The 72,089-nt window shown below is 32.6% G+C and overlaps 5 protein-coding genes across 12 annotated transcripts; 4 read left to right on the forward strand and 1 right to left on the reverse strand.

Moving 5' to 3' along the window:
* The first annotated feature begins 5,968 nt into the window (after nucleotides 1–5,968).
* Nucleotides 5,969–22,095, forward strand: LOC133783317 (E3 ubiquitin-protein ligase UPL1). Of its 4 annotated transcripts, XM_062222909.1 has the most exons (17): nucleotides 5,970–6,322; nucleotides 8,001–8,096; nucleotides 8,178–8,384; nucleotides 8,591–15,671; nucleotides 15,780–16,564; nucleotides 16,925–17,245; nucleotides 17,341–17,542; nucleotides 17,646–17,935; nucleotides 18,223–18,512; nucleotides 18,737–19,868; nucleotides 19,964–20,110; nucleotides 20,248–20,328; nucleotides 20,446–20,671; nucleotides 20,798–20,937; nucleotides 21,156–21,262; nucleotides 21,350–21,524; nucleotides 21,613–22,095. In XM_062222909.1, the coding sequence occupies exons 1-16, from the start codon at nucleotides 6,290–6,292 to the stop codon at nucleotides 21,450–21,452; spliced, it is 11,241 nt and encodes a 3,746-aa protein (XP_062078893.1). In that variant the 5' UTR covers nucleotides 5,970–6,289; the 3' UTR covers nucleotides 21,453–21,524; nucleotides 21,613–22,095. The 4 variants fall into 4 exon arrangements, with proteins under 4 accessions (XP_062078891.1, XP_062078892.1, XP_062078893.1 ...); XM_062222907.1 differs by having other exon boundaries at nucleotides 5,969–6,322; nucleotides 8,591–16,564; nucleotides 21,350–21,531; XM_062222908.1 differs by having other exon boundaries at nucleotides 5,969–6,322; nucleotides 8,594–16,564.
* Nucleotides 22,096–25,650: 3,555 nt separating this feature from the next.
* On the forward strand, nucleotides 25,651–29,083 carry LOC133783318 (protein NOI4). 2 transcript variants are annotated; one of them, XM_062222912.1, is made up of 3 exons: nucleotides 25,651–25,797; nucleotides 27,666–27,851; nucleotides 28,731–29,083. In XM_062222912.1, exons 1-3 carry the CDS (start codon nucleotides 25,792–25,794, stop codon nucleotides 28,773–28,775), a joined length of 237 nt encoding a protein of 78 aa, XP_062078896.1. In that variant the 5' UTR covers nucleotides 25,651–25,791; the 3' UTR covers nucleotides 28,776–29,083. The 2 variants fall into 2 exon arrangements, with proteins under 2 accessions (XP_062078896.1, XP_062078895.1); XM_062222911.1 differs by having other exon boundaries at nucleotides 25,656–25,797; nucleotides 27,663–27,851.
* Nucleotides 29,084–30,933: 1,850 nt separating this feature from the next.
* LOC133783320 (transmembrane emp24 domain-containing protein p24beta2-like) lies at nucleotides 30,934–33,244 on the forward strand. Of its 4 annotated transcripts, XM_062222916.1 has the most exons (6): nucleotides 30,934–31,129; nucleotides 31,334–31,350; nucleotides 31,452–31,646; nucleotides 32,151–32,337; nucleotides 32,443–32,550; nucleotides 32,958–33,244. In XM_062222916.1, exons 3-6 carry the CDS (start codon nucleotides 31,452–31,454, stop codon nucleotides 33,089–33,091), a joined length of 624 nt encoding a protein of 207 aa, XP_062078900.1. In that variant the 5' UTR covers nucleotides 30,934–31,129; nucleotides 31,334–31,350; the 3' UTR covers nucleotides 33,092–33,244. The 4 variants fall into 4 exon arrangements, with proteins under 4 accessions (XP_062078900.1, XP_062078899.1, XP_062078901.1 ...); XM_062222915.1 differs by lacking the exon at nucleotides 31,334–31,350 and having other exon boundaries at nucleotides 30,935–31,129; XM_062222917.1 differs by lacking the exons at nucleotides 30,934–31,129; nucleotides 31,334–31,350 and adding an exon at nucleotides 31,234–31,268.
* Nucleotides 33,245–33,714: 470 nt separating this feature from the next.
* LOC133783319 (cellulose synthase-like protein E1) lies at nucleotides 33,715–40,317 on the reverse strand. The gene is made up of 8 exons (XM_062222913.1): nucleotides 40,032–40,317; nucleotides 38,776–39,106; nucleotides 37,819–37,968; nucleotides 36,945–37,076; nucleotides 36,280–36,492; nucleotides 35,966–36,184; nucleotides 34,920–35,267; nucleotides 33,715–34,323 (listed from the first exon to the last, which is right to left on the reverse strand). The coding sequence occupies exons 1-8, from the start codon at nucleotides 40,307–40,309 to the stop codon at nucleotides 33,769–33,771; spliced, it is 2,226 nt and encodes a 741-aa protein (XP_062078897.1). The 5' UTR covers nucleotides 40,310–40,317; the 3' UTR covers nucleotides 33,715–33,768.
* Nucleotides 40,318–42,322: 2,005 nt separating this feature from the next.
* LOC133784506 (cytokinin riboside 5'-monophosphate phosphoribohydrolase LOG5-like) lies at nucleotides 42,323–44,647 on the forward strand. The gene is made up of 7 exons (XM_062223824.1): nucleotides 42,323–42,445; nucleotides 42,569–42,666; nucleotides 42,802–42,832; nucleotides 43,272–43,371; nucleotides 43,484–43,554; nucleotides 43,651–43,794; nucleotides 44,426–44,647. Exons 1-7 carry the CDS (start codon nucleotides 42,329–42,331, stop codon nucleotides 44,519–44,521), a joined length of 657 nt encoding a protein of 218 aa, XP_062079808.1. The 5' UTR covers nucleotides 42,323–42,328; the 3' UTR covers nucleotides 44,522–44,647.
* Nucleotides 44,648–72,089: the final 27,442 nt, after the last annotated feature.

Here is a 72,089-nt window from a genome sequence, read left to right on the forward strand (position 1 = left end):
ACTTATGTTTGTGACCATGTATACTTGCACATATTTGATCAAATTAAATCACAACAATAGAAGATTAATGTTATAATAATTTCTTATGCAATTACACAATCATACTATTTATATACACAAGAAACACACACATATATATATAATATATTTACAATGTTTGTTATTATTTAATATGAATATATATTTAATTAAGCTCCATTAAGTAATAAAAAAACATGTTTTCTCTATAAATATAAATAATAAAAATTTTAATAAAAATAAAGATTATGTATTATGTATTATATATTATTATAATAATTATATTTTATAATATTTGAATTTATATTAATGTAATTATAAAATATTTAGTCTTGTACTAAATATTATTATAATAATATTTTATAATATGTGAATTTATATTAATTGAACTAGTAAATATCTATTTTAATAACTTTTAAAGACATATTCCGTTCAAATTAACAAAAAAAAATAAAAAATTAAAACTAACAAATTTTGTTACCTACATACTAATATATTTAACTTTGCATAATACATATTCTTAATTTTTGTATTAAAAAAATTTAATATTCCTCGCTCACCATACTAATAGCCCAAATAATATTCCATTTCTCTCTCTCATCCCTTTACCAAATACCTTTCCTCTAATCTTTAACTTAGCTTAATAATTTAAATTCCATTGTAAACTATTAGTTAATAAAGCTTAATTAAGTGTACAAATCAAAGCTTTGCAAACAAATATTTTAGGTGAAATTTTGAAGAGTATTATTATATTATTACATAATTAAAATTTTATAATATAATAAAATACCTATATATAATATGTTTCTATTACTAATTACCAATAGCTATATTTCTTCAAAAAAAAAAATACTATAGGTATATAAAAGTATATTTTTTTTTTTGCATTTAAATAATGAATTGGAGCCCAAGAAAGGAATCAACATCTTTAATTAATGCCAACTTTCTCCCACCTTTCGTTTCATCGTGTAGAACACTTCAAAAAATAAATTAAGTATAATAAATAAAATAATAAAAGTGTATGTTCACCCAAATTAAATTTTAGATTTTAGTTGGGAAAATTTTGCTATTCATATATTTACATATTAATTTACACTTATTGACATAACTAAATTATATGGTAAAAAATCATTTATACACTAAACACCAAAGAATATATTAGGTTGTAAAAAAAATGGACTCTGTATTTTGTCTTATTACTTATTTGGACCCTGTATTTTATAAAATAGTTCAAATAGGCTCCCAAACCTGATTTTGATGAACAAAAAATTGAATATAACAACACAGTTTTTAGGCAGAATGACTATATTTTTGTTCTGAGTTGTTAGTTTGATGAATTATTTGTAATTTTAATTAAAAAAACTTTGATCAAAATCAGATTTAAGGGTCTATTTGAACTATTTTAGAAAATACAGAATCTAAAAAGTAATTTGTTAAAACACAAAGTTCAAACAAATTATTAGACAAAACACATAATCTAAAAATATATAAACCCTAAACAAAATTAATTTGATCAATGGACCACACTACCTCCAAACCCAACGACTAGACAAAAAAAAAAAAAGTATATGAACTCTTTTTTTTCTTTCCCTCAAAATCTTTTTTTTTTTAGTTTACAAATTTTAATAAAACAAAACATCACTTCTGTAGGCTAGATATTTAGTTTTGTGACCACATATTGTCATATTGATGTACTTCAAGATTTATTCTTAGCCCACCAAATGGAATAGAAATATATGTACATTTTTAATATAATTTAATTTCTTTTGGTGAATAGAAAAAATAGTACTATATAGTTGTTGTTTTTTATATGTATTTACCTTATGGAATAAAGGCATAATGTGAATGTGGGTCTTGATCTATTCCATACTTTTACTTCATTATTAAGAAACTTCAAGTCTTATTTTATTTATTTGTTTGTTTTTTTAATTAGTACTTAAGAAAATATGAAAAGGTATCCAACACATGCAACCTCTCCATTTTCCCAAACACAACATAAAAGTTTCCCCTTTCTCTTTTTCTCTCCTTTTTGTTTATTGTCTCTTTCTTTATACATATAAATAATCTTACTATACTTAAATTATTAAAGAGGATATTCCACAACACATTACCCAATTCACATTGACTTCTTTGCACACATAAATTTAATGTTTTTTTTTAACAAAATATTTAATTTGAAGTTTAGCAAAATTAAAGGCAAATGGGTGTTTTTTTTTTCAATCTTTTTGTCTATATTTTTTAGGGCAATTATGTCTCATATCAATCACTTAGTTTTTAGGGTCTCATATTTTGATTTTGTGTGTCATTTGACTAGATTATGAACTTTTTGGATAGTTGTAATTTCATCATATTTATTCAATCTTAAGATGATTCAATCATTTTTTTTAAAGACAAATAAAAGTTTTTATTTTTTTTATAAATGAAATTATAAGCAAAAATTATTATCTAAATGTGATTATAAGGTTATTTATTAGTAAACATTATTGTCTTTCTATCTTACTTTATCATCTTGATCCACCAAAATATTAGTATGAGGAAGAAGAAAATTATTTTTCAAACAAATCTTATTTATGTTTGGACTCATGGAATCTACTTTCAAATCGAGAGAAAAAATTATTTTGAGAAAACGTGACCATTTAGTGAAATCTCATTACCCTTCCATGTAAGGGTGAGCCTTCTTGAAGTGAGAATGAGAATCTAAAAACATTCCTATGTTTGATTCAAATTTTAAGGGGTAAAGTGATTAATTTGTGTAGGTCCCACGTCTATTTTAAAGGTAAAGTGAAATATTTTGTACACAAGAGTTTAATATTACCTCCATCTTAAACCCCTCTACACTTTCTAAGGCAATTCAACTACTCAAAACAAACACCCCCTTAATCATTGTACTTAATGAAATCATCCAAAATTTAGATTTTTTTAATATACCACCAGTTTAACTTCCGATTTCAAACAATTATAAATAAAAGTTTGTTTTGTAAATTGGAATATAAAAATAATACCCTTATCTTAAATTTAGTGAACAATAAACTAAAAAATATTTTATGGATTTTCGTTGCTAGTCTCATATGGCAGACTAGCAACGAAAGTAAACAACAAAGGAAAATCTACTACAAATATTTTAAATTAATACTATTTTCTAAATCGTAATGTCGATTATAATAAATTAAAAGGGAAAATATACTACAAATATTTTAAACATTTTGGTAGCTCAAATAAATCTTTATTTTGAGGGAAACAACAAAGGAAAAAGATGTCATCATCAACAATTGAAGTAGCCACCAAAGGGTACCCATCCTTCCAAAAGGGAGAGGCTTTCATAGTTAGATCATTTTGCTAAACAATGGACAATTGAATAGCATACCATAACAACTCTTGAGACTCTATTCCAAAATATCATTAACTTTCATGATTAGAGCAATTTCTAATATACCACACATACTAAGAAATACCCACAAACAACTTCATGTCCTCTTTGAACACTATATGTATATTTGATACTCCGTGTTATGTCGTATTATACTATATTATAATGAATTGTGTTTTATAGCATATTTTTATATAGTAATATGTTTGGTATTAACTTTTACAAGAATATTATATATTTAAGGAGAAGTCGTTACTAAACACAATATTATATCAAAATATGCTACAAAATACAATTCATTATAATATAATATAATATGATATAATACAACACATCAAACGCACCATGTATAAATTTACTATGCCATCAAACGCACCCGATGACATACAATATTTATCCTTGTTAGCTTAAGAATCGATTCTCACTGTAAAACTCAAATGTTTTCTCTCTAATATATTTTTACTGGCGAGTGTGAGAACTCACCAATCTCGTTTTTCTTAAAAAAATAGTCTAATATGATATTTTATTAATTATAAAAAATAATTAAAATAAATAATGAACATGTAAAACTAAACATGTTTCTTTTTTTTTTAAATTTTAAACTTTATACCAGTACATTACATAAATTTTAATAGTTGATCATTATTCATTGATCATGATCAATTTGGTAATTTATATATAAAAAATAATTAATAATTATTAATAACTTAATATTTGAATTTAGTGATGATTTAATTTTTTTGTTTCATTTTTAAAAATACAAGGATGTAATCATCAAAAACTCTTATTTCATTTTTTTTGTGGCATCTTTAAAATTTATTAATAACAATATTATTTATTTATTTTAAACAAATTCTTAAATATATATATATAACCAAAAAATATGCTTGGTAAAATAGTAATTTTTTTAATAATATAGTACAACTTATACAAAAGAATACTCCATATAAGATTAACCTCTCATTTATTATACATAAAAAAACTTAATCCCAACTTAGGCTAATTATAAGTAAGAATAACTATTTTTTTTAGAAAATAGATACTGATATTCAATAAAAAACGACAGAGCCGTAAAAGAACATAAAACATTCGGCCGAAGATAAGAAGGTAATCCTGGCCACCATACTCTAGTTTGTTCCATGGACAATGCCAATGAATGGGCAATGGGATTAGAGTAACTAGGGCAATGCATAAAAGAGATAACATGAAAATTGATACACATTGATTGGATATTAGTTAATACAGTTCCGAGAGCCAAGAACATTTGAGTTTTAGAGAAATGCTAAATACAATCTATATTACACTAATTTTATACTATCTTAAATCAATGAATGACACATGGATTCTATCAATGATTTGAAAAGAATATTATAATATAAAAAATTGAATAATATCCACATGTCATGCATGGATGAAAGAGAATGTAAAATATAGTGCAATAGAGAGTTTACATAACACTCTTCTTGAGTCTTATTATTAATAGCAAGATACACTCGAAAGACCGTCAAACTCTATGCACACATTCGCATTCCCCAAGCAATCCATGTAGCACCAATGAAGCCTCTATAATATGTGGTTCCATAATTGATTGCCTAGGAATCACAAAAGAGCCCCAAAAGTTACCACCTTCATCACGCAACACTACTCCCAAACATCATGTCTCGGGAATTAATAGCTACATCAACATTCACTCTTACAAATCCCTCTCTCGGGTGGAAGCCAAACAATTTGGTTATCTTCACTCCGAGCCCGTGCTAGAGTTTGGCAAGGTTGATGGTGGTGCTTGTTGGTATCGAATAACTTCTAAATTGTAATAAGTTATAAATTTTGTAATAAGATAATATACATAATAATAATTATATATACAGTAAAGTATCATTCTTGACCGTTACTCACTGTGTATTAAGATTAATTGTACATAAAAATATGATAAGAACTCTAAATATTAAATTTGTGTATTTAGATTAATTGTACATAAAAATATGATAAGAACTCTAAATATTAAATTAATAGGCTAAACTACTTTACATAAATACTTTTTGAATATGCTTCATTAGGTAGTTTTGACTGTTAAATGTTGTTAAAGTTAATATTTTTGAGTGTTAAGATTTTTTTTGTTACAAAATACCTCTACTAAGTTAGAATGTCTCAATTAGAATACAATTAATATTATCACAAAACTATTATTATATAAAAGTTCTATTGTAATTTCAAACAATATTTTTGTTGACAATTTTTCCAACAGTATAATTCCAAACACAGTTAGTTTTTGAAAATACTCTTAAAGTTATTTTGCAATTTTTTTTTTTGTGATTTTCTTTAAGGGAATTAAAAGTGATTTTATAAATACATAATTTTTTTATTTTTATTTTCCCGGATCAGTTACTTTGAAATATTATGAATCTATTCCCTTTAAAAAACAAAATTAAATATTTATTTTGTATTAAAGAAATTAAATATCTATTTAATATTTTTTATTAAAAAAATGTACATATTTATTGAATGTACGTATTATGTATTTTGCCAAGTATATATATAAGGCAGTCTAGTTTCTTCTGAGTTAAAATTCTATTTTCTCTATCTCTCTCTTATTCTTCTCTCTCTCTCTCTGGGTCTGCGCGGGTCTCTCCGAGGGGTGATCCCATCAAAACCCTAATATTTCAATACTCAAACCACAAATTCATTCTCTTCTTCATCCACAATCCAGTTCGACGATCCGATCATTCTCAATTTCACAAAACCCTACTTCGCTCCCCCGATATTTTTGATATATTTTCTGGTTCAACATCGAATTTTGTTCCTCTTCACTCACTCTCTCTGTTCTTCGACCAATTCTCATTGGGTTGAGGGTTGATCGGTTCTCAATCGCTGCATTCTTCTTCGTGCAATGCTATCAGTTCCAACATGAAATTGAAACGCAGGAGGGCACTCGAAGTGGTTAGCTTTTTATTTTTTTATTATAATTTAATCGATTTGATCATATGTATAAATATGTTTATATGCATGTTTGAGATTTTATAGTTTTATTAGCCCCTTTCTGATTATAATTTATCTTTTTTAAGTCTTGAGGTTTATGATTGTTCTTATCTTATATGGGTTTTATGTTATTTGTTTTTATTGTTTGACATGGGTATGCAATTAAAGTCTATAGATTGTTTTATTTCATCGGCATAAATTATTAGAAAATGAAGTGAGTTAAAAATATGGGTACTTGTTTACTTTCTTCAAAAATTTTCATGAGGGTTGGTTTATGAAGGGCGATAAATGAATTGTTCATGGAAAGTGCAATTAACTAATATATTGTTGGAGTATAGATGTTGTGCTGATAAAATTAATGAGCATTAGTTGAATGTGTTATGTATAAATATAGATAAGTATATATATGTATTATGTATTATGTATTATGTTTTAATATTCTAAGTACAGGCAATCGATGCTGAATACCCAAGGTTATTGCTGGTATCCATTTTAATTTTTTTCCTCTGTTTGGCGTGGGATTTGAGTGGATGTTTCATATAGGAGATTGATTTTCTCGGTGTAAATTATGCTGTTTCGTTTGACTGTAAGATTATGATTTGTAGAGAATAACCATGGCTTATTTCGTACATCAACATTTTGAGCGAGGAAAAATTAATGAACAAGAAGTATGTAGAGATTAATGAACAAGAAATTTAAGTATGAAGTATTTAGATTGTACGCACATGAATTGTATGTTTTCTATATGCAGTTCATGAATTGTATCTTTTTAAGATTGCCCTTTCTATACTTTTGGAAGTTGAAAAGAACAGAGATTTTAGTTAGATTTGCTAACGTAGGCAAAACAAGGGCCCATAATATTTAGAATCAAGCCAATTGTGGCAGACATGATAAAACTCAAGGCAAACTTTTCCTAGCCAATTAACCCATATGTGACTGCACAACATGAGTACAATTTGGTCCAATGTGTCACTTGCTAGGATGAGCAGTGTGAATGTTGACTTGATTCCTGCATGGTAGTTTATGGTTTGTATGCTTTTTATTTATATTTATTTTTTGGTGGTAGCTCATATTAGAGCCGTAATCTTTTTTTCTTTTTCTTTTTAAAAAGGTAGACTGAATCTTAATGCCTTTTTCATCACAAGATTAATTTGTCACAGAAAAAAAGTATACAATGTGAAATAATTATTTAGAATATGAATTATTGTTTTGTTATTATTATTATTTCATTATGTTACTCTACTAAAATTTTAATATATATATTTATATATTTCTTAGCAAGACCGAATAGATATTTCCACCAATTATGATTCACTCTAAAACATAACATAAACCAAGAAGGCGTTACTTTATTTTTTTAGTTACTGCCAGCTAAATTTCAAGTGAAGGTGAATTGTGTAGGATATTAGGATATTTACTGTATACATAACTCGTTAAGTACTATTTGTTAGAACCGGGTTTAGAGTATTTCCTACCAGAACGAAGTACTCCCCTCAAATGTTTTTGTCACTGAGGTGTGTAAATTAATTGTGTATATATAGTATATGTATAACTTAGGAAGAGCTGTTTTTTTTTTCATTTATCTTTTCTTGTGTTGTTTCTATATAACGTGGTTATTTCTTAATGTTGTTTGTTTCAGCCTCCAAAAATCAGATCTTTCATTAATAGTGTCACTGCTGTGCCACTTGAGAACATAGAAGAAACTCTTAAGGGTTTTGTTTGGGAGTTCGATAAGGTGCATGTTATAACCTTTACCTATCACATTTTCATGGTTACTTTTATGCTGTTTGGCTCATGCGTTATTTACTTGATGCAGGGAGATTTCCATCATTGGGTTGATCTTTTCAATCACTTTGATTCCTTTTTTGAGAAGCATATAAAGTCAAGGAAAGATTTGCAGATTCAGGATGATTTTCTTGCTTCAGATCCTCCATTCCCTAAAGAAGCCGTTCTTCAAATTCTTCGTGTAATAAGAATAGTTTTGGAGAACTGCACAAATAAGCACTTCTATAGTACTTATGAGGTATATTTTTATTGTTTTCCCTTGTATTTTGGAAAATTAATATTGAAAACAACCACAGTATCTGCTTTTGGGTTGGTAGTATGAACTTACATTACCATGTATTTATTTCATTCTTACGTAATTAATTTATCTTTTTACCTCTATGGCTCTATCCCTTTTGCCCTCCTAAGTTTATGTTTATGTTCATGTTTTCTCTGTTACTGCAGCAGCATCTTTCATCTCTTCTTGCTTGCACCGATGCTGATGTAGTTGAGGCTTGCTTGCAAACTTTGGCTGCATTTTTGAAGAAAACAATTGGAAAGTACTCTATCAGAGATGCTTCCCTCAATTCAAAGTTGTTTGCCCTTGCACAAGGTTGGGGAGGAAAAGATGAGGGTCTTGGATTAATTGCTTGTGCTGTACAAAAGGATTGTGATCCGGTTACTCAGGAGTTAGGTTGCACTCTTCATTTTGAGTTTTATGCACTGAATGATGCATCAAGTGAAAATTCTACATTACAACCAGGTTTACAGATAATCCATATACCTAATGTCAACGATCGGCCAGAGACTGATCTTGAACTTTTGAACAAGTTAGTTGCAGAATACAAAGTGCCCACTAGTTTAAGATTTTCTCTATTGACAAGGTTGCGTTATGCGAGGGCCTTTGGCTCTTTGGCTTCTCGCCAGCAGTATGCATGCATTCGTTTGTATGCCTTCATAGTTCTTGTTCAAGCAGCAGGTGATGCTGAGGACCTGGTTTCCTTCTTTAATACGGAGCCTGAGTTTGTCAATGAATTGGTGTCTTTGTTGAGCTACGAAGATGCAGTACCTGAGAAAATTCGAATTCTATGTCTTCTTTCTTTGGTTGCCCTTTGTCAAGATCGGACCCGACAGCCTACTGTGTTATCTGCTGTGACATCTGGTGGCCACCGTGGCATACTATCAAGCCTAATGCAGAAGGCCATTGATTCTGTCACTAGTGATACTTCTAAGTGGTCTATTGTTTTTGCTGAGGCTCTATTGTCTCTTGTTACCGTTCTGGTTTCATCATCATCCGGATGTTCAGCCATGCGTGAAGCAGGATTCATTCCCACTCTTTTGCCTTTGCTTAAAGATACAAACCCACAACACTTGCATTTGGTCAGTACTGCTGTGCATATTTTGGAGGCTTTTATGGATTACAGTAATCCTGCTGCTGCATTGTTCCGAGATTTGGGAGGTTTAGATGATACTATTTCTCGCTTGAATGTGGAAGTTTCTTATGTGGAGAATGGCTCAAAGCAGCAAGTTGAAGATTCTGGTAGTAGTGGGAGGAGTATGCAGTTAATCCCTGGTGCTTCCACTGAGCTAGATGATATGCAACCTCTTTATTCTGAAGCATTAGTTTCTTATCACAGGCGATTACTAATGAAAGCTTTACTGCGTGCTATATCTCTTGGAACTTATGCCCCTGGAAATACTACACGTGTTTATGGCTCTGAGGAGAGCTTGTTGCCTCAATGCTTATGTATAATTTTTAAGAGGGCAAAAGATTTTGGTGGTGGAGTTTTTTCGCTTGCAGCTACTGTTATGAGTGATTTAATTCACAAAGATCCTACTTGTTTTCCTGTACTAGATGCAGCTGGTCTTCCTTCAGCTTTTTTAGATGCTATAATGGATGGTGTTCTCTGTTCTACGGAAGCCATAACCTGCATACCCCAGTGTCTAGATGCCCTTTGCCTAAATAATAATGGTCTTCAGGCTGTGAAAGATCGCAATGCTTTAAGGTGCTTTGTGAAAATATTTACTTCTAGAACCTTTCTGCGGGCTCTCACTAGTGATACCCCAGGTTCCTTGTCTAGTGGATTGGATGAACTAATGCGCCATGCGGCTTCATTGCGTGGGCCTGGGGTGGAGATGTTGATTGAGATCTTAAGTGCCATTTCAAAAATTGGAAATGGGCTTGATGTTTCTAACATATCAAGTGATCCATCCAGCTCAGCTCCTGTTCCTATGGAAACTGATGGAGATGAGAGAAATGTAGCTGTTTCAGATAATAAGGAATCATCCAAGATGGATAGTTCAGAGCAGACTACTGATGCATCTTCTGATTCTTCACAAGGGAATGTGGAATCATTCCTTCCTGATTGTGTAAATAATGCTGCACGCCTTCTTGAAACAATACTTCAGAATGCTGACACATGTCGTATATTCATTGAGAAGAAAGGGATAGAAGCTGTATTGCAGTTATTTACTTTGCCTTTGATGCCTCTGTCAGTGTCAGTTGGCCAGAGTATTTCTGCTGCATTTAAGAACTTCTCACCACAGCATTCAGCTTCTCTAGCTCGAGCAGTATGTTCATTTTTGAGAGAGTATTTAAAGTCGACAAATGAAATCTTAGTTTCTGTTGGGGGGACTCGACTTTCCTCGGTTGAATCTGCAAAGCAAACACAAGTCTTAAGATGTCTTTCTAATCTTGAAAGTATCCTGTCTCTGTCTAACTATTTGTTGAAGGGGACTACTACAGTGGTCTCTGAATTGGGCACTGCAGATGCTGATGTATTGAAAGAGCTAGGGAGCACATACAGGGAGGTTGTTTGGCAAATTTCCATGTGTAATGATATCAAGTCCGATGAAAAGAGCAATGTTGATCAAGAACCTGAAAATGCAGAGGCAGCTCCTTCTAATGCTGCTGCTGGTAGGGAGAGTGACGATGATGCTAATATTCCTGTTGTGAGATATATGAATTTAGTTTCTATGGGGAATGGTTCTCAGTCTTTGTGGGGTGGAGAACGTGAATTTCTGTCAGTTTTCCGGTCCGGTGAAAATCTGCATCGTCGCACTCGGCATGGGTTGACTCGTATTCGGGGTGGAAGGGCAGCCCGTCATCTAGAGGCGTTAAACATTGATTCTGAAGCTTCTTCTAATGTATCAGAAACCCCTTTGCAGGATTTAAAAAAGAAAAGTCCTGATGTTTTATTACTGGAAATTCTCAACAAGCTGGCTTCCACTGTGCGTTCTTTCTTCACTGCTCTAGTCAAGGGTTTCACATCTCCAAATCGTCGGAGAACTGACTCAGGTTCTATGAGTTCGGCGTCAAAGACTCTTGGAACTGCACTCGCAAAAGTTTTTCTTGAGGCTCTTAATTTTTCTGGTCATTCTACTTCAGCTGGGCTTGATACGTCCCTGTCTGTAAAATGCCGGTATCTTGGAAAGGTTGTGGACGACATGGCTGCCCTCACATTTGACAGTAGGCGGCGCACTTGTTATACTACGATGGTCAATAATTTTTATGTCCATGGGACCTTTAAGGAACTGCTTACAACATTTGAAGCTACTAGCCAACTTTTATGGAATTTACCTTTGTCTATGCCAACATCAGCAACGACCAGTAAGGAAAAGACAGGTGAAGGAAGTCAATTATCCCACAGTACATGGCTGCTTGACACTTTACAAAATTATTGCAGATTGTTAGAGTATTTTGTAAATTCTTCTTTACTGTTATCTCCAACGGCTGCATCTCAAGCGCTGCTGCTTGTTCAGCCAGTGGCTGTTGGACTGTCAATTGGACTTTTTCCTGTACCGAGGGACCCAGAAGCTTTTGTTCGAATGCTGCAATCTCAGGTTCTAGATGTGATACTTCCTGTCTGGAACAACCCCATGTTCCCTAGTTGTAGTCCTGGGTTTATTGCTTCTATTGTTTCACTTGTTACACATGTATATTCTGGTGTTGGAGATGTGAAGAGGAATCGCAATGGGGTTGGTAGAAATGCAAATCAACGCCTCATGCCCCCACCACTTGATGAAACTACAATTGCCACTATTGTTGAAATGGGCTTTTCAAGGGCCAGGGCAGAGGAAGCACTTAGACGGGTGGAAACAAATAGTGTTGAAATGGCCATGGAATGGCTTTTCAGTCACCCTGAGGATCCTGTACTGGAGGATGATGATCTGGCTCGAGCACTTGCTCTTTCACTTGGGAGCTCATCTGAAACATCCAAAGTTGACAGTGTTGACAAGGCTGTTGATGTCCTAGCAGAAGAGGGTAGTGTGAAAGCACCTCCAGTTGATGACATTCTTACTGCATCAGTTAGGTTGTTTCAAAGTAGTGATACGATGGCATTTCCATTGACAGATTTGCTTGTGACTCTCTGCAACCGCAACAAAGGGGAAGACCGCCCAAAAGTTGCAGCTTATTTGGTTCAGCAACTAAAGCTTTGCCCGCTGGATTTTTCCAAGGATACAAATGCATTAAGTATGTTGTCACATATAATAGCATTGCTTCTTTTTGAGGATGGAAGTATGAGAGAAATTGCTGCACAAAATGGCATTGTATCTGCTTCAATAGAAATCCTGATGAGCTTTAAGGATAAAATTAAGTCTGGTAATGATATTGTTATCCCTAAGTGTGTCAGTGCTTTACTACTTATATTGGATAACATGCTGCAGTCCCGGCCCAAAATCTTGTCTGACAGTACTGAAGGAGCTCATACGGGCACTGAATTATCTGGAGACCAAGTTTCCTTGTCATCTCCAACTGGTACAGAGAAAAAGTCAATTTCAGATGCCAATGAAAAAGAATCAAGTGCATCATTTGAAAATATTTTGGGGAAATCTACAGGTTATTTGACTGTTGAAGAGAGTCATAAGGTGTTGCTAGTTGCCTGTGACTTGATAAATCAGCATGTTCCAGCAGTGATTATGCAGGCTGTTTTGCAGTTGTGTGCCCGCTTGACAAAAACTCATTCTCTAGCTTTGCAGTTCCTTGAAAATGGAGGTCTCGCTGCACTTTTTAGTCTTCCAAGAAGCTGTTTTTTCCCTGGATATGACACTGTTGCTTCTGCTATTGTTCGACATCTCCTTGAGGATCCACAAACATTGCAAACAGCAATGGAATGGGAGATACGCCAAAGCTTGAGTGGTAACCGGCATTCTGGACGTGTCTCTGCAAGAGCTTTTTTGACGTCAATGGCACCAGTTATTTCTAGAGATCCTGAAGTTTTCTTGAAAGCTGCAGCTGCAGTTTGTCAGTTGGAGACATCGGGTGGTAGGGCTATTGTTGTGCTAACAAAGGAAAAAGATAAGGAAAAGGATAAACCAAAAGCTACAGGTGTTGAAGCTGGACTGTCTTCCAATGATTGTGTTCGAATTTCAGAAAATAAGACAAATGATGGATCGGTTAAGTGCTCCAAAGGACATAAAAAGATTCCGGCTAATCTTACTCAAGTAATTGATCAGCTCCTTGAGATTGTCTTGAAATTCCCTTTATTGGCAAATCAGGAAGAATGCTCGAGTAACTCATCTTTTATGGAGATTGATGGACCTTCTTCCAAGGTAAAGGGTAAATCAAAGGTTGATGAGACCAAGAAAACTGATTCTGAATCTGAAAGGTCTGCTGGTCTGGCTAAGGTGACCTTTGTTCTCAAGTTATTGAGTGATATTCTTCTAATGTATGTACATGCAGTTGGGGTTATTCTTAAACGAGATTTGGAGATGTCTCAGCTCAGGTCATCTAATCAACCTGATAGTCCTGGATATGGTGGGATACTTCATCATGTCTTGCATCGCCTGCTTCCTGTCACCATTGATAAATCTGCTGGACCTGATGAGTGGAGAGAAAAGTTGTCTGAAAAAGCTTCTTGGTTTTTGGTAGTTCTTTCTGGTCGTTCCGGTGAAGGTCGTAGACGGGTGATTAGTGAACTTGTGAAAGCTTTATCCGCATTCTCAATGTCGGAGGGTAATTCTGCAAGTAGTGTTTTATTACCAGATAAAAAGGTTTATGGTTTTATTGATCTGGTATATTCTATTTTGTCAAAAAATTCATCCTCCAGTAACTTACCTGGTTCTGGGTGCTCACCAGACATAGCAAAGAGTATGATTGATGGAGGAATGGTTCCATGTTTAACTAGTATTCTTCAGGTGATTGATTTGGACCATCCTGATGCTCCCAAAGCTGTCAATCTCATACTCAAGGCATTAGAAAGCTTAACGAGAGCTGCAAATGCCAGTGAGCAGATTTTGAAATCTGATGGGTTGAATAAGAAGAAGTCCACTGGGTTGAATGAGAGATTTGATGATCAGTTAACTGCACCATTGGCTGAGAATGTGGAACGTAATAATGCAAGCAGTGAACAAGTCAGAGATGTAGTTGAAAGTGAGCAACACAATCAAGAAACTTCTCAAGGTGAAGGTGACCCTCGTGCAAATACAGATCAGTCTGGGGAACAAGAAATGAGGATAGAAGTTGATGAACCCATGGCTACCAATCAACAAGTGGATCTAGGGTTGGATTTTATGCGTGAAGAGATAGACGAAGGTAATGTTTTACAGAACACAGATCAAATAGAGATGGCTTTTCATGTTGAGAATAGGGCTGATGATGAAATGGGTGATGAAGATGATGACATGGGGGATGATGGTGAGGATGATGAGGATGATGATGAAGCGGAAGATGAAGATGAAGATATAGTGGAAGATGGTGGTGGCATGCTGTCACTGGCTGATACTGATGGGGAAGATCACGAGGATGCTGGATTGGGAGATGACTACACAGAAGAAATGATTGATGAAGATGATGATGATTTTCATGAGAACCGTGTCATAGAGGTGAGGTGGAGAGAAGCCCTTGATGGGCTAGATCATTTGCAGGTACTTGGACAACCTGGAGCTGCAGGTGGTCTTATTGATGTAACAGCTGAACCTTTTGAAGGAGTGAATGTAGATGATCTGTTTGGTCTCAGAAGGCCTTTAGGTTTTGAACGTCGCCGTCAGACAGGTAGATCTTCCTTTGAGAGATCTGGTACAGAAAATGGTTTTCAACATCCTCTCCTGTCACGACCATCTCAATCTGGGGATCTAGTTTCAATGTGGTCGGCAGGTGGAAATCCATCTCGTGATTTAGAAGCTCTTTCAGCAGGGAGCTTTGATGTAGCTCATTTCTACATGTTCGATGCTCCTGTTCTTCCATTTGATCATGTTCCAAGCAGTCTACTTGGTGAACGTTTGGGTGGTGGTGCAGCACCACCTCCTTTGACTGATTATTCTGTAGGTATGGATTCGTTGCAGCTGCCTGGACGAAGAGGGCCAGGTGATGGTCGGTGGACTGATGATGGGCAGCCACAAGCAAGTGCTAATGCGGCTGCTATTGCACAGGCTGTGGAGGAGCAGTTTATATCCCACATGCGCAGTATTGCCCCAGCTGATAGTTCTGATGAAAGGCAAATGGCCCAGGTTTCGGCAGGTTTGGAGAGACAATCAGATGCCCCTTCATCAAATGATAGTCAAATAGCAGTTGAGCGTGAAAACAGCAGCAGCCAACAAAGTGAAGGTCAGCTTCACGATAGTAGTGATCAAACCACACATGATCTACTAAATTCAGTGGCAGAAAATGCTCACAGTGAACATGTAAATTTAGAATCTGTTGATGAACTTGCAGGGGAATGTCAGCAGCCACCAGAACCTATGATGATTCAACCACCTTCCCTGAATGGTACACCGAATAGTCATGACAGCATGGAGCTTGGTGAGTTGAATACTGCTGTTGACGAACAAGCTGCAACAGTTCCAGGGTTCGTGAACTTGTCTACAGATGTTAGTGCTGAGCTACTACCTGGAGGGGACTCTGAAGTGTCTTTAAATCCTCGTGATGTTCCGGAGCAGGCTGTGGGTTGCGATACATCTTCTAGATCAGATGATCAGGCGAATGCTTCGGCGGATTCTGGTTTGGATTTACCTAATTCATCTGACTATAACACTTCTGCACTGCCACAAAATGTTGATGTTGATATGAATAATACTGATGCTGAAAGAAATCAAAATGGTGAAGATGTGCTTCCTCCTGAGCATGGTACAGACGAGCCATCAACAGTGCAGAACTCACTAGCTACTCCAGAAACTAATCAGGCAGACCAAGCAAATGCTAGTAATGATGCTGCTGGTGCGAATGCAATTGATCCCACCTTCCTCGAGGCACTACCTGAAGATTTGCGAGCAGAAGTTCTAGCTTCCCAGCAAGCTCAATCCGTTCAACCTCCAACGTATGCACCTCCTTCTGCTGATGATATAGATCCTGAGTTTTTGGCTGCTCTTCCTCCAGATATCCAAGCTGAAGTTTTGGCCCAACAACGAGTACAAAGGATTGCACAACAGGCTGAAGGACAACCAGTTGACATGGACAATGCTTCTATCATTGCCACTTTTCCTGCTGATCTACGTGAAGAGGTTTGTATCTGCAATTTATTATTTTGTCTTCTTCTCTGGCAATGCTTCTTTAATTCTCTTCTTCTTCTTGCCACTTTGATCTACGGATGTATCTGCAAACTTTCTTCTTCTCCTCTGCTTCTTTCTACTTATAGTCTATATCTTTTTTAATTTTTTTATTTGATAAGGCTTTTTTTTTGGTTGGGATGGAGAATCTCCCTCTTTCTCTCTCTGTGATGGCAGGATGATGGATCGTTTTCTATCTTTATAATTTTTTTTTTGCTGAAGGCTCTTTGTTCTTATCATACATTATAAATTTTTTAATTTTATTTTAGAAGTAGTTGTTACAACTATGACTAATTCATATAAGATCTATTCCAGGTTCTTCTGACTTCTTCAGATGCAGTCTTGTCGGCATTGCCTTCTCCATTACTTGCTGAAGCACAAATGCTAAGGGATCGAGCAATGAGTCATTATCATGCTCGTAGTAGCCTTTTCGGAAGCAGCCATAGAATAAATAATAGAAGAAATGGAATGGGTTTTGATCGACAGACTGTAATGGATAGGGGTGTTGGAGTGACTATTGGCCGAAGAGCAGTGTCTAATGTGGTAGATAGTTTGAAGGGGAAGGAGATTGAAGGCGAGCCACTTCTAGATGCAAATGCATTGAAAGCCTTGATCAGGCTCTTAAGATTAGCACAGGTATTTATGGTTAATTGGATAAATGTAATTAACTTTATTAAAAGCATAGGGATGGTCTGCTGATATGGTCATTATGTTTTGTTTTCTATGGTCAGCCTCTTGGTAAAGGCCTTTTGCAGAGACTCCTGTTAAACCTGTGTGCTCATAGTGTTACAAGAGCAATTCTTCTCCACCTATTGCTCGACATGATCAAGCCAGAGGCTGAGGGATCAGTCGGTGAATTAGCAAAAATTAATTCTCAGAGGCTTTATGGTTGTCATTCAAACGTTGTTTATGGTCGATCTCAGTTATTGGATGGTAATACCTACATTTGATTGACCAGAGTCCTTTTCATTTTCTTTCGGTTTTCAATTGTTAATAGATTAATTACAAATGGTTCTTCACTTTTTTCTTGTAACAGGTCTTCCTCCCTTGGTGTTGCAACGAATTCTTGAGATTTTGAATTATTTGGCCTCAAATCATCCACCTGTTGCGAATATGTTATTTTACTTTGATCGTCAAAATGTCTCAGAAGCATTAAGTGCATCAAACATGGAGAACAAGAAGGACAAAGGGAAGGAGAAAGTTGAAGAAGTAGAGTTATCAGAGAAGTCTCTTCAAACCATCCAGGATGGTGATATTCCGTTGATATTGTTCTTGAAGCTCTTGAACCAACCTCTTTTCTTGCATAGCACTACTCATCTTGAGCAGGTTGAATGGATTTTTGTTTTTTGTTTTACTCATCTTTTTTCTGAACCAGAATCGTTTATCACTATGAAAATATTTACAGTTATGCTATCTGCTGATTCAGTTTTACTCTACTGTTTTGGCGAAGTGTAGATAATAATTATGTTGTACGTGGTATGAACCTATCATATAGCACATGAATTATTTACCAGGAGCTTGGGCTGGAAACTTCTGCTATTTAATCACATATCATATAGAGCACAAGCTTATGCAACTGTGTAAGAAATTTATATTCGTTTGTTGTTGTGCAGGTCATGAAGCTCCTGCAAGAGATTGTTCATATAGCAGCAACAAAATTGGAGTTCCAATCTAAATTAGAGAGGGAAACTAAAAAAGCTGCAAGTCTGGCAACAAATGAGCCCTCTGAAGATGTTGAAAAAGGTCCTGCTGTCTCAGAGCCAGAGTCCAATCCAGAAGATAAACGTGTTGGTACCGAATCATCTTCATCATCTGGAAAGAAGAGAATGGAGACTTATAATATCTTCTTGCAGTTGCCGCAATCTGATCTGCGCAATCTTTGCAGCCTTCTTGGTCACGAGGGGTATGCTTTTTTTTTTAAACACTTTGTTCTATGGTTCCTATACCTGGATGTAAGTTGCTTGTACTATTTTGTAGCTACAACAATGCAGTATTTTATTATCTGTTGCTCTGTTGTTTGTTACTTACCTCATGGATATCAGTCGTTTTTGTTCTTGCTCTTTATTTATTCTTGATTTAGTGTATAGATGGAAATCTGTGTTTAACACATGTATGTGATGTGATTAGGCTCTCGGATGATGTTTACAAGATTGCTGGTAATGTTCTGAAAGAGTTAGCATCAGTTACTGTGCCCCATAGGAAGTTCTTTACTACAGAGCTTTCAAACCTTGCTAATGGTTTGAGCAGTTCAGCTGTCAGTGAGCTTGTCACACTTCGTAATACACAGATGCTTGGGTTGAGTGCTTGTTCCATGGCTGGAGCTGCAATTTTGCGTGTTTTACAGGCACTTAGCTCACTCACTATGCCTGTTGAAAATGAGAATTTAGGGCTGGAAGGTGATGGTGGGGAGCAGCAGGAGGAGCATGCCATGATGTGGAAGTTAAATGTCGCACTTGAACCGTTGTGGCAAGAATTGAGTGAATGTATAAGTGCGACTGAGATGCAGCTGGGTCAGAATTCCCTCTGTCCACCAATGTCAAATATGAATGCTGGGGAGCATGTACCGGGGCCCTCTTCTTCTTCTCCGCTCCCACCTGGAACTCAGAGACTTCTTCCTTTTATTGAGGCATTCTTTGTTTTGTGTGAAAAGCTTCAAGCAAATCATGCTACTGCCCTGCAGGATCAGGATGTGACTGCAAGAGAAGTCAAAGAGTCAGCTGGAACCTCAGATCCATCGACTGTCGTATGTAGCGGGGATATTCAGAGGAAGCATGACGGTACTGTCACATTTACAAAGTTTGCAGAGAAACATCGACGTCTTCTTAATGCGTTTATTAGACAGAACCCAAGTTTAGTGGAGAAATCTCTTTCGATGATGTTAAAGGCACCAAGGCTAATCGATTTTGATAATAAAAGAGCATATTTCCGCTCAAGGATCAGGCAGCAGCATGAGCATCACCTCTCTGGCCCGCTGAGGATAAGTGTTCGGAGGGCTTATGTTTTGGAGGACTCCTATAATCAGTTGCGTATGCGACCCAATCAGGACCTTAAGGGACGACTTAATGTGCAATTTCAAGGCGAAGAGGGTATTGATGCTGGTGGTCTGACCAGAGAATGGTATCAGTTGTTGTCTAGGGTTATATTTGACAAGGGGGCTTTGCTTTTCACCACAGTGGGAAATAACGCTACTTTCCAGCCTAACCCTAATTCTGACTTCCAGACAGAACATCTTTCTTACTTCAAGTTTGTGGGGCGTGTGGTAATTCTCTTTACTTTTGGGTGTTAAAAATTTTATTTTATTTTAAAATATTTTTTTAATCATACATTGCGTTTATGGTTTGATTATTTATGCAGGTTGCAAAGGCACTGTTTGACGGGCAACTTCTGGATGTCTATTTCACTCGATCTTTCTATAAACACATACTTGGTGTGAAGGTGACTTACCATGATATAGAAGCCGTTGATCCTGATTACTACAAGAATTTGAAGTGGATGTTGGAGGTTAGTAGGTTTTTAAACGGTACCATATTTAAGTTTTTTTTGAATTGAGAGGGATGGGGTTCAAAATTCAAATATGATGTTGCTTAGATATATGGTGTTTGAGTAATTGACACATTTGTCCACTTTATCTGTGCTAGAATGATGTGAATGACATTCTTGACCTGACGTTTAGCATGGATGCTGATGAAGAAAAACACATTCTTTATGAGAAAAACCAGGTACAGTATGTAACTTAAATTATTACATTTTCAGAGTTATTTTGATAGCAGTCCTTGTTTGGGTTTCCAAGTTCTAAGAATTTGACCAATTCCAATTTTTGTTTCTCTTTAAAATAGGTCACTGATCATGAACTTAAACCTGGAGGAAGAAACATAAGGGTGACAGAAGAAACCAAACACGAGTACGTGGATCTTGTTGCTGATCACATATTGACCAATGCCATTCGTCCTCAAATTAATGCCTTTTTAGAAGGTTTCAATGAATTGGTTCCAAGAGAGCTTATCTCTATTTTCAATGATAAAGAACTGGAGCTACTTATAAGTGGTCTTCCCGAAATTGATTGTGAGTTTTTTTTTTAATAATATTTTTATTTCTTAAATGAGTATTTACTGTATATACGTACTGATTTTATTTTTCCTAACTTGCTGCATCTCATCTGGTTTTTAAATGGTATTTTTGTCCTTGCAGTGGATGATTTGAAAGCCAACACCGAGTACACTGGTTACACAGCTGCATCAAGTGTTGTTCAATGGTTTTGGGAGGTTGTGAAAGGTTTCAACAAGGAAGACATGGCTAGACTGCTACAATTTGTGACTGGAACATCAAAGGTAATTATTTGTTTCATTAACCAATGTTTTGTAATAGTTTCTATTTGATTCATTACTCCATGTTCGTGGTGGTGTTCTTTTAGCTTGTGCATTCATTGTTGAACTTTTTCCCCTTTCCCTCGCCCTCTCTCTTTCTTTCTTCGAACACTATCATATGACATGTTGTAGTCTGACATTTATTCTGAAAAACCTCTCATCTTCTTCTGACTTGTTTTCAGGTTCCTTTAGAGGGTTTCAAGGCTTTGCAAGGTATTTCAGGTCCTCAGAGGTTTCAGATTCACAAGGCATACGGTGCTCCTGACCGGCTGCCCTCAGCACATACATGGTTAGTCTATTGTAATTCAGATTATTACTTAGAATTATTTCTGATTTTAGGTCTTGATGTTTACTAATGCATACATTTCTTTTTCAGCTTTAATCAATTAGACCTCCCCGAGTATACCTCGAAGGATCAACTCCACGAACGGTTGCTACTTGCCATTCACGAAGGTAGCGAAGGGTTCGGTTTTGGTTAAGTGTTACTTCTGCGAGACATATTGTTGGCCCAGTGAACTTGCAATCTACTTTTTAAGTTCCCTTGTGTACATGTAAGTGGTGAGGCAAACTCCATTTCCTTTTATCTTCATTTCTTTGCTGTTCGTGTAGATTCTGACCGTTGTTTTTCTACTTCTGCAGACAGATAGAACGAATGGACTCGGAGCGGAGCAGGGTATTTTAGACGTTCTCCGTCGTTAAAATTTGATTTTGAATGGATTCTAGGGATGCTGGGAAACAATGCTTTTTGTAGAGACACCGTCGTGGTTTAATTTTTCCGTTTTGAAGAACAAAGGGGTCGCTAGATTCTTGGTTGCGAAAATGGCTTTGGGAGGATTAAATATTCTTTTTCTTCTTCTTCTCTAAATTCCTAGCCATCTCAAATGATATGATTATGATGAGGGTCATACACAAATTTACAATTGATATCTCTCTATGCTTTTACTGTTCTGTTCATATTAGATTTTCTACTAGTTTATCTCTCTATCGATCTCTCACTACATTTTGGCCAAATTGCCTCATTTACTCAGTTTCTGTCTCTCTTTTTTTTAATGTGAATCTTCAAAAGCTTAGTCTGTATATGCAATTGAACTTGTTCTACATATATAATTCTCTCTTCTACCCAATTATTCAATTAATGGTACTATTAGAATCTCTTTCTCTAATAACAATAATGAGATCCTTCACTAATGGTCGACAAGTGGTACTATTCTTGTCACATCTTTAAAAAAAATGTCAAAATTGGCATCAAATTGAGCACCAATGGTGTGTTTTTGCTCTTTCAAGAGGGTTCTAATTATTAAAAGAAATTACAGTTAGGATTTCAAGAGTCAAGTTATGTTATCTTTACTCTTTTATTAATGATTTACTGTACTAAGAAAGATCATCTTTTGTCTCATCATTATGTCTTTGTCATTCTCAAAGATAAAGATTGTGTTTGGAAATAACGGTGTAATTATTACACTAGGGTAGTAATAACATATCTGAATAATTACATTATATTTTAAAATATAACGTGTGTTTGGATATCAAGTGGTAATTACTTATAAATTCATATTGTTTTCGTTGGCAAAACAATTAGTAATTGCACAAAAAAATAATAGGGTTTATACCTTTTTGGGACCTTATGATTTGTCCAACTACCTGTTTGGACTCTGTGTTTTGACAAATGACTTTTTTGATACTGTGTTTTATAAAATGGCTCAAATAGAACCCTAAACTCGATTTTGGTTAAAGTTTTTTAAACTAAAATTACAAATAATTCACTAAACTAATAATTTAAAACAAAAAAAAAAATCATTTTGCCTAACAATTGTGTTGTTATATTCAATTTTTTCTTCATCAAAATTGAGTTTAGGGGTCTATTTGAACAATTTTACAAAACACAGGGTCCAAAAATGAATTTTTTAAAATATATGGTCCAAACAGGTAATGGAACAAAACACATGGTCCAAAAAAAATATAAACTCAAAATAATATTATGATATAAATATTACTTAAAATTGTTAGTATTTCGTAATTACAGTTTAAAATTGATAACATTTCGTAATTACAGTGTAATTACACCCAATTCTCACCCATGAGAATTGGAGAGTGTAATTGAGACCTCTTAATTACCTCTAATTACATAATTACTGTATAATTACATGGCTAGAAAAATATACCAAATTGAGTAATTACACCAAATTAAACCTAATTCCAATTACAGAGTAACTTTCTAAACACACCCAAACAAAATTGTTATAATATATTTAGTGTTAAGAAAATGATATAATAATTGAACTGTAAAAATGAATAAAGTAAACTATTTGTTAATTAATTAATTTAGTTATTACTAAAGATATGCAAATATAGTTTGGTTGTGATAAAGGAGGCACATGAACTAGAGTCAAGGAATATGTCTAATGGGGAGTCATATCATTTATTTAAACTTTTATCATTCTACACATAAATAAAAATAGTGTGGCAGACAGAATCTAGCAAGTTTAAAATTTCTACAATAAACTTGTTAATGACTTTCTTATATTTATTTATGCTCTCCTCCATGATTGTTGCTTTTACATTTTAACTTACATTTTTCTAGTTTTTTTTAAAAAAAAATTATTTGCAATTTGAGTTAATTATAATTCAACCTCCTTTAAAAAAAAAAAGAAAAGTTTATACTTTTTTGGACCCCGTGTTTTGTCCCATTACCTGTTTGGACCTTGTATTTTGACAAATTATTTTTTGGACCCTATGTTTTGTAAAATAGTTAAAATAAAATTCTGAACCCGATTTTGGTCAATGTTTTCTCAACTAAAATCACAAATAATTTACTAAACTAACAATATAGAACAAAAATAAAATAATTCTGTTTAAAAACTGTGTTGTTATATTCAATTTTTTCTCAATCAAAATTGAGTTTATGATTCTATTTTAACCATTTTACAAAATATAGGGTCCAAAAAGTAATTTGTCAAAATACAGGATCCAAACAGATAATGAGACAAAGCATAGGATTCAAAAATATTAAAAAAAAAAAAAGGTATTTAAGGTATTATATGATGCATAATACTATTTGACGTGAGATATCACAAGTGTTTGAATTTAATTATTGTAGCATTTTTAATTATAATAAATGAATTTCGATTTTAAAATATAATCCACTGTATATCTATTTAAGTGTTGTTTGATAGTGGATACCATATAATGTCTTATAATAATATTTTAAAAAAATTATGTTGTTTTTCCTAGAAAAAAAATTGAAAATTGTTTTATGGTTAAAAACACCACAAAATGGGACAATTCTAACAAAGACGAAATAAAATTATATAGAAATGAAAGTGCCAAAAATTGGAATCACCGACTTTGAAGAAAGTTGAAGCTGCCAAAGGCCAATGGCCAAAAGAATATGTGGACAGTGACACAAAATACAATTAAACAAATTAATATTCATATATATATTTTAATAAACCATTTATTAATCACTTTCACAAACTTAAGTCAATAGATTTTGCTTCTATTATATTAATAATACAATATATATTTTCTAGTTAAATATACATAAAATTCACTTCAATAAATGACTCACTTCACTTTCATTGATCATCTTTCATGGGTCCCTTAGTAAATGACTTATTTTTGAAGTTATTTTGCATTTTGGACTGATTTTAATAATATTTTACAAAATGATATTCGATACTCCAGACACCTGGTCGAATTTTTTCAAACAGTTGGTCAAAAAATTCAGACAATTAATCGAAATTTTTAGATAGCTGGTCACAATTTTAGACAGATGTTATTTTGCAAAAAATTATCAAAACTATACCATAGTACAAAATGACTTAAAAAAAGAGGCAATTTTCACCAATTGCTCTTTCATTTATACCATTTTGTTTCCATCACATTACTCATATTTTTTTTAATCAAATTAATATTATTATTAGGGTTTATACTTTTTGTACTCTGTGTTTTGTCAAATTATCTGGTTGGACTTTGTATTTTGAAAAATTATTTTTTGGACTTGTGTTTTGTAAAATGGTTCAAATAAATCTCTAAACTCAATTTTGATGAAGAAAAAATTGAATATATCAACACAGTTGTTAACACAAAATGATTTTGTTTTTGTTTTAAATTGTTAGTTTAGTAAATTATTTGTAAATTTAGCTCAGAAAATTTTGATCAAAATCGAGTTTAGGGTTCTATTTGAACTATTTTACAAAAACACTGAATCCAAAAAATTATTTGTCAAAACATATAATCCAAACATGTAATCGGACAAAATAGATGTTATTATTATTATCATGAGATTCATATCAAACAAAAGAAATATATATTTTTATTTATATATGTATATATCATGCGTGTATCTACAAACTTTTATTTATAAGAACTCATATTTTTTTTTTTTGGTTGCAAGGGGATACGAATCTATAACACGATTAATTTAATTAATAAATTAAAATACAATTTAAAAAAAAATTATATTCTATTAGAGACATAAAATATTAATTAAAAATTATAATGCCAGCTAGTCAATGTACTCCATGCGAGTGTGAAGTAACAACAACGACAACAAACGCCGTTTGCCAGCTCATCACTCCGTTCCGTTATCTCCTTTCATTACACCAATACTAAAACGACGCCGTTATAACTCTTTTGTTCTCGTTGGAAGAAGCTAACTCCGTCAATAAAAACCGTTAACCTAAACTCTCTCAGATTTCATATTAGGCCCATTTTCTGACCCGAAGTTCTCTCTCTCTCTCTCTCTCTCTCTCTTTCTTTCTCTCTCTAAACAGTCATTTTCTTTTCCCGGAAAAAGTTCCTTCTTTGAGCGAATTCATGTCGGTACGTAATCTCTTTTTTTGATCAATTTAAACAACCATGATTTGTGTAGATATATATTTTTGGTGAAGTTTATTGGGTTCGATTCGGTATCGTTTTTGATCGAGTTCTGGAGCTCGTACGTGTTGATTTGCTTACAGTTTATCAGGATTATTTTAATTGTTTTGGATTTTCTTTCAATAATCTGTTGATTTGGGTGCTAAATTCTTGTTTTTGTGAGGATTAGCATGTGGGATTTCGATGATTTGGGATTCAAGATTGAATTTTTCATGTTAGTGGAATTTTGTGGTGGAGTGCATTATTAATTTAGCTTTATTTTAAAGGTATTTCCTTTTTTTCATTTGATTTTGAAGGGTGTAAATGGTTTCAATTTTTTAATGTGGAAATTAAATTTTGCTAATAATGAAGAAATTTATTATGGTCTTTGCAAATTTGGTAATGTTTTTTTAGATTATCCACCTGCTTAGTTTTTTTTTTCAACTTGATTTAATGCTTTTTTCAAAACAAGGGTTTTTATTTTTCATTTTATTGTTTAAAATTTTCCTTTATTGTCACTAATTTGATTTGCTTTTTGCTTGTTAGAGTTCATGTGGGTCTGAATATCTGTTGAAATTACTTTTACTGGTTATTCAGTTATCATTGTACTTCTTTTAGCATCTTACTGAACCCATCTGACTTTACTCTCTATAAAGTCAGCAAAGTCAGATGGGTTATTTACTATTCTATTTTTTTGACTCAGTTACTTATCCAACTGTTTATGGTAACTGATATCCAAAATTACTTAACCTTTTAGATTTGTATTGGTCTAGCATAATATAGGCTGACTGGAAATTTTTTGGCATAAAAAGTTAAATGGGTTACTCTTCAGTTAATTTTGGGTCTGTCTATACATGGATTTGAGCTTGTAATGGTAAGGTTGTTGGGTTTAGGCATTCTTGCATGAAAAATTTAAGGTTAGAATAATTCCAGTAATTTGGGATTCGATTGTGTTGTGATATCTGGAGTTTCCCGAACTCTTAAAAATAATTAAGTTAGACAATGGTTGTTCTTTCCCTCTTTCAAAAGATACCAAGGATAAATCATTGTACATGTCAACTTTTCCAGTTTTGTGTCTTCTGGCATATTGAGGATGGTGAAGGAAAATTAGTTGGAGAAACTTTGTTTATATGGACAGGTGTAGATCTGAGAAGGGCTGAGATGCCATGTAATATAAACTCTGATCCAAGATTTCATGTCAACATTTGAGAAGGACTAGTAAACTTATGAACGAATGACCAATTAAACACGTGTGGATTCTTAGGAGGGCTGAGATGTTAGTTATAAAAATCTTGTATATCAAGATTTCAGGATTTGAAAACGGTTCTTTAAAGTTATTAACTATGACTGACCAATTAACATATACAGGTCTGTACCAGATTGGTTCTGTTATTTATTTGATAGAGGCAATATTCTATCTAGAACCTCATGGGGTGTATAAAATTATTTATACTCACTGTGGCCAGGAAGTTTGGAGATGCTAGCTTTGTCCTTGGAATCTAGCTGTGTATGATTTTCGGAGATTGTTGGAAATAGTGGTGATTAATGTGTTCATAATTATAATTTTGAGGTTACTGATAAGCTCTTATTTGTTATACTTGCTTGAGTCCTTTGTTATTCTGCTTGCAATGGATTCTGCCAGACCCTTGTTCTAACAATAGATTAATGGCATACGTTTTGAATGAAAACCTTTTTTGTTTTTTTTTTGATAAATGTATTATTAGTTTAATGAGAGATAGCAAGGAGGATTACTGAATATGAGCTCTTATATATTGTTTGGCTGTTCTTTGCTTACTTAACTCAACATATAAAATTGGTGCAACTTTTTCAAGCAGGAAAAGGGTCGACCGCTACCAAAATTTGGTGAATGGGATGTTAATGATCCTGCTTCAGCCGAGGGATTTACTGTAATCTTTAACAAGGCTAGGGATGAGAAGAAGACAGGAGGCAAACCTGAATCACCAGGAAAGACTGATTCTAATATCAAGCCTGCAGCAGATCCTGCCAAACCTCCTCAGTCTGTAAGTTGTTGTTCTTAATGGCTTATTGGCTTAATGATTTTATCGCCTTTTCTTAATGGCATGGCAGGTGGCAAGCGACAATCTTAGTTGCCCATTAGTAAATGTTGGTTTTCTGTAAAAGTGGAAAGCTTTTCCACTCTAGTGACTACTATGATGGACAATTACTATAGCTTTCAAATGCTTATTTACCATATACCATTGGTCAAACAAAATCAATTCTAGTTGTCTTATGATTACTTACTGATGGAAAATTTAAACCTCTTCTTGCTCTTGTTGGTGCAAGATTTCAACTTTATACTGCTAAACAGTAACTGGTCAAATTTTGGCCATCTTTTGTTTACTGATTGGCTTATTTTCCCAACATAGATCTCGGATTAGGTTCAAGTCCACTGGGATGGCCTCTTGATATAGTATTTGCAGAGTGTTCAGACTCTTAGTTTGACCCAGACACTTAGATCGGGGATATTCGAGGGTATGTGGAGCAGGCCCAAAAGAGGTTAAAAAACAAAGTCAAGGCCAAGCAAGACGAAGAGTCTGAAGAACACTCTGTACTTGCGATATAAAGAGGTCATCACAGTGACCTTGGGCTTGAACCTTATATTTGGGGAACTTAAGCCAATCAGTAAATGACGGGTCGGGTGGCTAAGATTTGGCCTCGAGATGAAATTTTGCACCAACACATGTCATAATAGTTGAGTTCATTCAATATATCATATGATCTGTAAGACTCATCCCTGTTTGGTGCATCACTCATTTTTCTATTTGCTGCTTTTAATAAACTGTGAATGACTGAAATCTCAGGTGTTCCCAAGTAAGCTAATTATCACTTAGAACATCTTCATGGGCTAATTTTGTTACCTTTTTTGCTTGATATTTCAGAAAAAATGGTTTTGCTGCATTCAAGATCCACCTGCAGAGTCCTGAAAAAGGTGGTCTTCTTCTTTTTCTTGTTCTCCCCAAGAAGCTTCTTCCACAAAAGAGCAATATTGTTTTTTACAAGTTGCTCCACCAGATTTTTACATACAAGGTAGGAACTTTAGATCAGTGGATGATGGGTGGGTGGGTGCTACTGGAATTTTTATCTTCTGTGCTGTAAAATTAGAGTTGTGAGTGAGTGAGTGAATGAGTGAGTGGGGAGGAGTAAAGAAAACAACAATAACACTTGTTGTATCTATATAAATATACTGTCTTTATGTGGTGATTATATTGGATGCAAAGTCTGTTTCTCCTTACCTCTCAATATGCTATAATCTTATTTTCATATAATTCCTTCTCCCATTCTTTTTCTTTCCCTTCTTTTTAGTTTTTTAAGTTAAAAAAAATTGTTTTTTTTAAAAATTATTCTAGGTAAAAAATAATGATACATGAAAATTAATTGCATGACAGCTTGAGGTAAAAGTATGTTTGATAAAAAAAAAAAATTTAGTTGCACAATACAAGAGAAGGTAGTTTTATTTTAACTTCAAATGTAATTTTAGTATGTTAATTACTTTTTCTTCAATTTAACCTTAAAAATACATATAAAATACATTACCAATGTTTACAAAAGTGATTAATTATCAATTATAAACTAAGTTATATATATTTAAAAATTAATTTCTGAAATGCAACACCAAGACTATTTCTTAAATTTAACCTTAAAAATACTAATTTGTACTACTATTCTATTAAAAGATAATTTATTTAATGAAATTAAGATAAGTTGTTTGGTGAAAATAAAGAATAATTTAGGGTATGATTGGTTTGCGATTAGAAAACTATATTTTTGAAAAGTGAGATTCTAAAATGAAAATTTGAATTTAGTGACTAAAAACATGTTTATGAAAATGTGATTGGTTCAATGTCAGTAAACTGTTTTTGAGTTTTAAAAAATTGAATCTGTGATTGGTATTAAATTTGAAAATATAATAGAAACTAAAATATATGGGATTTTGGAAAATAATTTTACAAAACTGAGAAAACAAGTTTTTCTCGTTTTCTATTTTCCAAAACAAATTTTGGATACAGATTTGAATTTGATTTTAAAAAACAAACTACCAATCACTAATTATAAAGGATCTCACTAATTTTAAAGATTTGAAAACATAAAATTGGATCCTAATAAGATACCGATCGGACCCTTAATTCATGAAAAAGTATTTACAAAAGTAATTAATTATCAATTATAAACTAACTTAAATATATCTAAAATTTAATTCTTGACATGAACACGGTCAATGTGGGAAGTGCAACAACAAGGCTTGCAAGGTAGATTTGGTCAATGATAGGCTTTGTGAATAATAATTGTAAGTAGTTTCAGATACAAGTAATATTAGGCACATAATTATTTTATACATAACATACACAAAGTGGCATATATTTTAAATTACACATAAAAATAGTATACTCCCACCTTCATTGATTGGAATAGTATAAAAAAATTTATGATATTTCTAATAGCTCATAAGAAATTTCCAAAACAAAAAAGTGATTGGCTTTCATATCAAGTTAAAAGTGACAAAACATCATCATCTTAATAAGTGGTCTCCACTATAATTATTTTTAGTATAATTTAAAAAATACCCACTTTTAAGATTAATTAACCAAAAATAGCCACTAAATATATTTAGTTTAATATTACTCATTTTTATAATCACATTTCTCGTATTACTACTTAAAAAGTAAACTGTGAGTGTTTGAGCAGAAAAAATGGTATAACATGAATAATAACTAAAATACTGAATAAAAAAGTATTTTTTTAAAAATATAACTACAAATAAAAGAGGGTCACATAAAATGGTTACCCCACTTAATTTTTACATTGGTTTTTCAATTAATAACAAATTATAACAACTGTTCTTATTAGGTGGCCTAATTAGAATCATCCAATCTAAAACGACATGCGTTTAGAAGCTAAGAGGTTCCCATTATAATTTAGGCCCATTAACTCCCCATTATGGGCCGAACCAATATAAAAGAGGCCCAAAAATGATCTTTAGTCCCCACCATAGATACCGCGTACTTGAGAACACTCAAGAATCTCCACTCTAAAACGACATCTCAAACTCAAAACACCTAAATCTTGACAGCACAAACTACTTCGATTGAAACTCGAGTTTTTATGAGCTGTCGTTTTACTTATCAAAATTGTTTACCAAAACCAAGAGCTTATCACCACCACAACCAGATCGATTCCAATACATATATTGTATTGTATACATATCTATACAAAAATCACATTCAATCATAGCTTTCTTTTCGGGCTCAAGTTTATATTCTCCGAGATCAAAAGTTTCAAGGTGAAGTCTTTTTCTGTAAAGTTCAAATTTTCATTTTACTTCTATACAAAATTTTCTTTAAATTGGCCTGATTTGAATTCCGGTCTCTTCGCATGTTGAAAAAAAAAAATATCCCAATTCAAATCTAATTCAAACGAAGGTAGAAATTTTAGGTTATGAAATCTCTTCCCCCCTTTTTTGACTTTTTCATCTATATTTTTCCAGGTTTTGATTGATTAGAGGTGTTGTTCAATGCTCACTGTTTTATGGGTTTCAATTTTTTTAAGGGGAAAAGAAGAAAGATGTGATTTTGATTAAGAATTGTGTATGAATGGATGTGCAGATGAAAAGGGGTTTATGCATATTGGTGGCTTTTTTGTTGAGTGTGGAAGCAGCTTTTGGAATCAGATTTGTGGTTGACAGAGAAGAGTGTTTTTCTCATGATGTTCAGTACGAAGGGGATACTGTCCATGTCTCTTTTGTTGTCATCAAGACTGATTCTTCTTGGCATTATAGTCAGGAAGGAGTTGATCTCGTGGTAAGCATTATGTATCTATATCTATATATATATATATATATATATATATGGTTCTTGTGTATGTTGACTTTGTTAATTTCTGCTTTGTGCTTATGTTGTTGCTTTGAGAATCAGTAAACTATAACAATTGCTTGCTTTGTTGGAATTCATGGGAGATTCTAACCTCATACCTTGTGGGAGTGTTTGTTCTACCTCTCTTGGGTGCTTTGTTTAGAATATATGAGTTCGTTATTTGGGGTGTTTTGGTATATAAATTTTCTTTTGAAGATGGGGTTTTCAGGGTAGAGATTATGAGATTTTTGAATCAGGATTGTGATATGTGAGGGAGATTAGAAGAATTGTTCTTCTAATTTGGTCATTCTTGTTAAAAATCTTTTCTTTTGTTTAGTTTTGGATCTTTTCTTGAGAATGCATAAAGAGAAATCATATGGTTGTAATTCTCTGATTGAACTATGCTCCTTTGCGACACATCTTTTACCTATTTTTCTTTTTTCAATTTCTTAGGTGAAAGGACCAACAGGGGATCAGATTCATGATTTTCGTGACAAGACTAGCGAAAAGTTTGAGTTTGTGGCTCAACGAAAAGGAGTTCACCGATTCTGTTTCACTAACAAGTCTCCTTATCATGAAACCATAGATTTCGATGTACATGTTAACCATTTTTCTTACTTTGACCAGCACGCAAAAGATGGTAAAATTTTATCATTAAGAATATGGATTGGATTGGATTTAATTTCTTCCTGGGTTTCTCTTAAAGAACAGTGCAGATTTACATGAGTTTTGTGTCAATTTGCAGAGCACTTGAACCCTTTGTTAGAACATATTCAAAAGTTGGAGGAAGCTCTCTACAACATTCAGTTTGAACAACATTGGCTTGAAGCTCAGACCGAACGACAGGCAACAGGTATCTATCTGTCTAATTTGGTTTGTAGACAGGAATTTAAATGTTTTATCTAATTCGGTTTCTTCCTCGTTAGATAGATAGGGATAAGAGAATTTATATATTTACAGTCGATATTGTCAAATGAGAACGTTAGTTCATGTAATTTGTTTACAATCAGACGGATTTTGATCTAGTGGGTACATTTTTTTCTGTCTAACAAGTTTAGACTTAGTTGCTATGTTTTATAATTCAAGAACCATTTTGCCAAACCATGTATAATATAGGGGCTATCGAGCCTAAAATCCTTTTATCTTTTATGGCATGTGATTATCTTTTTCTCGAGAAACCTTTGGACAACTTAACTAGTCTTAAATTCGAGAAAGAGTATTCTCAGCGTTGACTAAACTCTTTTACAACTCTTATTGCAGTGAATGAAGCAATGGGCAGGAGGGCAGTTCACAAGGCGTTCTTTGAATCGGCCGCGCTAGTAGGTGCGAGTTTTCTCCAGGTTTTTATTCTCCGTCGCCTCTTTGAAAAGAAGCTTGGAATGTCCAGAGTCTAACCTTGGCAGCAAGCACAGTAGTAGGATAAATTTTCATGTTTTTATAAAACCCTGTCCTAGCCAGGGTTGTTAAGTTATACACTAGCAAATTTGAGGATTAATCAACTTTTTTTAAGCCCTTGAGGTGGGATAAGCTCTCAAATTTTCAACTAATTCTGAGTTTTTTCTTACTTATAATTATAATTTTTATTCTTACCTAGAAATCCTCTAAACTTTATTGAGCCCAAATTCAACATTGGGATTCCGAAAAATGAAAAAGAAATAGGGGTATGCGGTAGATAATGATCTATCTTGAGTCTATATTTTTATACTTATTAACTTAATATTCCTTTGAGACTTCTGATACTTCCAAGGCAGTCTCTGCGTATTTTGCTTGTGCTTGATACTTTCCGATTATATATGAAATCTTCTAATTATTAAGAAGATTTATTGTTTTATCAATGTTCTTGGATCAAAACAAAAACCCCTTTTGACCAAACCATACAGAATTAGTTATATAGGTTCTTAGGAGGATCTAGAATCTGAAAAATTTCGAGAACGAACCACAAGTCTGATCATTCGAACTTCTTTTGTTATAATTTGTTTTTTTTTTTCCTCATTAAATATAATTTGAAACAAAAACAGAAGGGTATGAAGCTTGCATAATTGCAGAAAATTTACAGCAATATAATCATTGTTCAATACACAAATGTAAAACAAGTACAAGCAAATAAGGCAAATGCAACTGATTTAACTGTCAGGGAACATGGCATCTTTCCCTTGTCCTTTCTCAGAAAAAGGCCTTGGTACAAAGGCAAGTTTATTAGGATCAAAACCCCACACAGCAAAATCTGCATAGGCATTGTCTCCAAAACTCTGGCAATACCCTTTCCCATGACTGCTTCTTTCACCACCCCAATAAAGCAGTAGAGGTTGAGCATGGCAAGTACTGCAAGTATGGTGAACATCGGCGAGGCTGTCCCGAATTCCATAATTTCCTTCTCAAACCTCTCTGAAACATCTTCGTCGGTCACTTTGGCCGTGATTACAAATGCTGACTTGGTGATTCCGAGCAAGTTTAGAATCGTATCGATGAAGGCGAATAGGTAGGAGGTTGTTCTTTTGTATAGCCAAATTCTCTGCTCATTCCACCAGCCTAGGAGTGTCCCACCAGACCATAGAAATTCTGCTAAGCTGTATGTGTACTTGGCAAGAACCACATATACAAATGGTATAATCCATGGACTAGACACCTGAAATCATATCAAAATAGGACTTTGTTGAAGTAACTTGTGTGAAATTTTGTCAACAATCATAAGGGGTTTTAGAATATCTGTTAAAAGTTCTTGAAAGGAGGTCATTTTTTCAAATGACATTAAAAAAAGGGCATGTAACCATTTGATACTCTGTATTTTTGCAAAGTATCATTTTGGTACCCTCTGTTTTCAATAATGCTCATATAGTACCCTGTATTTTAAAATCGTACATATTTGGTACCCTAAACTCAAATTTAATTAATAAAATTTTACCAATTTAATCAAACTGCTGTCAATTATGTAAGTTCCAAAATTTAAATTTAATTACTTAATTACATATAACTGATGACAGTTTGATCATATTGACAAAATTTTATTTATCAAATCTGAGTCTAGGGTATCAAATATGTATAATTTTAAAATACAGGGTACCATATGAGCATTATTGAAAACAGAGGGTACCAAAATGATACTTTGCAAAAACATAGGGTACCAAATCCTTTAAAAAAATGATCTATTTTCACCAATTACTCTAAGAAAGGACTTTGGCAAAATCATCAATTACTCTAAGAAGGTTGAGATGGTATTATTACCTCTGGAAACAAAGGAGTGGCCTTGAGAAGGTAAAGTGAAGGTATGAATGAGTAATATAGAGTAGCCAAGCAATTAGGAGCCCAAAGACAATAGCAGCAATATCCAAGTTGAAGACCTAAGCTGATCTTGTTGTAAGCATACCAAGCTGGACTGTATTTGGACAACAAGATCTGAAAATCACCTTCTGACCATCTCTTGTGCTGCACTAGTGTCTGGGCCAATGAGGTTGGAGCCACTCCTAAGAAAGCTGGTCTTGATGGAGTGCAATACACTGATTTCCATCCCTGGCTTTGGATTGATAGCCCTGTTATCACATCTTCAACTGGGCATCCATACTTCAATCCCATCTGTTCATCATGAGAAAAACAAAAACTTGCATCATCAAATTAATTTTTATAAAGAGGTTAGACTTTCTTTTTTCTGGGTTAATTTTTATAAATCATTTTTACTTTTTAAAAAAAAAACTATTTTAGTGTATATATGTTGTACATATATATATGTCCTGTTTGACTGAGTTTCTGCTTCCGCTTTTAGTTTTTCAGGAAGTTTTTTCTGAGAAAGCTGTTAAAGCTGGCTTATGTTAAAAGAGTTTTTCAAAAATAAAAGCTGAAACTCAGTGATTATCTAACTAGCAGCAGAAGTGCTTTTTGAGCTTCAGAAGCCCAAAAACAGCTTTTAAAAGCCTAGCCAACCAGGGCCATAGTAGATAAATGGTAGATTTTTAATATATATTGGGTATATGTTTAGTAAAGATAAAGAAATCATATTTTTGTCATAAAGTAACTTAAAAATAGTATGTATAAAGATTATTAGAGACTGCAATAAAGTTTAGAAAAAATTAAAAAAAGGGTCAGAAAACTCTAAAGACAAATTCATAAGACAGGGTATATACTCATTAGTGGTACTCAAAATCAATATTTTGGCCTAGAATATTGATTGAAGCACCTATAATTTGAGCACCACACACTAATATTGAAGCTCTAATATCATTAACCATTAACCAAAGCGAGCGAAAATACATATATAAAAAGATTAACAAACCTACCTCTTTTCCCCAAAGCGAGTTTTTCTCACATGCAATACTTGCAAGATCTTTAGCTTTCTCTTCTAGCTCATGAACACTTTCTCTTTCTCTGTTTTCTTTCTTCTCTTCCTTCTTCAACTCGGTACCGAATTTTCTTCCGCAAAGAACATCTCTTCTGTGAAAGCAGCCACTTCCAATATAAAGGGGCCCTCCATAGCCATCCAAACCATTGAATTCCACCTTAAAAGATCAAGGATATGGAAAGTTAGACTAAACACAAAAACTTGTCATAAAGTAAATGGTTACTTGTGTCCAATGGTATTGAATTGACTCACTTCTCTTATCACTAGAAGATCACTGCCATACAAATCATTCTTAGTGACATTCTCAAACATCTGTGGGAATTGTACGTATGCAATCTCATGGCCTTGTTCTTCATCCAATAAGAAGCAAAGGGCATCTTTTATGGATTGAGAGTTGTTTGTGTACATATCACAGTCCACATTTAGAATGATTTCTCCATTGCTAATCTTGGAAGATACTCTAATCTGCAATAGAGATTAATAACAAAAACACAAACATTGAGTGTGACAAAATAATTTTCTTATTCTAAATTTCACTTTTGAAAGGTGCATAATCTTGAGTATAGGCATGTTAGACCTTTGTCTAACGCACTTGATCAAAATGAGCTTGAAATTTTAAAAAATACATTTTTATAGAGTTATTTTGTATTTTGACATAGTTTTGATAATTTTCTGTAAAATAGGTTTTGTCTAAAATTTTGACCAATTTTCTAAAAATTTCGACTAACTACCTATCTGAAAAATTTCAACCACAATGTCTAGAGAGTCGGATGTTATTTTACAAAAAAATATCAAAATTAAGTTAAATTGCAAAATAACTTAAAAAAATAATCCATTTTGTTAAAATACATTTTTTTTTATATATATTTTATATTAGTCCTCTACCATATATTTGGTTAATTAGTTGATTATTATACCAATGCATTCATAGCTCCAGCTTTGAAGTTATGGTGAATATGTGGTCTTTTCTCTCGAGCCAAATATACTAAAGCTGGCAGTGTACAACCAGCAACATCTCTGTCATTTGATTCTTTCCCATCAATTATTATCTGTGAAATAATACAATCAAAGAAGAAAAAATCAATAAAGAAATCGGAAAAAGAATATTATTTCTAAGCTTTTTCTATTAATAAAAGAAACATTACAACACAGCAAAAACACCATAAGAAACGTAACTTTTCATGTTCACTGCATTTTATATATATATATATATATTCAATTTAAGTTTGATTGGTAGGGCTATGTAGTGTTATCGACTCGTTAATAGTTTTCAGTGCAATTTTTTATGACCGTGTATAGTGTAATTATTTAGAGCATTTTGCAAATTTTGAGAAAATTCAGAATAGTTTACAGTACCGAAAACTATGTTCAAACATGTTGCTTTCTACGCACATAAAAAAAATTAATCACCCGTGCAATAACATATTTGAACCTAGTTTTTAGTATTGTAAATTATTCAGAATTTTCTAAAAATCTCCCTGATGCTCTAAATAGCTACAATATACACGGTCATAAAAAAAATCGCGCCAAAATCTATTCAAAGATCAAGAACACTGAAAGCCCCACCAGTAAAGCATAAAGTGAAGCCTATAAACAAGTTGTCCTATATATAAATATGTCACACAATCAATTTTTGGAGGATATAAAAGAAATTTGTTTGTTTTGTTGTGATTGTGAGTGAAACCAATTTTCATAAAAATACAAAGATGTAGAAATAGAAATAAAAAAGAGCCCTTTTTCCCCACTGAGATCTAGAATTTACTAATATATATATATATAAAATAATTGTACTTGAAGAATGGTGTCATGGTCACCCCTGGACCAATTTGATGAGTCCCAGTCAGAGAAGGAGAAACTATTATGTTTTGACTTGTCTTCTTCTGATAATTGGCCCCACTTTGTGACATCCTCAATCCTATTTGCCATCTCTTCATACAATTTCTACACCAAAGAATTGAAATCAAACTTGGACATGTGATTATATTAATTGTAATAGAAACTTGGATTATTAAACACTTATAATATATAAAGAGTAGGTGGTGAAAATAATTCTTGTTTCAAGTGTTTTCAATAAGGTGTCTGAAAGTCTATTTTGTAAAATAAAATGGGAAATTTTACACTATATGTCTTATAACATAACTATTTTTGTTAAAAATGTCAACATAACTTATTCTTCCAAATGTATGTCATTTTTATTTTTTTCTGGGACAAAAACACCCCTAACACTAAACACTCTCATCCGAGCCGTATTTTATCATTTCTCTTTCGGTAGAATTTTCTGTCACACCTCACATTCTCACTATTTCTCAGCCGAAACTCTCTCAAGCAATAAAATAGGATTTATACCTTTATTGACCTGTATTTTGTCCCATTATCTGTTTAGACCCTGTATTTTGATAAATTCTTTTTTAGACCTTGTATTTTGTAAAATGATTCAACTAGACATCTAAATCTAATTTTGATTTTGTTTTAAATTGTTAGTTTGGTGAATTATTTGTAATTTTTTCTCAAATTTTTTTGACAAAAATCGAGTTTAAGGTTTTATTTGAACCATTTTACAAAACACAGGGTCCAAACAAATAATTGGATAAAACTAAATACAGGATCCAAACAAGTAATTGGATAAAACACAACGTCCGAAAAGGTATAAACCTGATAAAATACCTAACCTAAACATTTGTTTGATCAAATTATAATACATATTGTTGAACCAAACTAAGATGATACCTTTCAGATTGGACTACTTACCTTGACAGTAACAAATGAACGAGCTTGATCAGAATCTTTTAGAGAAGGTAACAAAGAGATGGACCTGAAATAGGCAGCTGGTGACCTTGGCTCTATCTGAAATTTCTTACAGTATGGAATCCAATGCTTGGCAAAGTTTGCAGCCTCCAATAGTGCATAGAAAGTAAGATCAGAGGCTCCATCATCAGACAAATACACACTCAGTTTCTCAGTTGGATAGTCATAGGCCATCACTGATAGGACTGTGTTTATCACCATTAATGGTGGCTCTATTGTTGGGTCTGCTGTGCATACAAATATGTCCACACCTGGTAACTCACCATCATCATATCTGCCATATATACAATATTAATTCACTACAACTTAGTATATAACATCTTATATATATACTTGCATGATATTGAATCACATTTTCTAACTACAAGAAAAAGTTCGTTTTCAACGGCTAAAACTGCTAAAATTGACTTATTCCCGTGTTAAAAACTGACAAGAATCACGAGACTCCATCTAAAAACTAATTGGTAATTGGTGGAGTTACACATATTCTTATTAATAGTTTAATTTTCTTACACTTATTTCATGTGGGATACAATAGTCTAATAAAAACTGTCGAGATAAGATACTACCATAACTCGACAACTTAGTAAATAACATCTTATATATATATATATATATATTTACATGTTATTGAATCACATTTTTTAACTAGTAGTTAAAATTGCTGAAATTGACTCATTCCCGTGTTAAAAACTGTTGAGATAGGATCCCACCATATCTGGACAACTTAGTATATAACATCTTTATATATATATATATATACTTGCATGATATTGAATCACATTTTCTAACTATGAGAAAAAGTTCTTTGAGAAAAAGTTCTTTTTCAACGGTTAAAATCGCTGAAATTGACTCATTCTCATGTTAAAAACTGTCAAGTTAGGATACCACCATATCTCCACAGTTGTTACTGCAGTAAAATTTTGTTCTCTTTAATATTTTAAATATATTAAACCAAAAGAGTGTTATAATATAGTCTAAAATTTTGAATTTTTTTTTATAATAAAGTCCCACTAAAAAATAAAAATAAAATTATTAGTCCCCCAAAAATTAAATTCTAACTCCATCACTGTATAAACTTGGAAGCAAGAACAAGAAATATATAGCTAGACAAATATTGTTAAATCTGTATTTTGTTATATATTTATATATATATATGAACGAGAAAGAGAAAGAGAAAGAGAGATTATTATTAGAACCTTTGAGAGAGTCTGTCCTTGAAGGTGGTTCTATAGACTTGGTTCCAACGATGGGATTGGGTCAGAATCCAGTAGAAACCAAACCAGAGCTCAGCTCCAAGCAAACCAATCCAAGCCCATCTTCCATCTTGGTCTTGTTTTGGTATGTAACTCAATCTGTAAAACCATATCACACATATTCCAACGAATATAGATGAACCAAATACTCTGTATATGATTCTTCCTTTGGCTCTTTTGGTCTCAAACAATGGCAGTTTGTGATGCTTTTCCATCTCCATTATTCTTCTCTTCTCTCTTTTCTCTATTTATTACATAAGATATTTATATTATTATTATTATTATTATTAGAGTTTATATAATTTTAGATATTATATTTTGTCTTATTAATTGTTTGGACTTTATATTTTTACAAATTATTTTTTTGAGTCTATATTTTATAAAATAATTCAAATAGACCCATAAACTTGATTTTGATCAATTTTTTTTTAATTAAAATTATAAATAAATAATCAAACTAATAACTCAAAATAAAAATACAGTCATTTTGCCTCAGAATATTGTTGTTATATTTAATATTTTTTTCATCAAAATCAGGTTTAAAAGCCTATTTAAATCATATTATAAAATACAGAGTTTAAAAAATAATTTTTTAAAATATAAAATTTAAATAAATAATAAAAAAAAATACATGGTATTAAAAAGTATAGATTATTATTATTTTTATGTGAGGGTCAACAATAGTGGTTGGAAAAGAAGAAAAGTGAATCTTACCAAATATATAATATTTTTGAAGACATGTTACGTAAGGAAATTGGCATTTACTAGTACTTGTCCAATGTGAAGTGTAGACATGTATGGAATAGAATATATATAGTCACAAAGCAACACCAAACACAATAATGAAATGAATAGTGCTCTTCTTTTAGTTTAATAATGATTCTTCTAAAAAGACATTTTATATTGATGTATATTATATCATACTAAAATAGCATACACACCATGGTTGACCCTGAACTTTAGGACCAATGCAAATTATGGTATTTTTATTAAAAATTATGAGATTATACTTTTTTGGATCCCGTGTTTTGTCTCATTACTTGTTTGGACTTTGTATTTTGACAAATTATTTTTTGGACTCTATGTTTTTGGATCCTATGGTTTTATTTTAATCATTTTACAAAACATATGGTCTAAAAAGTAATTTGTCAAAACACAGGATCCAAACAGATAATTGGACAAAACACAAGGTCCAAAAAAATATAAACCCAAAAATTATATATAAATTGGAGGCCTTTTGTATAAAAAAAAATAATGATATTTTTAAAATAAAAATTGGGCTTTTTTGTTTAGGGGCCTTAGGCACAGGTTTAGTCTGCTTATGCCATGACTGGCCCCATGTAAAGCTATTAAAAATAAATAAATAAATCAAAATAAAATAAAATTATTTAACTTAATTTAATTACAATGGGTGGTTTTTGAATGAACAGTCTGAAACTGAGACCAGTAGTCTGATTAAACGGTGTAGAAGTTTGAAGTTGAATTTTTGATCAAAAGAATCAACACTCCAAACACTAAGTTGTATGTTAATTTTGATTATTTTCATGTAATATGTATTTATGTGCTATAAAATTTAAAAATAAAATTGTAAATTTTGTCCCATATTAACTAGAAAATAATTTTTCTTTTAATTCTTTCGTATATAAACTCTTCTATTATAAAATTAAAATTTAGGCGATTACCAAAGGTTTTGGTTAGACCTATCAATTTTGTCTAGGGATGTTGACAATAATAATTATAACAAAAAAAAAACAGTCAAAATATTTATGGAAGAGGAATCCTATACAAAATGAACTAAATATTATTCTAATAAAATAAAAACTTATTTTCATCACTAATAAAATATTTATATAATATTTGGATATATATATTTTAGGTGTACAAATTATTACTCATTAATTAATTACTTTTTTTTAGTTTTTATATAATCATATTGATTGAGATTTGAGAACTAATTAATGAGGATCAAATTTTGAGATCTTGTGTGTTATATTTTGCAATATTTAAAATTTTAAAACTTTATTTAACTATCAGATTTTTTAAAAATCAAATCAAATCCAAGTCCTTTTAATATTTGGCTATCATCCTGAATCAATTAGGAGCTATAAAGGTAAAAGTTCTATATATATATATATATAAGATTCCATAAAAATATATATGTATATATATCTATAAAGAAAAATGATGAAAACGAAAAGAAAAAAAGAAAAACAAAACCAAAGAGATCAGAAAATTTAGAGATGGAGGGGAAGGTGTTAATAAAATCAAAGTTCAAGTCTGTTTGTGTGTTTTGTGGGAGTAGTAATGGAAGGAGAGATTGTTACAGAGATGCAGCCATTGAACTGGGCCAAGAGCTGGTATATATACATTATTTTCTTTTTCTTCTCAATACTAAATTAATTTCAATGTTTTTGTTTGGTGTAATAATAAAGTTAATTTGTTGTTATTATATATATATATTTATATATATGTGGTTACAGGTATCAAGAAAGTTGGAGCTTGTGTATGGTGGAGGCAGTGTTGGGCTAATGGGTTTGGTTTCTCAGGCTGTTCATCGTGGTGGAGGCAATGTCCTCGGGTATATATGCATACAATCACAATAAAAAAGATGCTTTATATATATATAAATACACCTTTTTAGCTAGGCTTCACATCAAATATATACATATGTATGTTTATATATATGTCATTTGTTGTTATTTATGTGTCACAGGATCATTCCCAGGGCTCTTATGTCTAAAGAGGTTTGTATTGTCAGCTGGGTTTTCATTCTTTTCACAGTACATATATATATATATATATTTTAAAATACTTGAGTGAGTGATGCTATTTGTCACCTGAATGTGTCCATCAATAAGATGTGATACCCTTAATTAGTTAGTAGTGATTATTAATTTAAAAGATATGAAAATCGATATTGGATTTCACCAATAGCGGTATATGACAATTCATTGTGGTATTTGGTACCTTAAGGTGCCAAATACTATAAGAAATGACACTCTGTAATTGGTTAATAGTACTTATTAAATTAAAATGTGTAAAACTCGATATTGAATTTCACACATATATAGCAGCATATGACACATCATCGTGGTATGGGTAATTCTCTATTATTAATGGTTTTGCTTATTATATGATTATTGGTAAAATGTGTATGCATGGATGTATTTGGAGTATGATCAGATAACAGGGGAGACAGTTGGTGAAGTTAGGCCAGTAACCAACATGCATCAAAGAAAATCAGAAATGGCTCGCCATTCTGATTGTTTTATTGCTTTGCCAGGTCCCATATATAATCTCATCTCTTTATTATTCCCATTTTTCCCTTTTAAATCTAATAATGAAACTATATATATATATATATATTTATATCTAATGATAATCTTGTTTTTCAGGTGGGTATGGAACACTAGAGGAGTTGCTTGAAGTGATCACCTGGGCTCAACTTGGTATCCATCACAAGCCAGTAAGCTCACATCAGCAAATTTTTTTTTCTTTTCTTATATATGGTAAAGTCTCTTAATTAATTATCCTTGTATGAAATATTAATAATAATGTTTAGGTGGGTCTGCTCAATGTGGATGGCTACTACAATTCTCTCCTAACTTTCATTGATAAAGCAGTCGATGATGGTTTCATTGAGCCCTCACAGCGCCACATCATAGTCTCTGCTCCCAATGCCAAAGAGCTTGTTCAGAAACTCGAGGTGGGTCACCTTAATTTTGTTTCTTTTATTAGAGCATCTCCAGTGTAGGCAACGCTCCCAGTCTTGGACCAAAAATAGAGTTGAATAATTCATATTATGTTGACTTTGGGACCCGCGTAAATAAATGGCAACACTGTTGGTGTTAGCGTTGCTGATGCTCTTAGGGTTTTGAAGGAATTGAATTCACTTTTTGATTATCGATTGCATTTTAAGTATTTGATTGTGTTGTGATCAGGAGTATGTGCCCATGCATGATGGAGTCATAGCCAAAAACAGAGTTGAATAATTCATATTATGTTGACTTTGGAACCCAAATAAATAAATAACAATGGTGTTGGTACTAGCGTTGCTGATGCTCTTAGGGTTTTGAAGGAATTGAACTCACTTTTTGCTTGTCGATCACATTTTAAGTATTTGATTGTGTTGTGATCAGGAGTATGTGTCCATGCATGATGGAGTCATAGCCAAAAACAGAGTTGAATAATTCATATTATGTTGACTTTGGAACCCAAATAAATAAATGACAATGCTGTTGGTACTAGCATTGCTGATGCTCTTAGGGTTTTGAAGGAATTGAACTCACTTTTTACTTATCGATCACATTTTAAGTATTTGATTGTGTTGTGATCAGGAGTACGTGCCCATGCATGATGGAGTCATAGCCAAGGCAAGGTGGGATATGTTGAACAACAGCAGTAGAAGCTATGAAATTTCATCAAAACTATGACTAAATAACAAAGCAAGTTAGGGATGAGAAAGATGGTTTAGTCTTTCTTTGCTTTTCGTCTAATGTTTTGGGTCATAGATCAGATCAACAAATACCATACCATATTGGTATTTGGTAATAGCATAATGGTTGACAATAATGGGCTGATCTATGTTATTATATTATATCTTTATATATAAAAAATTGTGCATCTAAAGTTTAATTTTTATAAAAACTATTGATAATATTTTGATTTAATTATTTTTAATATGCCTAAGACATTCTTTTATAATATATGACAGAATTTATTTATTTAAATAAATAAATAAAATAGTAAATAATATATTTTCTAAATAAAACTAAGTAAACGTACATTGCATATTACTTTTATCTACAGTGTATATATAAAAGAGATTTTAATGGTTACGTAATCACGATGGTTATATTTTTAGGGACCTTTTATAGATGATTTTAATAAATTATCAATATATAAATTTTCATTTTTGTCTCAAACAATGGCAGTTTTTTATTTTGAGGCTTTTCCATCTCCATTATTCTCTACTCTCTATCTCTCTTTTCTCTTTAGTACATAAGATATTTAGAGTCACAAAGCAACACCAAACACAATAGTGAAATGAATAGTGCTCTTGTTTTAGTTTAATAATGACTCTTCTAAAAAGACATTTTATATTGATGTATATTATATGATACTAAAATAGCATACACAAAGAAAATGGAAAATAAAAAGTCGTATGAATGTGTAAGGCCAGGATGGTATTTTTATAAAAAATTATATATAAATTGGTATTTTTTTAAATTAGAGGAGGCTTTTTGTATATAAAAAAAGGAGTTTTTTCATAAATATAGCTTTTTAGTCCTTAATATGCAAAAATATGGTAATTAAACTTTTTTTAATTTGTATGAACAAATTTAATTAAAAAAAAAATGGCATAATAATTTTTTACAAAAATATAGCATAATAATGAATTTTTTACAGAAATATGGAAAAAAAAATCCCATAGAAGAGAATACAAATTTTAAAAACCCATAAAATAATACTTGTAAAAAAAAAAAGCCATATTTTTTAAAATTTTATTAAAAAATTCATATAAAATGTAATTTTCACTTAAAAACAATTGGCTCTTTTTAATTAGGGGCCTTAAGCATAGGCCTAGTCCGCTTATGCTATAACCGGCCCTGTGTAAGGCTAATAAAAATAAATCAATCAAAATAAAATTATTTAATTAAATTACAATTGGTGGTTTTTGAATAGGTCAGTGATATGATTAAATGGTGTAGAAGTTTGAAGTTGAATTTTCGATCAAAAGAGTCAACACTCCAACCACTAAGATGTATGTTAATTTTGATTGTATTTATGTGTTATAAAATTTAAAAATAAATTTGTAAATTTTATCCCATATTAACTAGAAAATAATTTATCTTTTAATTCTTTCGTATATAATTTCTTCTATAATAAATTTGAAATTACAAAAAATTAAATATATAGAAAGAATTATTAAAAAATTTCTAAAATTATTTAATTTTTATGTATATTTAATTATATATAATAAATCCCAACAAAAAAAAATATGATTAATATAGGAGAAAAACTCACAAAAACGATATAATTGCAGAAAACGACATAAATCTTAGAATACGATAACGTTTATAAAACGACATTCATAGCCAAAAAGGACGGAAATTATAGGAAAAAGAAAAGAAGAATAGCAAAATAATTCACAGAAATCGACAAAAATAAAAACGAGATAAATATCAGAAAACATCAATTAGATTACGACATAAATCATTAAAAACGACATAAATAATATAAAACGACAAAAATAGAAAACGATATGAAGATAAGAAAACGACAGAGTTTAGGAAAACGACATAAATCGTAGAAATGGCAAAAACTTAGAAAAAGGACATAAGCTGGAGCAAACATCACAAATTTTGAAAAAAAAAACATAAATCGCAGAAAACAACAAAAACTTATAAACACGACATAAATTATAGAAATTGATAAAAAATAGAAAACGACATTGCATGAGCAAATGACCAAATCCTTAACCATTAAAGTAGGTGTGGAAGAATTATACGTCGAAGACAACACTACTACAAAAAATGTCATTTGAGTGAGTTTTCAACTGCCACAATTGACTTTTTGCGTCAGTTTTAAAAGTGACGCGAACTCCTATGACTCAAACCAACCTGGCATTAGCGTCAGTGGACTGATGCAAACTTGCCATTTGAGTGAGTGGGGCACTGACGCAAATGTCAGGCACTGACGCTAATCCAATTTGGCATTAGCGTTAAGAGTTTTTCAAACCTTTTTGACCTGAAATGAGTTTGATCATAATCGATTTTCCAAGTAATTTTTTAACTAAATAATTTGTTGTGGTTCAATAAAAAATAAAATTTGGAGTAAAACCCCTCAAATAATGTCAAAAACAAAGATTCCAAGGCCAAAATTTAACTAGCCAGATGCCGACACTACTATAAAAAAGGCCTTTCCCTGTGTTTTTTTTACTTAATAAACTGTCGTTTTCGAGAGTATTGAAAAACGCAGTGTATTCGACCGCAGAGAAAAGTGGTATGCCAACTGCGGAGAAAGAACATCTTTCTCTGCAGTTGTAATAAGCCAACCGCGGAGAAATGTACTTTTTCTCCGCGGTTTTTTTAAAACAACCGTAGAGAAAGAAAGATTTTTCTTTGGGGTTTTATTGAAAAAAACCGCAGAGGAAAATATTGTAATTTTTCAAAACTTTGACCAAGCATAACTTTGTGCTCGGCATTTTTTGTATTATTTTTAAATTTTGGTATTTTTTTCGAGATCTATCTAGCTGCATACAAAGAAAATCTGAAAATTTGAAAACCATCTCCATATATACCTTTAAAAACATGGAGAAAACTCTTATTTACAATGTGGTACAAAATAAAGTTCGAAATTTTTATTAATTTTTTATGTTGACTGTGTTTTTAGTCAACGACGTGAGAACGTCAAATACGACAAACATTTAAGAGAATTTAAATAGCACAGACTATTTAATCCAGAAAAGTAAATAACACACAAGATTTTTATAGTGGTTCAGCCCCGATAGTCGGTAATAGCCTAATCCACTTAGAGTTGTGATTATAGATCTGTACTCAAGATCAGATGGACTGAGCCAACTGAGTTTCTTCAGTACAAATTGCAGAAATACAAGAATCCTTTCAAATATCAGCACTTTCTCTCTCTAGAATACTCAGACCCAAATTTTCTCTCTCTAGAATACTCAGACCCAAAAGTCTAGAAAGAAGAAGAAGAAGCCGAAAGAAGCCCCCCTTTAATCCCATAAGCCCTCTATTTATAGGCTTAGGGTCATATATCTGATATCCCTAGAATCGAGATATTTTATTATATTTATTACATTTAAATTACAAAAAACATTCAAAATGTAACCAAATCCCCCATTTGTGGGAAGAATGAGAGATTCTCGCGTATCTTGTTGAAGCTGTTTCTGGGAAACTTGACTTAGTCCTCCTCTAGCTAGTTGATCCACCTCTCCTACTGACCACTCATGCAAGTGCTGGTCGGACATGTGCATGGTGGTAGGACATACACTTGTTGGTCGGACGTGCATGGTGGTAGGACATGCACTTCTCTCCTCATCCTTGGGGTCTCCTAGGACCACTCTCTTGAGTTCTCCTCGGATGCACTCTCCTTAGCTCTCCTAGGATGCACTCTCCTTAGCTCTCCTAGAATGCATTCTCCTTAGCTTCCTAGGATGCACTCTCCTTAGCTCTCCTAGGATGCATTCTCCTTAGCCTCCTAGGATGCACTCTCCTTAGCTTTCCTCGGACCAAGGTGCACTTGGCTTGGACGTGACACTCTAAAGCAGTCAAATCTCTTCATCAGTCTACCGGGTCACTTTATCACAACTCTCAGGAGTCAATGTATTATTGACTATTTAATGTGTCTTTTACGGACCATGTACTGCCATTTGTCATCTCTATTGCCACGTCATCAATCTCCATTTTTGGGGATAACATTCTAATAGGAAAAGAAAACAATGAAAATGTTATTACTTAGGGCTTGTTTGGTAAAATTTTTGTTTTTAAATTTTTTAAACACAAAAATGGAAATATTTAAAAAAAATAAAATAAAAATATGTTTGGTACCTATTTTTGTTTTTTGTTTTCAAAAACAAAAAATAATAAACGCATTTGATAACTTTTATTTTATTTTTTGTTTAACAATATGAGGTGTTGATTTGAAGAAGAGAATAAAAAAAGAAATGAAAAATTGAAACTGTTTATATTTTTTGCTCCAAACTTTATATTTTATTAAACCACAAAAATATAAACAGTAGGTCGGTGTACACGGTTTAACTAAAACTTTCAAAAAATAAAAAAAACCGAAAAAACCGTGTACACCGACCTACCGAACACCGAAAAAACCGAAACCGTTTCAATCGAAAACTGAAAAAACCGCCGACGGTGCAAACCGCCACTGTTCGGTCGGTTTGGAAATTTTGGGTGAACCGACTAATAAAACCGAAACCGACCGAACACAATAAAATAATAATATAATATTATATAATTATTAATTATTAATTATTAAAATTTTTAATAAAAAAAAACTTAGGGCACTTGTAAATGTAATTATGTTCTATATATTTATGTTGTAAAAACACACAAAAATGGATTTTAACAATCCAAATTTTTTAATTTTTTAACTAAAACTTTCAAAAAATAAAAAAATAATAAAAAATAATCATATTCGGTTTGGTCGGTTTAACCGACCAAACCGCGGTTCAAAACGGTCGGTTTTTTTTTAAACTGGTTTGGTTTGGTCGGTTTTTGGATTGCACCAATCCGAACCGAAAACCGAATTCTGGATTTTTTTTTGTGAAAAAACTGCGCAAACCGACCGATGCTCACCCCTAGTCAAAAACAAAGATTCCAAGGCCAAAATCTAACTGGCCAGATGTCATCCAAAAGAGACCCATGAAGTTGTCAAGTATGGGATCGATCCCATACGACATGTTGTTTTCCTTGTAGAATGTAAAAGTGACATGATCCTCTTCTCTCTATATATATGTGAATGATTTTTCGGACAAACATTTAAAAATAACTGTGAAAATTTAAGGTATGTTGGGTAGCGTACAAAGGTCTTTTTCTGTAATTTTTTGATATTTTATTCAGTTTTCCGTTTTCTATATAATTTGTGTGATTATTTTTGGGGATATTTGCACCTAACGTACCAAAATTTTCTCTTTTTTTATACTTTACAACAAAAAAATTAGTGAGAAAGACACCAAAACGTTACTTTTTCTTGTATTTCGGTACCAACTGTTAAGTCTAATTTTTGAGTAGCCACGTGTCGACTAAAGGTTGGTCAACATTTCTGTACTTTCAACACCAAAAGAATAAAATTTTGCTATTTATCTGTAAGTAAACATAAAATTTTGATGTCTATGTTTGAACGTGGTGATTTTTTTTATTCTCTATTCTCCATCACTTATATGATGATAATATAAGATCATTGTGAATTGGCTATCTGATTTGTGTTACTAGTAGTAGTGAATATTCATTTTAGAATAGGGTGTTTTTATTGGCACCTATTTTTTTTTCTTTTTCTTTCCTCACGTCTTTTTAATTACACCCCTTTAATAACTTTTTATAAAGAGATTAAAAAAAATCTACACTAATGATTTATTAAAATAAAATAAAAAATTCCCCACAAAAAATAAACTGATACATCTTCATATTTTAATAGAAAGATCAATTGCATAGTTTAATTTTTATTTTATAAGAGCAAATATATAATATTGAGATTTTTTTAAAAAGAAAACTTACCTTATAAAAAATAACTAAATTAAAATATACAAAAAAATAAATTTTAACATTTATAATTTATTTTATATTTGTTGTATAATATTTGTGTAAATTTAACCAATAATAAGGATTTTATTATATATAAAAAAAAATGAAACACCTGCACAGTCACGTGGCTTACCCAAATTTTTTTTTTTTATAAATGTGTAGTATATAAAATTAGTTGCTTTATTTTTTTTTTTGGTTGCAATAAAATATAATTATTATTGAAAAAAGTTATAATGTCACACGTAGAAACTAAATAGTTTGAAGAAAATAACACAATCTTCTAGAAGATTTGATGGTGATGACGATAGTCCAATTTAAATTTAATTAAAGAATTGCAAAAAAGTTGTTATTTAATTGAATGTCGATTTCATATTGCGATATGATATGTTGTACAAATTAAAATAAATTGTGTTTTTGTTTTATTATCTATTTAGATTTTGTGTTTTGACAAATTATTATTTGGATTTTATGTTTTGCAAAATAGTTAAGAAGAAATTACACTAAATATGAGATTTTTTTTTATAAATTTTTAAAAATATGGCAGTTTTTTTTTAAAGTTTTTTATGGTATATTTTTTTTGTTTACATTTTTATGGGATTTTTTTTCTTATATATTTGTAAAATTTTATTTGCATACCATATTTTATCTTTTATTCTTTTTTAGTACCTATTTTTTATATATTTTGAAATTATTTTAATAATTTTAATCTATTTGTGTTAATTTTTATCATTTATATTTAATAAAATATTTTTTTATATAATTCTTTGAAAGAAAAAACTAAGACATATTCAAAAGAAAACGATTGTATTGATTATTCTTATATTATTATTGGTAGTATTATTTTTTTTGTTCTTTTCTCTTTTGTTGATTTTCCGGATTCTTATTGTCTCTCTATATTTATCTATCTATATATCAATTTCTCTTTTCTCTTCATATGCTTTGATTTTTTTTTTTTTTCTTAGTTGTTTGAAAGTTGCTGCTGGGTTTTCAAATTCATATGGATGTGTCTTCATATAATTTGGATTGATCTTATCTTTTTCGTCTTCTTTTTCTTCTTCTTCTTCTTCATCATCTTCATCTTATTTTCTTGGAGATATATTAGAAAGTGTTGCACTTCCTCAATTGTTTCCACCTCTGCTTCTCCAAAGAAGAGAATAAATCAATCATCATCAAGCAAGTATCATTTATATTTTGAGATTATTTTAATAATTTTAATCTATTTATGTTAATTTTTATCATTTATTTTTTATAAAATATTTTTTTACATTATTATTTGAAAGAAAAAACTGAGACATTCATCACTATACTTTTTATTCTCATTTCTTCTTTTTTTTTTTTTTCATTTTTTATCTTCTTTAATCAACATTTTATCCACAGTAACTGGTTACCCCTATCAAAACAATTTTGATTTTTTTTGTGATAATAATTGTATGCCACTGTCTATTTTTTTTAATGATGTGTGGTAACCGGTTACAACTATAAAAATCAGTTTTATTATTTAAGAGGTGTTGTAGTAACTGGTTACAACTATAAAAATAATTTTTATTTTTTTAAGTAATGTACCATTATCAAAATATCAACTGAATTGTAACTGGTTACTCAGTGAGATTTGGAAGAAAAAAAATGATATGAAAAAAATAAACTAAATTGATCTTGAAAGTAACTGGTTACAACTAGGTCTGAAAAAAAAAAAGAAAAAAAAAACAGAGACAGTTGCATTGGTAAATGATTACTTAGCCAGACTTGGAAAAAAATAAGATTCAAACAGAAAATCTAAACTAATCATAATCGTAACTGGTTACAGCGAGGTTTGAAAAAAAAATCAAATCTAAAAAAAAACAAGTTGTTATGGTACCTGGTTACTTAGTCAAGTGTAAAAACAAAATTAAATCTAAACAAAAGAATCTAAATTAATTGTTATCGTAACTGGTTACTCATAGGTAAAAAAAAAATCAGATATGAATAAAATGAATTAGACGTTATGGTACCTGGTTACTTAAATAGATTTGGAAAAAAAAACCCAGAAAAATCAAAAGTTTTGTTTGCTTGTTTTTTTATTTCTTATACTTGTATTCTGAATAAATTTTGTAAACCTATCGATACATTTTTTGAGCAAACGTTCTAGTTCTATTTCTTTAAATAATTAATAAACACATAAATATTTATGTTAGAACCTTATTTGATGAACGTTTGGCTGCTAAACCTATATCCAATTGATCTAAACATCACAGGGAAGAACCTTTTGACAACTTTTGCCATTTTCAACCAAAAAAACTAATCAGCTAACCTAAGCTTTCATATGTTAAAAGTACCATAAAATAATAACAGTCAACTTTTCTTAAGTACATTTCTTAAATCAAATCAAATATGAAGTCAAGTACCTGATTACTTAAAACAGATTTAGGAAAAAAAAAACCCAGAAAAATCAAATATGAAGTCAAGTACCTGGTTACTTAAACAGATTTAGAAAAAAAAACCCAAAAAAATCAAATATGAAGTTCAAAATCAGATGTGAAAAAGAAGAAAAAGAATAAAACTAGATTTGAAGAAAGAAAAAGAAGAATAAGAAAGACCAAATAAGAAGAAGAAGAAAGAAAGAAGAAGAAGAAAAAGAAGAAAGAAGGAAGAAGAAGAAGAAGAAGAAGAAGAAAAACCAGTTCGTCGTCGTCGGAGGCAGCGGCGGAGGTAGCATCGCCGGAAGAAATCTGAGGAGAGATCGTGAGAAAGAAAATAAGAAATGAGGAAGAAATGGGGGAGGAGAAAGAAATAAATGAGAAGAAGAGAGAGAGATCGTGAGGAGAGAAGAGAAAAATAAGAGAATTAAGTTTATGGTAATTTATTTACCATATTTTAAACTTTTTTTTCCAAAACTTACCATATTTTGTACAATTATTATTTTTTCCATTAATTTAGAAACTATATATATTTTTCCTATATTTATGTAAATATCTCAATAGTTAATATAGAACCCTAAACCCAATTTTAATTAATGTTTTCTCAACTAAAATCATAAATTATTTACCAAACTAACAATTCAGAACAAAAATAAAATCATTCTGCTTAAAAACTATATTGTTATATTTAATTTTTTTTTTTATCAAAATTGAATTTAGGATTCTATTTTAACCATTTTACAAAACATAGGATCCAAAAAGTAATTTATAAAAATACAAAATCCAAACAGTTGAGACAAAACACTAGGCCCAAAAAAATATATACTCTTAAAATAAACATATATAAGCTCTTGTTATTGATATCACTAAAGTCTCCAAAAATTGATCTTGACGAGAGCAACTATTAAGCAGCACCATTTGTTTCACTTGTTGAATATGACTAGTTCTCAATCATTGACTAATTTCTTTTTTGTTGTAACGATAGTAATCTGATATGTTTGAACATGGTACGTAATTTGAGTGGTTAATTAAAGTGCTCATAATTAAAGTTTTATTTTAGCTTTTCCAAATAAAATTTTATTTGGAAATAATCACATCGATCGATCTATGATTCCTTCTTTTGAATATATAAAGGTATTACCTTATCATTAGAAGTACTCAATCGTTGTTGAATTGTACAGTTCGTGTGGTAGAGAATAGGAGATATTTAACCAGATTCTATATTATGACTATATATTTATTGGACAATTCTTCCACAGAGTTTTACTTTAAACTCTATTGGTAGAGCTCTTAGTATTTTTCGACCCGTTAACAGTTTTTGGTGCGATTTTTTTTTATGACCGTGTATATTGTAGCTATTTAGAGTATCTTGTAAATTTTCAGAAAATTTCGAATAGTTTATAGTACCGAAAACTAGGTTCAAACATGTTGTTTTCTACGAGCATAAAAAAAATTAGTCACGTGTGCAACAACATGTTTGAACTTAATTTTCGGTACTGTAAACTATTCGGAATTTTCTGAAAATTTGCAGAATGCTCTAAATAGCTACAATATACACGGTCATAAAAAAAAATTACGCCAAAAACTGTTCACAAGATGTAAACACTGAGAGCCTTACCGGTAGGGCTTGCCCTGTAGTAGAATTCCGCTATATATATAAATTCCGAATAGAAAAAATAATCACGAATATACTTATATTTACGAAAACATTTCTAAACCGTGATATATCATAACTAATATTTAACTATATATTTTGAATTCTTAGTAATTTAAATTTATTATATTTATAAAAATATCTTTTTATTTGGGCAAAGTGTCCGGTGATCTTTTTATTTGGGCAGTGTATTTTTTTTTTAATATATTGGATAGTTACTAGTTTGAATTATTTTTATAAAAATTATAAAGTTGTATTTTTTTTAAGGGTAATTATATGTGCATTCTAAAAATATATATAGGTATCCATTAATTAAAAAAAAATTAACACTTTTTCTTAATATTTTTTTAGACATTCTTTAAATTTTTTTTTTTTTTGTCAATTTCAACAGAAGAAGAAGACTTTGCTGCTGCCATAGCCTCCGATGAAAGAATCTTCATCCAAAATCAGGTCGGTTTTCATCAACCATATTTATATATATTATTATTTATAATTGTAAGAAAAACATATTTTATATAATACTTGAATAAATACAATATGATAAATACAATAATTATATTTATATCTACTAAATTAAAGATACATAAATATTATAAATATAAATAACTTATAATATATATAATAATATAATATTATAATTATAAATAATATAATATAAATAATTTATAATATATATAACAATATAATATTATAATTATAAATAATATAATATAAATATAATTCAATATGATTATATAACTTAAAGAAAGAATTTTGATGTACTTTAAACAACAAGGCTAGACTCCATTATATAGCCCTTGGAAAATGAGTAAAACATTTTGCAACTAATGTGGGACAAAAAATCTCAATTGTTTTTTTTCATTCAAAATATCCAACAATCTCCCACATGAATGAAAAATCTGACTCAAGAAAAACCAACAAAAGAAATAGACCTAGGTGATAGAGTTCAACGGTAGAAACCTGCATAGGATAGGTAGGTGTTACCCTTTGAACCTTCCCTTGTGTAAGTATATTTACTTTATTGGCTGATCAGTAGACGCGATGACTTTGAACTATTCTGCCGTTCGTGTAAACGATGATATACCACACACATGAATCTTTCCTGACACATATTGGTTCTCAAGATTATGTTCGTTTTGGCCCTGAACATTTCCCTGGTTCTGCAAGAGATATTCTAGGAATTGAGCCCTTATTCAATCCCTATAGAAGCGGCCCATCTTCTCTCTCACATAGGTGATTTTCTTAATTAAGAGTAACCCGTATTACTCTGCTCGACGTTTCGACGCATAAGAAATCATTAAAAGCATAGCTTAACCTTTTCCTTACGGTTATCACTATTTCATCATAGGAATGGACAATGAGGATAACCCCCACAGTGATCCAACATAGTCTTTACAGTTTTAGTTGTCCCTTTGAACCTAGATCTTGGGATCTCTAGTCAACTAGGTGGGGTGTCTACTGTATTGACTTTATTCATTCATGGGCTTTAGACCCATTCCCCTCGATGATTTTTCAACCAACTCTCTATTTAACCCTTTGGTTAGCGGATCCACAATATTATCATTTGACTTCACATAGTCAAAAGAGATAACTCCAGTTGAGAGTAGCTGTCTAATGGTATTGTGTCTACGACGTATATGTTTAGACTTACCATTATACATATTATTATGCGCCCTACCAATTGCAGATTGACTATCGCAATGTAAGCCAATAGCTGGCACTGGTTTAGGCCATTTTGGAATATCTTCTAAAATTGACGAAGCCATTCAGCTTCTTCGCCACACTTGTCTAAGGCAAGAAACTCAGACTCCATCGTGGATCTAGCTATTACCATTTGTTTTGAAGATTTCCATGATACAATTGCACCACCGAGTGTGAACATGTCGGGGTTTTATGCCCTAATTAAAACCCAAATTCTTTGTAATCTCATTTTATTATCAATAAAAGAATAGAAATCATTTTTTGACTTGGTCAATCACTTTGCTCACATGTTTTATTTTCATGATTATTTGTTTAATATAAACTTCTATTAAATCCCGAGCATATAGCTAATCTTATTTATAGTGACGTAATCACAGTGGAATATAAATATGATTATATGTTCAAAATAAGTTAGTCCTAAGATTAGTCAGTGCACCGGATTTACACTGACTTGCCAATCTACGATATGATCTACTTACACATTACAGTGTTATGTTCTTTCCAGAACATTAGCAAAGTAGATAAGATCGGATGTATTTGTTACATCGGACAGGACCGATATTGACAGTTGATAAGATAAGTAAACATACCGTTATTATCTATTCTAGTCATATCATATAGTTGACCATAGGTCAATTCAATCTCAATTCTGAGTGGTTAGTATTCTAACTGATTGTATTATTTGAGTTCTTTGACTTGTTCGTTACCAGCTTACCCTACGGACTAGCCCATACTTACATCTTGGGAACTCGGTAGTATAATTGAGTGAGAGTGTTAATCATAGATATGAACATCTATAGCTTCTGATGAAGAAGTGAAACGATGGTTTCCTTTTAGTTTGGTTCAAGGTGTTAAATGATAGAGATCTCATTTCAGTAATTAAATTAGTTTACTGAAATATCATTTACAAGGAACTAAGTGTTTTAAGGATAAAATACAATGAGGGGTAAAACGGTATTTTAGTCCTATCTCATTGTAGACCGTCTATAGAGGATTGAGTGACAATTATGGTTGTAACAATGGATAATTAATAGCGTATCTATATTTGTTATAGAGCGTTCTATGAATTCAAGAGTGCAATTCCAAGTCTATAGTGGAGTCACGAGGAATTAATAAGTTAGTAAATTTATTTGTTAGATTTATGATAACTTATTGGAGCTTGATTTCATAGGCCCATGGTCCCCATTGTACCTTGGATAAAATCATCTAGATAGTCTCAATTAATTGATTTAATCATCAATTAGAATTATCAAAGTTGACCAGATCAATTTTGGATAGTTTCACAGAGTTGTGTAATTTTGAGAAGAAAAGAGAAATTATGGCAGATTTATTAATTAAGATAAATTGGTATCTAAATTAATAAATAAATTTAAATCAAGGTTCAAATTATAAATAATTAATTTGATAAAGGATTTAAATAATTATTTAATTAATTAAATCAATAGAAAATTATACAGGCCTTGATTTTAAGTCCAATGGGCTTATAATCAAATGGGAAATTTCACGGGCCTATAGCCCATGATAATTTCGACCTAGGGCTTCAAAATGGCTGCTATTTTATTGATTTTTTAATTAAATTAAATGGCCTAATTGAGTCTATAAAAGGAGTGTTATAGAGAAGTCAAAAAAGGGTTTTTGATAAGTCAGATTTTCTGATAGTTTTATATTCTCTCTAAACACAAGTCATTTTCTAAGCCTCTTTGTATTTTCTCTTCTTCTCTCTATATCTATCTCATGTGTTGAGAATTGCCCACACTAGTCTAGGTGGTTCTAAGGATACATTGGAAGATCGTGAAGAAAATTGAAGATCGGTTCAGTTTCTTGATAATACTCTGCGACAGAGAGGATACAAGAGTTAGAGAAACTGAAGGAAGGACTCTTAATTCCGCTGCGTATACTGTAAGTATTCTATTTTTGTTTCTCTTTGAATTCAATTTTAGAAACATGTTTTAGGCTATCTCGTATTAATTTGTTTAATATTAGATATACATGAAAATAAATAAAGATCCTGTATAAGTTTTTCCAACAACTAGCCTCAGAGCCTTTGGTAATCTTTATTTTCATGCATGAACATGTTTAAAATTGGATTATATGATATGTTTGAATAATTGGATGGTTTTTCATGTTTTGATGAACATATTGATTTTATGTGAATTTTAGCAATTTTTAGGTTATTTTGTTGTATTTTCTATGCTATTAATTTTTATATATGCTTTTTTTTGTGTAAAACATGGTAAAAATTAATTAGAAAATGGTTTTGGTTTGAAAAATTGCTAAAAAAAAAAATTTTGAAAAAAATTTGGCCTGGCTCCCATGCGCGCGCGCACACCGTGCGCACCAGCGCACGCACGCGCGCGCCCCGCCCGCCCCGCCCGCACGCCCAGCAGCCAGCAATGAACAGTGACCGTACGGACGGTACTGTTCATTGCGTTTTTTATTTTTTTTAAGAAAATTAAAATTTGTAGAAATAAATTATTTAAAATCAAAACTAAAAATATCTTTATTGTTTTATCATTTAAATTTTTTTAAATAAAGATATTTTTGTTAGTTGATTTTAATAATTAGATATTTTCTACAAAGAATCAAATTCAAATTTAAAAATAAACTAACAACTTAATTTTAAATCTTTTAATATATTAAATATTAGAATTATGATATCAGATATTTAAGATATTTTCATTTAAATTCTTGATTTTGTTTTATTAAATCTTTATTTGAAAATATAAATATCTTTTTATTCTATAGTTTTTAATATTTAAATTATTTGAAATTTGAACATTGTTAGTTAGATATTTTTATGGTTATTTGAATTTGTTTAACTATTTAAGATATTTTAGGCTTGTTATAACTATTTGTATTTTATTATTTTTAAATGGTTAAAATATTGATAATAGTTATAACAACACAAGATATTTTGGAAAATAGTTAAGATATTGATTTTAAAATTTAAAATTGGTTAAATTTTGAAAAATATCATTTTTTATTCAGCCAATTAATAATTTTTTTTTAATGGGATTTAAATTAACTTTGGTTAATTGTTGATAAATCCTATTTAAATTAAATTAATATTTTTTTTCAAATTAACCTAAAACCAAGTTAATTGTTGATAAATGAAATTTAAATTAACTATTGTTAATTGTTGATAAATTTCATTTAAATTGACTTATTTTTTGTAAAAATTTAATTAATTTGAATTTTTTTTTATAAATTCTAGATAATTAATTGTGGTATTTTTGCAAATAAAATAAATTGTCGTATTTTTGCATAAATTCATAGAATTGCTCATATAGTAACATGATTAGGCCCATCCAATTATAACATGTCTGTTTGCACTATATGTGGTATTTTTGCAATTGGGCTTAGATGCATATAGTGGCCCATATGTTTGTTAGATATATGGTATTTTGCCAAATAAAATATTCATAAAATGATAGGTTTTATTTGGGCCCATTAGAAAATGTAAAGTTTAAATTCCTCTCTTGTGGGTGATTCCACTTGTGAAGGCCCATATAAAATGATTATGATAATGGAATTATGTTTGTAATTATATTAGTCCATATAAAATTCTAACAATATCCACTCATAGATTTTAAATCTTTCATGTCAAATTTCTAGTTCAACATACTCTTGATAGATTTGATCATCTTATCACTGTTTTCAACAATGAGCATGTCATTTACGTAAAGACAAAAAATGACATAGTCATTATCTGTTTCTTTAACATAAATACATTTTATCGTATTCATTGATTTTGAAGCCATTTGCCAACATAGTTTAGTCAAATTTCTCATGTCATTGTTTTGGTGCTTGCCTTAAACCATATAAGGATTTCACCAATTTACATACTTTTCTTTCTTGACCTGGGGAGGAAAACCCATATGGTTGTTCCATATAAATTTCTTCATTTAAATCCCCATTTTAGAAAAGCAGTTTTCACATCCATTTGATGTACTTCAAGATTGCGTAACGCAGTTGTTATCCCCAAAAAATTGGAGATCAATGACGTGGCAATAAAGGTGACAAGTGGCAGTGCATGGTCAGTAAAAAACATATTAATAGTCAGTAAATACATTGACTCCTCAGAGTTGTGATAAAGTGACCCGGTAGACTGACGAAGAATTTGGACTGCTTAAAAGGCCCCAAGAGACCCAGTCGGACCTTAGTCCGAGGGGTCTAAGAGATGGGGTCGGACCTTGGTCCAAGGAGGAAAGCCCCAAGAGGTCCGGTCGGACCACCTTGGTCCGAGGAGAACCCAAGGAGGGTGTGTTCAGACCTTAGTCTGAGGAGAGTGCATCCTAGGAGAGCTAAGGACAGTGCATCCTAGGAGATCCCAAGGGTGTGGTCCGAGGAAAGCTAAGGAGAGTGCATCTTAGGAGAACTAAGGAGAGTGCATCCTAGGAGATCCCAAGGATGTGGTCCGAGGAGAGCCCAAGGGACTTTGCTCCGAGGAGAACCCAAGAGAGTGGTCCTAGGAGACCCCAAGAGAGTGGTCCTAGGAGACCCCAAGGATGTGGTCCGAGGAGAGCCCAAGAATTTGGTCTTTATGCATATGTCCAACCAGTGCATGGTTGTCCAAATAAAATGCTAAAGGAGAGTGTCATGTTAGAGGAGAGAAGTGCATGTCCAGCACTTGCATGTCCTACCAACAAGTGTATGTCCGACCAACATGTGTATGATCGACCAGAGTTGAGGTGAGGTGGATTAACTAGCTAGAGGAGGACTAAGTCAAGATTCCCAGAAACAGCTTCAACAAGATACGCAGGAATCTCTCATTCTTCCCACAAATGGGGGGTTTTGTTACATTTTGAATGTTTTTTGTAATTTAAATGTAATAAATATAATAAAATATCCCGATTCTAGGGGATATCAGATGTATGACCCTAAGCCTATAAATAAAGGGCTTATGGGATTAGAGAGGGGCTTCTTCTTCTTCTTTGGAGACTTTTTGGGAAAATTTGGGTCTAAGTATTCTAGAGAGAGAAAGTGCTAGTATTTGAAAGAATTCTTGTATTTTTGCAATCCTTGTCCCGGTTGGCGAGAGTCAAAAATACCACTAGTTAAATAGAGTTGTAAACTCATTTAATAATGGACACCATTATTAACAACCTACTATTCGATCAAAATAAGAAAACAAAATCTCTTATTTTATGAGCTAGACCCACGGTTTCAATAATCATAGATTTAGTTCTAGTAGTCACCGTAGGGGTGAGTCTAGTAGAATTTGACCTATAATTATCTATCTTTCGAAATCTAACATTGTCAAAATAACTAATGAACACCTTCCGTAGGGGGACGAATCAAAGCGCCTCGAGGCCCCATTAAGCTATTGACTATGTTAAACCAACGGTGGAGATCGAATAAAATTCTTAAAATAAGCTCATTATAAAATTAAAATTAGCACTTTTATTATTTATTTTTAGAAAATTAATGACTATGGTTTTCCAAAAAAAAAATTAAACAGATTAAAATTTTTAAAAAACCAAAGTCTTATAATTTTTTATTAATTATAAAGTGTCACATTGAAACAAATTCAATTAATTTAGAATTAATTTGTTGCTAATCAATATTTAGGTTTAACTAATATAATGAACCTATACAATTAAGTCCAACTCATATAAATGAGCCTTAACAGTTGGGCTTGTATGGAGGAGGGCTGGGTCCAGTATGTCGTTCCCACTACAAAGGCCCCCTATCTTCCATACTAGGTCCAAAAGATAGGAATTTAAACCTTCGTTTTATTAATTGTTATTAATTGATTAGGCCCACTATAGTCATGCAAAGCAAATGGGCCTTCACAAGTGGAATCACCCACAAGAGAGGAATTTAAACTTTACATTTTTTAATGGGCCCAAATAAAACCTATCATTTTATGAATATTTTATTGGGCAAAAATACCATATATCTAACAAACATATGGGTCATTATATGCATCTAAGCCCAATTGCAAAAATACCACATATAGTGCAAACAGACATGTTATAGTTGGATAGACCTATTCATGTTACTATATGAGCAATTCTATGAATTTATGCAAAAATACCACAATTTATTTCATTTGCAAAAATACCACAATTAATTATCTAGAATTTATCAAAAAAAATTCAAATTAATTAAATTTTTACAAAAAAATAAGTCAATTTAAATGAAATTTATCAACAATTAACAATAGTTAATTTAAATTTCATTTATCAACAATCAACTTGGTTTTAGGTTAATTTGAAAAAAAAAATATTAATTTAATTTAAATAGGATTTATCAACAATTAACCAAAGTTAATTTAAATCCCATTTATTAAAAAAATATTTTATTAATTGGCTGAAAAAAAAAAGAAGATATTTTTCAAAATTTAACCAATTTTAAATTTTAAAATCAATATCTTAACTATTTTCTAAAATATCTTGTGTTGTTACAACTATTATCTAATATTTTAACCATTTAAAAATAATAAAATACAAATAGTTATAACAAGCCTAAAATATCTCAAATAGTTAAACAAATTCAAATATCCATAAAAATATCTAACTAACAATATTAAATTTCAAATAATTTAAATATTAAAAACTATAGAATAAAAAGATATTTATATTTTCAAATAAAGATTTAATAAAAATATCAAGAATTTAAATGAAAATATCTTAAATATCTGATATCATAATTCTAATATTTTAATATATTAAAATATTTAAAATTAAGTTGTTAGTCTAATTTTAAATTTGAATTTGAATCTTTGTAGAAAATATCTAATTATTTAAATCTCAACTAACCAAAATATCTTATTTTAAAAAATTTAAATGATAAAACAAAAAAAATATTTTAGGTTTTGATTATAAATAATAAATTTCCACAATTTTAATTTTATTTATTTTTCAAAAAAAAAAAAATTATGGATGAACAGTGCCCGTATCGGGTACTGTTCACCCGAGTGTGCTTTGGCTGCTAGTGGCCCGCGCGCGGGGCTGGTGTGCGCGCATGAGGCGCGCGCGCGGGGCTGGGTGGTGGCGCGCTGGGCGCGCATGGGAGCCTGGCCAAATTTTTCCAAAATTTTTTTGAGCAATTTTTCAAAACAAAACAATTTTCTAATTAATTTTTGACATGTTTTACACAAAATAAAGCATATATAAAAATTAATAGCATAGAAAACACAACAAAATAACCTAAAAATTGCTAAAATTCACATAAAATCAATATGCTTCATAAAAACATGAAAACCATCCAATTATTCAAACATATCAAATAATCCAATTTTAAACATGTTCATGCATGAAAATAAAGATTACCAAAGGCTCTGAGGCCAGTTGTTGGAAAAAGCTTATACAGGATCTTTATTTATTTTCATGTATATTTAATATTAAACAAATTAATACGAAATAGCCTAAAACATGTTTCTAAAATTGAATTCAAAGAGAAACAAAGAATAGAATACTTACAGTATACGCAGCGGAATTAAGAGTCCTTCCTTCAGTTTCTCTAACTCTTGTATCCTTTCTGTCGCAGAGTATTATCAAGAAACTGAACCGATCTTCTATTTTCTTCACGATCTTCCAATGTATCCTTAGAACCACCTAGACTAGTGTGGGCAATTCTCAACACATGAGATAGATATAGAGAGAAGAAGAGAAAATAACAAAGTGGCTTAGAAAAATACTTGTGTTTAGAGAGAATATAAAACTATAAGAAAATATGACTTGTGACTTATCTGTCGTCTCTGAAATCTTCTCTCTAAGCACTCCTTTTATAGACTCAATTAGGCCATTTAATTTAATTAAAAAATCAATAAAATAACAGCTGTTTTGAAGCCCTAGGTCGAAATTATCATGGGCTATAGGCCCATGAAATTTCCCATTTGATTATAAGCCCATTGGACTTAAAATCAAGGCCTGTATTATTTTCTATTGATTTAATTAATTAAATAATTATTTAAATCCTTTATCAAATTAATTATTTATAATTTTAACCTTGATTTAAATTTATTTATTAATTTAGATACCAATTTATCTTAATTAATAAATCTGCCATAATTTCTCTTTTCTTTTCAAAATTACACAACTCTGTGAAACTATCCAAAATGGACCTGGTCAACTTTGATAATTCTAATTGATAATTAAATCAATTAATTGAGACTATCTAGATGATTTTATCCAAGGTACAATGGGGACCATGGGCCTATGAAATCAAGCTCCAATAAGTTATCATAAATCTAACAAATAAATTTACTAACTTATTAATTCCTCGTGACTCCACTATAGACTTGGAATTGCACTCTTGAATTCATAGAACGCTCTATAACAAATATAGATACGCTATTAATTATCCATTGTTACAACCATAATTTTCACTCAATCCTCTATAGACGGTCTACAATGTGATAGGACTAAAATACCGTTTTACCCCTCATTTTATTTTATCCTTAAAACACTTAGTTCCTTGTAAATGATATTTCAGTAAACTAATTTAATTGCTGAAATGAGATCTCTATCATTTATCACCTTGAACCAAACTAAAAGGAAACCATCGTTTCACTTCTTCACCAGAAGCTATAGATGTTCATATCTATGATTAACACTCCCACTCAATTATACTACCGAGTTCCCAAGATGTAAGTATGGGCTAGTCCGTAGGGTAAGCTGGTAACGAACAAGTCAAAGAACTCAAATAATACAATCAGTTAGAATACTAACCACTCAGAATTGAGATTGAATTGACCTATTGTCAAATATATGATATGACTAGAATAGATAATAACTGTAATGCCCCAAATTTCCTAATAAGGTTTAGGACCTTGATTAGGAGGCCGGGAGGGCCATAATTGATTTATTATGATATTTAATGATCATATGCGTGTTAATGTGAATTATATTATTATATGATAATAGATGCATGCATATGGGTGTGTTTTTAATGATAAGGGCATTTTGGTAATTTGGCCTGCTGATGGCATATTTGTAAATTGGGTGCATGTTGTAATTTGTGAATGAGATTTAATTATTATGGAGATATATTCGAGCTATTCGACATGAGACGGTCATGTATAGTGGATTAGCGGTTTTGTCATAACGGGGTCAATTTCGGGGTAATAGAAATGTTTATTTGGTAATGGATTGGGAGTATTTGAGATCAGGATGGAATTTTGGAAGTTTTGACTATAATGTCCCCGGGGGTGTTTTCGGGACATCGAGCACTAGGTTTTATTTGAGGTTACTTAAGCTTGAAGTAGCTTGTCAGATAAGAACGTACGTTAGAAATCTCTCGTTCTCTCTCTTGACGGTCTGTTTTACCGTTTGAGTGTTTTCGGGGATATCTTAAGTTCTGGGAGTCAGAATCAAGCGAGGGTCGAGGCATAGCGATCCTAGGAAAGAATAGAAGCTTCTTAACCGAAGGATTTGACGGAAAACAACCCAATCAAAGGTAATTGAAGTTTAAGTTTTGAGTTATTTCGAGTTTCTATGCTTTGAATTGATTTTTGTGAATCGTTGAGTTTTCGGTTTGTTTGAACCTTGGGTTTTGAGGTATTGGGAAGCTTGGGAACTTTGTTTTGATGATTGGGGAATGTTTAGGTGTGTTTTTGGGGACTTTGAAGTGTTGAAAACACGTTGGAGAATGATTCTGGGTTGGACGCCGTGGCCCTTGTGTGGGGCGCCGCGGCGCTTGCCTCTGGAAATTCTGGGGGCCGCAGCCCAGGGTGCTAGGGCCGCAGCCCTTGCCCTGTTTTCACCCCGTTTGCTCGTTTTGACCCCGGGAACTTAGCTATGGGCCTCGGGAGTGTCCCTACTACTTGGATTAGTTTGGATTGATCTCTTGGAGGCTAGATATTGGTTTGGAAACCTTTGGGTTATCATGTTATTGATGGTGTTCTATGTTTGGTTATGACTAGGTGACCGCTAAAGGACTAAAAGTTGATCGTTCTCAAGGGTCATTCTTTTATTGGTTCTAGCTCGACTTTGAGGTAAGAAAACTGCACCCTGTGTATATGAGACATGCATGGTCATTATGATGCATGTTGGTTGATTCATGAATATGACATGTGTGGTTATTATTGATGCATGTCGGTTGATTAATATGTATGACCTGCATGGCTATTCTTGATGCATGTTGGTTGACTATTAAACGTGACATGCATGGCTGTTATTGGTGCATGTTAGATTGCTGGATGTATTGCATATAATGCACGAGGAACATGTGATTAGGACGTGCTTTGTATACTGGATATGATATTGTTCAGAGCTTGAGCCTCTGTGGTTGTGCATGGTCCTAAATGTACTAGTATTTGTTGGTAAGCATGCTAAGGACCTTATTTATGGATATTGGGCATGTGATATATGTTTGGTGGCATGGCTTACTTGTGTATGGCGCTGACTTATTAGTCAGAATCGATAATAGTGTCAGATCCGTCTGTGAAGCTGTAACTTATTAGTTAAGTTCACCACGGGCTAAGCACTGGTCGCGTTTTACCGACCTAAGGGTCAAAGATGGCAGTGCGTTGTGAACGCCAGACCAAATAAAGATTAGATCTAATCGAGGACGGCATTGAATGACTCATATGGGGTATTAATGCTAGACCGACCCAAAGGGTCGAAGAACTTATAAGCGCTTGCCTGGTCTACGACCAAATGACTATAGCCAAGGTATATGACCCCGGTGACCGTTTGTCACATGGCTAAGGGACGTTGTCCATAGTTTCGACTCTAGAGTCGTGGGGAAGGTTATGTTGGTGACTAATCACCATGCACCTATCCTAACCAATCTTATGAAAGAAACACTTATCAGTTGAGCCATGGTGACCCTATCGTCACGTGGCTAGAGGGAGCGATGCTCATTATTGTGACTTTTGGCTATTGTCACCTATCTAGATGGACCATTGGTTCCAAATGGTTACTATGGTTCTAGTTGATATTATATCATGTTATATTATGTTTTCTTGCTGGGCTTCGGCTCACGGGTGCTACGTGGTGCAGGTAAAGGCAAGAGGAAGCTGGACCATCCTTGAGTTGGAGAGCTTAGGTGATGACGTGTACATATGCAGCTGCTCGTCCGCCACGGCCGAGGTTTAAAGTGGAACTAGGGTTGAACCCTGTTTTGCCGCTTAGAACGGCCTGTTGTAAATATTTTCTGTAATAAACTCTGAAAATTATATTTTCGGGATCCCAATGTATAAATTAAACGTTCTAGTGAAACGTTACATCTTAACCAAAATGTTTAATCCCTAAATCGCTAATCATACTTAGTTCACGATTTTGGCCAAACGACTCGATTAGCGAGTTTAGCACTGTTTACAAGGCACACCGTAACGGTCCCAGGGGTTGGGGCGTTACAATAACGGTATGTTTACTTATCTTATCAACTGTCGATATCGGTCCTGTCCGATGTAACAAATACATCCAATCTTATCTACTTTGCTAATGTTCTGGAAAGAACATAACACTGTAATGTGTAAGTAGATCATATCGTAGATTGACAAGTTAGTGTAAATCCGGTGCACTGACTAATCTTAGGACTAACTTATTTTTGAACATATAATCATATTTATATTCCACTGTGATTACGTCACTATAAATAAGATTAGCTATATGCTCGGGATTTAATAGAAGTTTATATTAAACAAATAATCATGAAAATAAAACATGTGAGCAAAGTGATTGACCAAGTCAAAAAATGATTTCTATTATTTTATTGATAATAAAATGAGATTACAAAGAATTTGGGTTTTAATTAGTGCATAAAACCCCAACACAACTGTGGTGGACAAAAACGGTGATGCCTCTAATTGTGAAGAGGATCCAGTGGCGCTTGAGGCAAATGTACTAGTGCCCTTCAACTTCCATCCAATACCTCGATTGTGGCCACGACGGTGACCAAGTACCTTTGAGACGACTTGTGTCTCATTGATAGTGGCATTTCCTCCTTCGGACTTAGATTGAGACTAAGATTGGGATTGTGTTTGGACTTCTTGCTGCAAGGCATCTTGCAGTTTAGAAACAAGACAATTAATACATAATGTTTACCCAAAAACGGCTATTGATGACGTGGCAAGGATTTCTCGCACATGGGTGACACGTGGCTTAACACATGGCGGAATTGAAGTGCAAAGGTGTGGTTTGACTATCGACCAGCTACGCATCGCTTCGTTAGGCTTAATTATTAGATACGACCAGTCTAGTCGTATTGTTTGTTTTATTTACTTCTAAAGTTGTAATCTTATAATAACTACATTGAATATTTCCTCTTTATGACCTTCATACGCGATTATTAAGGAAAGTAAAGGCCCATTGGCCCATGTAACCCTCCTTGAGCCTATAAATATGCATGAAATAGCTCAAGGAAGGGACTTTTGATCTCTAAATCTTTTTCCTGAGTATTGAGAGAAAGAGAGCATTAAGTAAGTATTCATCATCTTATTGTAATTCCTTCAAGGTTTGTGAAACTCAAGAACCCTAGTTCTTTGATCACGGCTTTGAGACTCAATATTAATAATAGCACTAAGTGGACGTAGGTCATTACTATTCTTTGGGGCCGAACCACTATAAATCCTTGGTGTTTTCTTCTTATCCATTAGATTGAATTCTTGATTGTCATTTTATCTTTTGTCGTATATTTGACTCCGTGTCGTTGGCCAAATCGATGGTCAACATTCTGGTGCTTTCATTGAGAGTTTGAAAAACTGTAAGAAAATCTAATGGTGAAAACATCCAAGAAGACTGGATAGGTCGCTGGCGCTGCACCATCCCAACCTCCTCCCCCAAATGTGGCTGAGAATGAACCACATTTGGAGTTTGACGAGGGGGAGTTAGATTCCGAAACACTGAGGGCAACACTGGGAGTGCTGCTGGATGAGTTGGCTAATCTAAGGGCCAATCAGGAGAATGTCGCGGAGACAATGGCAATGCAACAGAGGGAAATTGAACGCCAGCGCCAGGAGCTGAGTGAGCGGCAGGCGAACATGGACCGTCGGCAGAGGGACGCCATGGCCACACAGTAAGAAGAGCTATGTAAGACATAACTCCCTAAACTAGAAAACAAAAAATAAACATCATAAACGTAATAATCATCGTGCGATACATAAGCACCATATCACACTAACATAATGTGTGTTACACTCACACACATAAATACTAACAAGTCATGTTGATCGGACATGAAATGTAATCTGCCTTGCTTGCGCTGTACTCACACTCAGCATTACCACGGTGGCACCTAGTCTAGCGTGCGCTGTACTCACACTTGGCTGTTCCCTCGAGACATCGTTGCCCTGCCTGCGCTGTATTCACACTCGACAATTCCGTGGTGACATCCTATTATCCTGAGTTATACACACCCAAGATAATTCCTGCAAGTGCTATACTCACACAAGCAGCTAGAATCTAGTAGCACGCCTACTCTATCATCTGAGCATGTCTACTAACTAAAATCCCTAGCACTATCCTCATGCTAGTCAACCTAATGCAACAATTCAGGTCACAAATATAATTACATAACTAACATATAAGAAAACAAGGTTGTATGCATAACGTACACCCTGTGCGCAGATGTCCACTCTTCTTACCTTAAGCAGTGAATTGTCCGCTAACGTATCCCGAACCATTTGCTGTGTCACATCGACGACTGCTGGCTCCTAGACGTCCAATTACACAGAGACAATTCAGGAAAAATAAAAATAGGCATTAGGGTTTTATTTCGAAATAATTTAACTATGCAATTTTAACATGCATGACATGTAAATTAAAATTGTTTTCCACAAAGTTTCAAACCATCATGTCACATGCACAAACAATGATGTTTCTAACGTATCGCATGAATTCATATAAATACTTTTTATGTGAAAATTATCAAAATACCCTTTAATATCATAATTACATTAAAGACTCAATAATTTTCTAAAAATTATCATACGACAACAAAATTTAATAAACAACTTTTCCAAAACCCTAAATAATCATCAAAGGCTCATATAAGACTAGAAAAATAATTTTTAACATTTATAAATTATTTTTCCTCAATTTCTCAAATAATTCTTTTTGAAAAAGAACCAGGATGTTTTCGCATGGTCACATTCAGACATGGTAGGGATAAATCTGAATGTGGTAAGCCACGCTCTAAATATTGACAAGAGCTTCCCCCCGAAGCAGCAAAAGTGAAGACTCCTGGACGACGACAGGAAGAAGGCCCTAAAGGAAGAGGTCGACAGGTTAAAGGCAAACCGATTCATACACGATGCCTTCTACCCCGATTGGGTCGCCAACCCGGTGCTAGTTCCAAAACCTAACGGGACATGGCGAAACTGTATTGATTACTCTGACCCCAATAAGGTTTGCCCTAAGGACTGCTTCCCCTACATCGGATCGACCAGCTTGTAGACGCCACAGCTGGGCATGGACTTATGTCATTCATGGACGCTTATTCTGGATATAACCAAATCTCCATGCATGCCCCAGACCAAGGGCATACGAGTTTTGTGATAGACAAAGGACTATATTGCTACAATGTCATGCCGTTCGGACTCAAGAATACTGGAGCCACATACCAATGGCTCGTAAACATGATGTTCTTCGAACAGATAGGTAATAACATGGAATTTTATGTTGATGATATGTTAGTTAAATCTAAACATAATAGTAACCATGTGGACGACCTTGAAGAGTGCTTTGCCGTGTTACGGAGGTACGACATGAAGCTCAACCCCCAGAAGTGCTCTTTTGGAGTTTCGTGAGGGAAGTTCCTAGGTTTCATTGTGAATGCCCAGGGAATAGTGGCTAATCTAGACAAGATACAGGCTTTAATTGATATGCCCTCACCTCGAAAGCATAAGGATGTCCAAAGTTTGACTGGACGGATGGCGGCATTAAGTAGGTTTATCTCGAAATCTACAGACTGTTGTCTTCCATTTTTCAACCTTTTGAGGGGAGGCAAAAAATTCGAGTGGACAAAAGAATGTGAGCTAGCTTTTCAGGAGCTCAAGAAGCACCTCACGTAGCTTCCTATCTTGTCGAAACCTATCACAGGAGAAGTTTTGTACCTATATCTCACTACGACCGAGCACACCATTAGTGTCGTGCTCATCCGAGAAGAACAGAAGGTGCAAAAGCTAGTATACTATGTCAGCAAAAGGTTATTGGAGGCAGAATCGAGATACCCCATAATGGAGAAGTTGGTTCTCAGCCTAATCCACTCATCTCGAAAGCTCCGACCTTACTTCCAGGCGCACCCCATCCATGTGCTAACTAATCAACCACTAAGACAAGTCTTATCCAAGCCAGAAGCCTCGGGCCGATTACTAAAATGGGCCGTTGAACTCGGACAATTCGAGATCACCTACCATCCGAGGACAACCATAAGAGCACAGACCCTGGCAGACTTCATAGTGGAATGCATTGGAATGACTAACGATGAAGTTATAACCCCAACCTGCGAGCTGTGGAAACTTTATGTTGATGGGTCTTCCAATGAAAATGGGTCGGGGGCAGGAATAATACTGATCACCCCAATAGGAAGTCAATTTCACTCTGCTTTGAGATTTGACTTCGAAGCGTCAAATAACGAGGCTGAATACGAAGCTCTACTGGCAGGACTTTGAATAGCCAAGGAACTCAAGGCTAAGGCGATACATTGCTACAGTGACTCCCAGTTGGTGGTCAACCAAATCTTAGGGGAATACCAGGCTCGTGGGACGAGAATGGCTGCATATTTAGAAAAAGCAAAGGCAGCACTCGAGCATTTTGAATTTTACACGATAGAACAGGTTCCCCGAGAGCGAAATTCGAATGCAGACGCCTTAGCCAGGCTCACCACATCCACCGAGGTCGATGAGCTGAATGTCGTGCCAATCGAACATCTACCGACACCCAGTACAAGCGAGCATGAACAGAAAGATGTCTGCATGATTAACTCCGAGCCAACCTGGATGACCCTGATAATTGAGTACCTGGAAACCAGCATTATCTTAGAAGAACGGACCAAGGCTCGAAAACTGATGTATCAGATT

This window comes from Humulus lupulus, chromosome 6 (genome assembly GCF_963169125.1).
Source record: "Humulus lupulus chromosome 6, drHumLupu1.1, whole genome shotgun sequence".
Taxonomy (NCBI): Eukaryota; Viridiplantae; Streptophyta; class Magnoliopsida; order Rosales; family Cannabaceae; genus Humulus; species Humulus lupulus.

Coding starts and splice junctions, on each gene's coding strand:
- LOC133783317 (XM_062222907.1), top strand. CDS start 6,290: ATGAAATTGAAACGCAGGAGGGCACTCGAAGTG. Junction 17,543..17,645: donor TCGATCTCAGTTATTGGATG/GTAATACCTACA, acceptor TTCTTGTAACAG/GTCTTCCTCCCTTGGTGTTG. Junction 17,936..18,222: donor GCACTACTCATCTTGAGCAG/GTTGAATGGATT, acceptor GTTGTTGTGCAG/GTCATGAAGCTCCTGCAAGA.
- LOC133783318 (XM_062222911.1), top strand. Junction 27,852..28,730: donor CTGCCAAACCTCCTCAGTCT/GTAAGTTGTTGT, acceptor TTGATATTTCAG/AAAAAATGGTTTTGCTGCAT.
- LOC133783320 (XM_062222914.1), top strand. CDS start 31,440: ATGGATGTGCAGATGAAAAGGGGTTTATGCATATTGGTGGCTTTTTTG. Junction 31,647..32,150: donor AGGAAGGAGTTGATCTCGTG/GTAAGCATTATG, acceptor TCAATTTCTTAG/GTGAAAGGACCAACAGGGGA. Junction 32,551..32,957: donor GACCGAACGACAGGCAACAG/GTATCTATCTGT, acceptor CTCTTATTGCAG/TGAATGAAGCAATGGGCAGG.
- LOC133783319 (XM_062222913.1), bottom strand. CDS start 40,309: ATGGAGATGGAAAAGCATCACAAACTGCCATTGTTTGAGACCAAAAGA. Junction 37,077..37,818: donor ACCATGACACCATTCTTCAA/GTACAATTATTT, acceptor ATTATTTCACAG/ATAATAATTGATGGGAAAGA. Junction 35,268..35,965: donor ACTCGCTTTGGGGAAAAGAG/GTAGGTTTGTTA, acceptor CATGATGAACAG/ATGGGATTGAAGTATGGATG.
- LOC133784506 (XM_062223824.1), top strand. CDS start 42,329: ATGGAGGGGAAGGTGTTAATAAAATCAAAGTTCAAGTCTGTTTGTGTG. Junction 42,446..42,568: donor TTGAACTGGGCCAAGAGCTG/GTATATATACAT, acceptor ATGTGGTTACAG/GTATCAAGAAAGTTGGAGCT. Junction 43,372..43,483: donor TTGTTTTATTGCTTTGCCAG/GTCCCATATATA, acceptor CTTGTTTTTCAG/GTGGGTATGGAACACTAGAG.